The 72,089-nt window shown below is 37.5% G+C and overlaps 2 protein-coding genes across 2 annotated transcripts; both read right to left on the minus strand.

Annotated features, from left to right (window-relative positions):
* Positions 1-17,883: 17,883 nt before the first annotated feature.
* LOC140137330 (leucine-rich repeat-containing protein 31-like) lies at positions 17,884-18,825 on the minus strand. Its single transcript, XM_072158973.1, has one exon. The coding sequence runs from the start codon at positions 18,823-18,825 to the stop codon at positions 17,884-17,886; it is 942 nt and encodes a 313-aa protein (XP_072015074.1).
* Positions 18,826-18,944: 119 nt separating this feature from the next.
* LOC140138066 (NLR family CARD domain-containing protein 4-like) lies at positions 18,945-41,903 on the minus strand. The gene is made up of 5 exons (XM_072159912.1): positions 41,757-41,903; positions 29,601-29,718; positions 25,350-25,643; positions 24,075-24,212; positions 18,945-21,727 (listed from the first exon to the last, which is right to left on the minus strand). Exons 2-5 carry the CDS (start codon positions 29,665-29,667, stop codon positions 18,945-18,947), a joined length of 3,282 nt encoding a protein of 1,093 aa, XP_072016013.1. The 5' UTR covers positions 29,668-29,718; positions 41,757-41,903.
* Positions 41,904-72,089: the final 30,186 nt, after the last annotated feature.

Genomic DNA, 72,089 nt, shown 5'->3' on the forward strand with positions numbered 1-72,089 from the left:
GTAGGGAAAGATTTTGAGGCGTGTTGCCATTAATAGTCCCTATGCATTGCTACCATCTTCAAAACACTATCCTCCAATATGATTCGAACAGGGGATTCAGTTGTCATCCTGAAATACATAGTCTACAGATTCAAAATGGCTCACTTTTCAATTTGTTGCTACTATTCCGGTTGGTTTTATTGCATAGGGTCTATATTATAGGAATACACAAGGTCATGCATGCTTAGTAGCTGAAAAAAATATTTTGGGACAGGATAATTTAGCACCATTGGGGACTTCATTAGATGCTCACAGTAACAAAGACCAAATAAGCAAATAATTTACGCCATTTTATAGGTTGAACAAAGTACAGGGTTAGATGAAACTTACAATAATTTGACAAATATAACATCAAAAAGGGGGTGGTAAACATGGTATCAATTTAAAAAGAATTACGACAGGCCTTTAAAATTTCAGGCTTAGGGCCCTAATGTCACTAAAAATTGTCTATGGCATGCACAGGTTTTCAAAAGTAGTTGGGGCAGGAATTGGTATACCATACTGGCAGATAAAGTGCCACATCTCTCCTTTTCGCACACCACTCCATTGAGTGACCTTGCTCTTAACACCTTTCTCATCCCTTTCTACCAAGATTTATTTCAAGCATCACATATTATGTGAGCCAAGAGATTATGATCATACGTAATACATGCAAAACATTCCCAAACACAATGCTAAATGCATAAATGCTAATTTCAACAGAACTCGTAAATTTTTATTAGGTCGTGTAAAGAAGATCCCTTTATGGCAGGATGAGTTTTGTGGGGGTATGTCCGTCAACCATAATCTTTGAGTTAAAAATTTGGTCTCATATGAACAGTTTAAATCCTATTTCAATCATTATTATGTTTTGATGAATCCAAAAGTGTATAAAAATATTGGATCCAAAACATAATGATAAAATTGGATGCTTTTTACGCCCAATATTTATTGGTCTCGCTATGAGTTTTAAAATATTGGACTTAACTATGTCTCTTCGAATATTTTAAAACTCATAGTTCAAACAATAAATATGGGTTCAATCGATCCAATTTTTATCAAAACTTGTTCATAGCTGACTGTGTGGTGTTCACTACCTGTATCTTCGGCCAACCTATTGGGACCACCATCACAGTTTTAATTGATGTTTTCAAGTGAACTGCATATCATTGTGGCAGCTGTATTTGCGTTCTTCTGACTGGTGTAGTTGAATACCATATCTCATATCTTAATGTACCAACAATTTTAACCTTATTTAAAAAAAATTTTTAACCTTATTTCTTGAAACCTGAAAGCAGTGAAAGACCTTAATCCTGAAGTAGAAGTTTACAATGCGATGATTGATACAATAACCTCAGTGATTGTTCAAAACTTAGCTTGAGTGACATAAGTAGGGAAGGTTTACAAACTGGTCTGAAGTGGCAAGCCTACCAGGAAATAATACAATACCACAAAATGGAGGGAACTTTTAGCATGCAGGGGTTACTTTGGCAGGTCACCTTTTTGGTAGATAGTTGAACTCAAAAGTGCAGACATGCAAAGTGGATACATACACGCACTTCAACTTGAGCATGACTTACACCATTTTTATAGTTGCATTTTTATGGGATGATTCAAAATATTGCAACTTAAGTTTTCAATGTCTGTCTGTCTGTCTTGCTGTCTGTTTTTGTGTGCTGCTTGGGTTGCCGTGGCAGCTAGCTTCTGTGAAGTGATGAAATGATACCCTTTGAGTTTTCACAGCCTTGCCAAATTCATCCCAAAATCTAACCAGTTTTGTTTTTTCTTCCTAATTTTCCCTCATATTCATATAAATTTTTAAAAAAGATTAATATGTTAGCGGATATTTAGTAACAATTGCTTTCAATTAAAATGCTTAATTGATGTGGATGCGATTACATTGTGCATGTAATTAATTCAATTATCATAAAATAGTTGCAGTTAACATTCTGACCAGAAATTCAATCCAATCAAAACATGGCTGTGAACTCATATTCATTTCATCACTTTGTATTTTCACAGGAGCCTACCCAAGATGCAATGGGCAGTAACCATGCCAATAGTAATCAGCACAGTTCACCACATAGAGATGGGGTAGATAAACTCCAAAGGCATCATGGGAATGGGAATGAAGAAGGTGGAGAAAATTGGTCTCAAAGTGGTAGTCAAGGAATGGAATTCCCTTCCATCCAGCCCATAGAGGAACAAGGGGATTACGGCACTCATGGAGACAGCCATGGTGCAGGGGGTGCGGTCCCAGTTGCAGTGGACTCACAGGGTGGTGGTGGTGGTGGTACACAATGAAAACCAAATAATTATCCAACATCTTGTTGAATTTTTTTAAAGATGTCTTTCCAGTGGATTTTTTATTTTTGTTTTGGATGTTTTCATTGAGATATTTGCATCATTTTGGTCATAGTTTAGCCCGGGGATTAATAAAGATATTTTGTGTGCTATTGTCTATTGTGACAAATGCTCATATGTAAGCACGCACCACAAATATGTCGGAAGAGTTTGTTTTGAGATATGGTCCACTGAACGTCTTCAAAAAACAAATAGAGAATAAAGTATTTCCCAAATCTTTTACGGATTTTAGACCTTGCAAACAAGCAACAAGGTCATGTAATAATATCAATGTAAAGCTTATTTTGAGGAGCATATACCGTCAATATCTCAAAAAGTGAAAATGCCAACATAACAGCCAATTTGTTGTGGATGGTTACAATTACAGGTTAATTAGGTAATTCTTGGCCAAGCTCAACAACACACACACCCATAGTGTGGTACAGAAGAAAGCATGCATGCACCTTATAGATGAGTTGAAAAAGGCAAGGGACTGGTATATCAATATGCTTGAGTGAACCCCATGTAACCACTACACTATTCAATAGCCTTATTGTGATGTGGCAGGAGTTTTAAAAGCATGAGCCCTGAACAAAATATGATAAGCAAGCATACTGCCAGGCAAAAAACAATGTAAATTGTGTTGATGCACATACTGCCAGGCATTGATGTCAGAAGTCAACTCATCTATATTGCATACAGGCTTAGTACTACGCTACATGAAGCATAACAGATATGTTCAAGTATGGCCAAGAATTACTTAATTTACCTATAATAATTTTTAGTATTGAATTTCCAGAATGCAACAAAATAATGCTGCATTTTCCATTCTTGGGTGACAATAATGCGCTTTTAGTTGGAACATGCGTCACATATACCAATTTTCGCCCTGATATGGCAGTGACTTCAAGGCGCTGAGGCAGCTGTTTCACACTGGCGTCTACATGGCGTCTTTAACTTTGACTTCACTATCACATTGGGGTGAAACATGGGTTTATTTATTCTATTGTGTCATCTGTTTCATATGAGTAAGAGAGATGTTGAGGTATGAACTCACATGTCTCCAAATTTATACCTTAAGCAGGTCTCCCACTTAAAGGCTCTATCAGTGATCCCTGCAATTTTGTTGGCTAGTTAAAAAGTGAAGGATAAGTCATTAATAAAATTATCATTAGGTTCTTTTTCATATAAAAAATTGGCATAAAGGAAGATATATACAATTGTGTGTATCTACATGTACGGACAGGTAGACTCTTCCAACATTGACTAAAATATGACCTAAATAACCCTTATTAGGAGCTATTAGGTCATCTTCTTTCTTATCGCTTGCAGTTGCAGGGTATGTTAGCATACCTGTACTCAATGATTTTCAAGCATATTTTTAGATTTTCTGATTTATCGATTGATAGCGCCTTTAAGTGGAACAGGTGTATGTATTGAATGAAAAGTCTGTTTGGTGGCATGACATCAAGGATGCAACATAATTACAAGTTTTAGATAGCAGGTGTTATGCAAAGTACAGATTGTAACATGCACATTCAGTCCATGCGCTATATGATTCAATTTTCCAGATCTTTAGCAATTACCACAATCTTAACATGACAACACTCTGTTCTTTTCATCACACTTTTTATCTAAACCTTGTAATTATATTTGTTGAACCAAAGAGTAGAACTAGGCTCAACTAGCTCATTTCACAGATCACCTGCCAGCTGTCGCCAAGCATCAGCAAGCTGCTAAAAGTGAACCATGGGGCACTGAGAGCTACCAAAGAGGACAACATGCTAGATTACAATCAGCTTTATGAATTTCAGCATCTTTTCCAAATTAAGTCCAGAGAATGTCAGGAACAAGGAGAGGAAACCCTAAATAAACCCCAGGTCCACAAAAATGGGATTCCAATGAAGCTGCTAAACTTCATACCTCTATGTGAAAATGGAGCCCGGGGTTGGTAAAATTTCTAACAAATTGTTCATTATCTGAAACAATAGTTGCTTGACTCATAGATGCCTATGCTTGACTCAGCAGGATTATGTAAAATGTTAGCTACCTGTTAAAATATTACGTATTAAATAAATGGCGAGTGACCATGTAAAGTATAGTTCTCAATCATTACTTTTCTTAGAAATCGTAATATAAACAAGAAACCAGCAATTGGTTGAACTTTGACCCCAACATGGAGAAAAATGATCATCACCAAGCATACAAAGATAATTATAGAAAAATGTGATGTGGTATATCAAAAAGAGACACTTTTGAGCAGGTTATCAATTTTTTTCGTGTTATATTTCCTCACAGGGAGGATGGCAATTTATTTCTCGCATTTACGGCCCTAGCCAATATGGGCTTTTTGCGGGGAGGAGATAAGTTTAAGGGTAGACGAGGTATTGTTGGTCGAAGCAACCTAAATATCGATTTTCATTATCCAGATCAATATATTATTGAAAATTGATACCTTGATGTTTTGCAAAAGTTCATTCTACAAATCTATACTTTGCAAACTTGCTTAATTTATTGTTGTTAATGAGTTATGTACGTTTTACAAAAGTGTTGTTGTTTCAGCCCTCTTTACAACGTAACTCAAGAACCGCAGCACCTATAAAAATATATCTCTGATATTTTAATTCTTCTACACGCTCGCTATGAATTGAGCAGTGCAGTTTTTGCCAAAGCTCACTACCAATCGTAAGATGTTGTGAACTACCAAATCACAACAGTTTAAAATAATTAATAACCTTAAGTGACCGCTTATGGGTTCGAATTTCAACCAGCCTAATCATGAAGCTCCCGTGGCCAAGTGGTTAAGGCGTAGGTCTCGTAAACCTGAGGTCCTGGATTCGATTCCCAGACGGGATCACTTTTTCTACTTGTCTCCTTTATTTGCGACGGCGAACCTGATGAAAAATAATGTTTATATAATTCCCGTCGATCATGCCACTGTTTTTACGTGTTAATTTTGAGTATTTTACATATATTAAATATAGAGATAATTTGCTCCACAACACCATTTTCCACAATTAAATCGGACATTCCTAAGAGAAGATACTGAGTTTGTAAGTTATGGTATTATAAAATTGGAAACAGAGATGTTGGCCTTTACAAATATTATTGACAATGTTGAGAGTAGGAATGACCTTGTAAAATGTCAGAAAAATACAAGATGCCAGTTATATTCTGGTCTGAAACTATCAGACAATTTCAAGCAACAAACCCAAATTGTGAAAAAAATCACCCCGGTAGATTTTTTTTGCTATTTCTCTATTTGATCCTGCCCAAAAGTGTCTCCTTCGATATACCACGTCACCAATGTGCTAGCTATGCACATTTGATATATAGCGCCGCCTAATAGCATATATATATTGCTGCAGGGTATACATTTTTTTTTAATTTGACGGTTATGAGCTGGATATTTTGTCAAAAGTAGACAACAAATGTTGCTGTCATATTTTGGTAAGATGTATTTTCTCAGAAGTGAAAGCATCAATATTAAAAAATGAAAAGTAACTTGAAAATGGCCATAAGAGCCTTCCCATCTGGCAACATTAGGCGATTCCCTCCCTGCTTGTCACTCATGTCCATTTATTTACTGAAGTTTGTTCCCATCCCTCCATCTAAAAATTTAGCACCACCTAAATCAGTGTACTTAGGGTATTTAAATAAAGTCACCATACCAAGACCACCAAGCAATCAGTAGATGTGCTACAGTGCTAATGTAGGCAATTATCAGACAAATATCATCGAAATTACAAAAAATTGTATGAAGTAATTCAATACACATTGGGAGATTCTGCTTTATTAGCATGTTTTCAAGAACTTAAGTTTGGAAGTTTTTACTGACGGAAAAAAGTTCTCAACGGTAACTCTTAAAATAATACTACAAAGTTGCAAAGAAACAACAAATTTGCTAGAAAATTTGGACATGCATGCTGTGTTTGAAATTGAAATACACAGTTTTCAATTAAGTTAATGTATGATTTACATTAATATAAGATAAAATTTATATACAAGTGAGTAAGAAAATTACATCTCAAATGTGATTTGTTCTGTCAAAATCAGAACTGGGCACCTACATGTTACTGGTATATGTTACAAAGTTTCTACCCGTTTCAAACAAAAGCATCGAATATTTGTTCATTTATATATTCACAACATCCCATAATGTATTGCAGCAAGTCAGCAAGTTCTTATTTACAAGTTTAGCCATTATTAGATATTATAATGGTATTGTCTGGTAACATCATTTAGTATAAAATGTGATGTGATTCAAGTAAAACGAGTCATGTGTCTGGCATATCCAATTGTTTAGTTTTCTACATAAGTGTATTGATGATTGGCAGTGTTACATATTGCAGAAAACCCCATTAAAATTGGAACATACTTCCAAAGATATAAGTAGTTGAAGGGTCCTCAAAGCAATAGAAAACAAGAGTCTCAAATTTAATATGCTAGTCATCCGACTCATTTTCTTTATCGCATCACATTTGCTCACATTCCTCATCTTTACAATATAAGTTGAAATTTGATTAAAGAATGAATAAAAATGAGAACCGTTCACTTTTATCTTCACACTTTTAATAAAATGTATATTTTATTTGGCTACCTTGAGACCATGACGTCGGTGTGTGCTCCAGTGGGTATAGTATTAAATTGTGCAGGTTGACTCAAAGAACAGGCATGTTTCCACGCTCGATCAAAGGTGGTGAATCTGTACATGCATGAAGTAACTATGAATATAAGTACTAGCGTCCCTGTCTCGAGGAAGCCAAAGGACTAAAAGGAACATTGCCCAACCTCTCACCCCCCAAAAAAAAGTAACCATAGCAACACAGTCCACTGAAGTCACACTGGACATAGTGGTATGATGAATTATGGGATGCTGTGAGTATCCTCTTTGGCCAACATATATGACACTGATGGCTTTAAGCCAGTACCTACTTTAACATTGTTCCTTATTCCATTCGGAACTTGTGGCAAATTACCACAATAATTCACTTGTCCCAAGGGGCAGCTATTTATTCAATCAATTCTAAAACTGAGAAAAATCAAACATAGATTACAATTTGCAATAAATGCTTTGTTCCCTTTAACCTCGCTCTGTCTATCTTTAATAAATAAAAGAAAATGCATTAGTTCCACCTAGATTTGAACCAGTAATCTAGAGATGAAGCATCCAAATTCTAGACCACTACACTATGCAACCGACTTGCTAGAATGTAGATTTTTTGCAATGCTTAAAGCCATATTGTAACATTTGCTGAGTGATGAGGACACCCTCAAAATTCTGTTTTGGTTTTTACATGATCAAAATGTACGGTATAATTTAAACTAACATACCCAGCAAAAATCAAAAGACTCTTAAGTGCTGTAGTTTAGTCAAAATCCGAGATTTTGAATAAAACGTAGGAACCGTTGTTTAATTATTACGATGGAGATATTAGTCGAACACGTACTCGATGTTCATAACACAGTACCTACATGGCATGTGGCACACTCAATACATATCAAAGGATCGTGCCGCAGCACGACCGATGGAGTGACACGCATTGACAACATCAGTGCTGGTAGTAAATTCCAATTTTCTTTGCTTTACCTCAGTTGTTCAGCTCAAAATTAAAAGTGGACATATCCGACAGTAAAAGCTTATATTTTATGGAAAAGAAATACTAATCTATTTTTTATGTGAATGTTTCAACATGGCTTTAAATTTGGATGGATAAAATGGATATGGTATATGAAATGAATAATGTGGTACTGTGCTACAAGTTGCAGACAAAATCTGTCCACAACTTTGTTATATACTATGTACTTCAGGTAGGATACAAATTTACATAATACTCCCATCAACCTGATATGGAAATAAAATGTAATACCCATGGGTATGATTTATGTCATTTAGTTTTAGTCTTGTGAGTAAATAAAACAAGAAATGCTGGCATTGTTCTATATGAGATGCTTTTGTGATTATGCAAATTTACTGTTATGTATTTTGTAAATATGATTATAATTATGTGAACATTTCAGAAAATAAACGTGTACACTTTGGTGAGTTCACAAATTCTTTGTGTCCTGTCATTTAATATCATTATTATTGCATGGATACAAGTATCGTTCAGTTAATGAATAGAGCAATCTATAGATGGTATAAAGTGTGACCTGATCCTCAAAACCTGTAACATCAACCTGTCAAAATCTGCTATCATACAGTAGACAGCAAATTAATACAATGCTATCAGCAGTAGAACAGAAATAAATACAATGATATAGGCAGTGTACAACAAAATACAATGCTATCTGCAGTACAGAGCATATAAATAGAATGCTATCAGCAGTAGACAACAAATAAATACAATGCTATCATAAGTAGAACAGAAATAAATAGAATGCTATCAACAATAGACAGCAAATAAATACAATGCTATCTGCGGTATACAGCAAATAAATACAATGCTATCAGCAGTAGACAGCAAATAAATACAATGCTATCTGCAGTATACAGCAAATTAATACAATGCTATCAGCAGTAGACAGCAAATAAATACATTGCCATCAGCAGTAGACAGCAAATAAATACATTGCCATCAGCAGTAGACAGCAAATAAATACAATGCTACCAGCAGTAGACAGTAAATAAATATAATGCAATCAGCAGTAGACAGCAAATAAATACAATGTTATCAACAGTAGACAGCAAATTAATACAATGCTATCAGCAGTATCCAGCAAATAAATACAATGCTATCAGCAGTAAACAGCAAATACAATGCTATCAGCAGTAGACAGCAAATAATACAGTTCAATCAGCAGTAAACCCCAAATTAATACAACGCTATCAGCATTAGACAGTAAATATATACAATGCTATCAGCAGTAGACCCCAAATTAATACAATGCTATCAGCAGTAGACAACAAATAAATACATTGCTATCAGCAATAGACCCCAAATTAATACAATGCTATCAGCAGTAGACAGCAAATATATATAATGCTATCAGCAGTAGACAGCAAATAAATACAATGCTATCAGCAGTAGACAGTATACAAATATTAACTGTCTATGAGTGTGATGGTCGAAATATAATCAATCGGTGAAAGATGGATTGTTCCATTACACGAGCGGAACGGCGAAAGTGGAATGGAACAATACATCTTTCACCGAGTGATTATATTTCGACCATTACTGAATTTAAGACAGTTAATATTTGTTTTATATCACTCATGCATAAATTCTATTACTAAAATACTCTTTAAGGTAGGAAATACATTTTTTCATTAACATAACACCATGTTTTGCCATGATATACTTCACATTTTGGGGTCCACCCCATAACTAAATCAGCGAGTCCAAGAGTCAGCGCACGGCTTGGGGCAGGCGCACTACGCCAGAGCACATGATGGTAAAGACTATCACACGGAGAGGGTGATAGTAAAATGGCAAATGGTAATCAACCAATGAACTGTCTAGAATTTATGTATGAGTGATATAACAAATAATATAATGCTATCAGCAGTATACCCCAAATTAATAATGCTATCAGCAGTAGACAGCAAATAAATACAATGCAATCAGCAGTAGACCCCAAATTAATACAATGCTATCAGCAGAAGACAGCAAATAAATACAATGCTATCAGCAGTAGACGCAAATAAATACAATGCTATCAGCAGTAGACAGCAAATAATATAATGCTATCAGCAGTATACCCCAAATTAATAATGCTATCAGCAGTAGACAGCAAATAATACAGTGCAATCAGCAGTAGACCCCAAATTAATACAATGCTATCAGCAGTAGACAGCAAATATATACAATGCTATCAGCAGTAGACAGCAAATAAATACAATGCTATCAGCAGTAGACAGCAAATAAATACATTGCTATCAGCAGTAGACCCCAAATTAATACAATGCTATCAGCAGTAGACAGCAAATAAATACAATGCTATCAGCAGTAGACAGCAAATAAATACAATGCTATCAGCAGTAGACAGCAAATAATACAATGCTATCAGCAGTAGACCCCAAATTAATACAATGCTATCAGCAGTAGACAGCAAATAAATACAATGCTATCAGCAGTAGGCAGCAAATAAATACAATGCTATCAGCAGTAGACAGCAAATAATACAATGCTATCAGCACTATACCCCAAATTAATACAATGCTATCAGCAGTAGACAGCAAATAATACAGTGCAATCAGCAGTAGACCCCAAATTAATACAATGCTATCAGCAGTAGACAGCAAATATATACAATGCTATCAGCAGTAGACAGCAAATAAATACATTGCTATCAGCAGTAGACCCCAAATTAATACAATGCTATCAGCAGTAGACAGCAAATAAATACAATGCTATCAGCAGTAGACAGCAAATAAATACAATGCTATCAGCAGTAGACAGCAAATAATACAATGCTATCAGCAGTAGACCCCAAATTAATACAATGCTATCAGCAGTAGACAGCAAATAAATACAATGCTATCAGCAGTAGACGCAAATAAATACAATGCTATCAGCAGTAGACAGCAAATAATACAATGCTATCAGCACTATACCCCAAATTAATACAATGCTATCAGCAGTAGACAGCAAATAATACAGTGCAATCAGCAGTAGACCCCAAATTAATACAATGCTATCAGCAGTAGACAGCAAATATATACAATGCTATCAGCAGTAGACAGCAAATAAATACAATGCTATCAGCAGTAGACAGCAAATAAATACATTGCTATCAGCAGTAGACCCCAAATTAATACAATGCTATCAGCAGTAGACAGCAAATAAATACAATGCTATCAGCAGTAGACAGCAAATAAATACAATGCTATCAGCAGTAGACAGCAAATAATACAATGCTATCAGCAGTAGACCCCAAATTAATACAATGCTATCAGCAGTAGACAGCAAATAAAATACAATGCTATCAGCAGTAGACAGCAAATAAATACAATGCTATCAGCAGTAGACAGCAAATAATACAATGCTATCAGCACTATACCCCAAATTAATACAATGCTATCAGCAGTAGACAGCAAATAAATACAATGCAATCAGCAGTAGACCCCAAATTAATACAATGCTATCAGCAGTAGACACCAAATAAATACAATGCTATCAGCAGTAGATAGCAAATAAATACATTGCTATCAGCAGTAGACCCCAAATTAATACAATGCTATCAGCAGTAGACAGCAAATAAATACAATGCTATCAGCAGTAGACAGCAAATAAATACAATGCTATCAGCAGTAGACAGCAAATAAATACAATGCTATCAGCAGTAGGCAGGAAATAAATACATTGCTATCAGCAGTAGACCCCAAATTAATACAATGCTATCAGCAGTAGACAGCAAATATATACAATGCTATCAGCAGTAGACAGCAAATAAATACAATGCTATCAGCAGTAGACAGCAAATAATATAATGCCATCAGCAGTATACCCCAAATTAATACAATGCTATCAGCAGTAGACAGCAAATAAATACAATGCAATCAGCAGTAGACCCCAAATTAATACAATGCCATCAGCAGAAGACAGCAAATAAATACAATGCTATCAGCAGTAGATAGCAAATAAATACATTGCTATCTGCAGTAGACCCCAAATTAATACAATGCTATCAGCAGAAGACAGCAAATAAATAAAATGTAATCAGCAGTAGACAGCAAATAAATACAATGCTATCAGCAGTAGACAGCAAATAAATACAATGCTATCAGCAGTAGACAGCAAATAAATACATTGCTATCAGCAGTAGACCCCAAATTAATACAATGCTATCAGCAGTAGACAGCAAATATATACAATGCTATCAGCAGTAGACAGCAAATAAATACAATGCTATCAGCAGTAGACAGCAAATAATTTAATGCTATCAGCAGTAGGGGAAAGTGGGGTAATGCCGGACTGTGGGGAATCCCGGACACGTCGATTGCAGCTAAACGGAGAAGGGTGGCACTATTATACTACCTTAGGGTATTAGCTACCTCAAGGTGTACCTCACGTGTACTACTACCAGCGCTTTGGGTCTCGTCTTTCTTTGTGAAAATTACGAAAAAACAGAAATTGTCATTTTGACTTTTTATCTGAACAGTGATTTATTAGCTGGGTGACAGTTAAAGCGACAAGGGACACAGATTAAGTATGGCTGAAAATTATGTTTGATACTTGATTGTTAGCTGGATGTATGAATTCTGGTATCTTAAAAATGGATTAGTAGAACAAGCACTGAAAAAATAAATCGAGACCATGAGGGGTAATCCCGGACACACATGCGTCTCTATACAGATGGGGTAATGCGGACACTTGTTATTTCGAAAATATAGACAACAACAACAGCCCCCATAGTTGCATGCTTGAGGTAACAGAAGTACCTAATACATTCAGGGATTATCATCCTACTCCACTTTCCCTCTTAACAACAACCACGTGTCCGGGAGAACCCCGTGTCCGGCATTACCCCATCATTTTTTTCCATTTTGTTTTTTAATTGTAACTTATTAACTATAGATGTTGAGTTATTAAAAACTGGTTACTAGTTAGAACATTACTCCTACTTTGCATTGATATGATTTTCACTGATGAACTTTATTTAATCTTGTTCCTGTGTAGCCTTAACGAAAGGTGCCCGGGATTACCCCACTTTCCCCTATACCCCAAATTAATAATGCTATCAGCAGTAGACAGCAAATAAATACAATGCAATCAGCAGGACACCCCAAATTAATACAATGCTATCAGCAGAGGACAGCAAATAAATACAATGCTATCAGCAGTAGACAGCAAATAAATACAATGCTATCAGCAGTAGATAGCAAATACATTGCTATCAGCAGTACATATCAAATCCTTTGTCAACCTTTAGACAAGAACTGTCCAGCACGAAATGTCCCATTGCAATTCATCCACAAAAGTTGCCAAAATGGGGTCATTTTTTGTTTAATTCAACACAGCATGAACATTTTGGATTGTATAGGCCTCACCTGGTACCAAAATGGAGCTAAGAATATTCTCCATGCTGCTAGACTATTTATAAGTCCACAGGTTATTTTGTTAAGACGCGTGAAATTTTTAAGTGCCAAGTTTTTTACTTCTTTTCTGTGAGTTTACTGTGTCAGTGCACTGTTTTGACCAAAAGTTAACTCTTTCTTCTATCCGCACGTGGACTAGCGCCATCCATTTTAACTCACCAGTCCCAGGAGTATTCTTGTACTATTTCTGGAACTAACAATGTCAAATACATCATGATAGGTCAAATATCAGGTCGCGAATCTAAATTATAGTAAAAGTTTTGGTGGAACTACTAGCTACTCGCTGAATTTTCAGTGACTAGCAGCTACTAGCCTCCAACACATGCATTCGCAACGCGCATGCGTTGTATGCAGAAACAGATGACTGCAGACATAGGTTAGTAGCTGTTAGTGGATTGGTGTAATATGAGCTTGCATGTAAGCTGCACTGGACTCTCGTTCATTCAAGGTTATGAGCTATACATTGTACATGCATTTTGCTAAATAACTTAAGTTGACATTTTCAATAAAAGGATTTGATATGGACCCCAAATTAATACAATTCTATCAGCAGTAGACAGCAAATAAATACAATGCTATCAGCAGTAGACAGCAAATAAATACAATGCTATCAGCAGTAGACAGCAAATAATACTATGCTATCAGCAGTAGACAGCAAATAAATACAATGCTATCAGCAGTAGACAGCAAATAAATACAATGCTATCATCAGTGGACAGTAAATAAATACAATGCTATCAGCAGTAGACAGTAAATAGAATGCTATCAGCAGTAGACAGCAAATAAATACAATGCTATCAGCAGTAGACAGCAAATAAATACAATGCTAGCAGCAAAAGACAGCAAATAAATACAATGCTATCAGCAGTAGACAGCAAATGAATACAATGCTATCAGCGGTAGACAGTAAATAAATACAATGCTATCAGCAGTAGACAGCAAATAATACAATGCTATCAGCAGTAAACCGTTTACTGCTGATAGCACTGTATTATTTGCTGTAAATAAAATTGAATGCCATCAGCAGTATGAAAGATTTCATTGGAACAAGACCAAAAATTTAACTCACTATTGACGGTTTTGCCTATCATGGTCGGTAGGCATCATCAGAATGATGGTTGTAGGGTGTTTTATCAGCCAGGAGAGGATCATACGCATGACTAAGGAAGTGGGCCCCCCTCGTCTCTGTTCATGACGTTAGGACTTTGTCTCCTGATCCAAATAGATTTTTTTATTCTTCTAGTGTTGGCATCATCCTCCTTACAAAGAATTTTAGCATTGTCCCAATTGATGATATAATTTTGCTGGACCGCATAAGTCTTGTTTCAAATTTGTGGCCTGTTTCACCGAAATAGGAATGTTTACAGATTGCATGGTATCTCATATACACAAGCGGTGGTGCTGAGAGGATCAATTTTATCTTTAGGATGTACAAGCATTTTACGGAGGGTGGTTTCGGTTTCATAGCTGTAGCTATACCGTGTTTCCGGAAGATTCTGTTGGCTTTCTCTGCGAGTCCCTTTACGTACGGGATCACAACAAGTCCCTTGGTCTGATTTTTACTGTCTTTCTTGGTGTTACTCTTGCTCTGTTTTTTCATCATTTTTTCTTTAATTAGTTTGAAAGTCCAACCCAGGTAACCGCAGTGCCTGAGTGCTTGTTTGATCTTTTCTTCCTCCTGCTTCCTATCCTTCTCTTCTGTAACTATGCTACTCATTATGATTTAGTAGAGTATCGAGTTGACGTATATCCCACTCATTCTATCGAGTGGGATACGTTCAACCTGAAGTAAGGATCTACAACCATCATTCTGATACATGCTACCAGCAATAGACAGTAAATAAATAAAAGTTTATCAGCAGCAGACAATAAATAAATACAATGCTATTATACTATGATCAGCTCTTAATAGGCAGGAATTATTCGGTTTTTGTTAGTGCGCAATTCAATAAAGTTCCAATTTACGTAAATTCACAAAAACACACATCATTCACGCAAAACGCAGTTCAGCGTAAGCGCTCGCCCAGCAGTGTATCGCCATTCTATATCAATCCATGATGTTATGAGTCCTGCCTATTACAAGGTTCATACATACGCACTATATAACAGCTTGCGTGATTGGTCGACCTGCTATCCGGTCATAAACAAGCCGCAAGAGAACTGATAAACGCTAGTGAGTAGGATATTACGCGCCTCTGCCCTTGAGCTGTTTACGCAAAGTGCGAGTGATGTACGCGATGTTCGCGTGCGTCCAAACACAATGGAATGAGCAAGTAAAAGCCCAAGGGCATAAACAATGTTTAGTCATGAAAATATATGAATTAACCCCTAAATCAGAGTATAGCAGTAGACATCAAATAATAGTGTTATCAACAGTGGGCAGGATGTGCTATCAGTGGTAGACAACAAATGAAATATCATCAGCAGTACTGCAGTGGCGGCTGGTGGGTAATTTTTTTGGTGGGGCAAAATAGGCGCGCAAGCGCTCAGCGACGCGCTTGCGCGAGCAGGGGGGTGTCTGAGGGGGGATGTGCCCCCCTGAGCTTTGGAAATTTTTTCGAAAATGACAGTCAAATGGTGCGATTTGGTGCATACTTTTTAGGTTAATTCACTATATTTGTTGAATGCTCAGTTAGAAGTGAATATAAAACAATAGATCATAAAAATAATGATCAAACTCTTAAAGCTTGGATACTTCTTGGCTATTTAAATTTTATTCATATTTATCAACAAAAGGAAGATCAATGCACATGATTTTATTTACTCATGCAGCTTCTTATATATGATGAATATGACAAACCCTGTATACAACCTTCAATTCTAAAGTATTCAATCATAAACCTCAGCATAAACTAAAACTTTGCATGGACTTGCACCAGTCTTAAATTTTTACTTATTCTGCCCCTAAACCACATGCATGTGTATAACAATATGCACTTTGCAGGAAAGATTTAGTTAAAGTCTATCAGCTCATCTGTTTTTTGTGTACAAAAGTATCAATGAGCACTGGTGACAAGCAGCACAAGTTTGAGACATTAAGTCATTTACCTTATATGGTAAGTGGGCAGTCAAAGGTCAGCCCAGTGTGTACCTTCAGAGGCGCAGTGGTTTTCAATGAGACCCTAGCTTCTAAGCACATTTGCAGTGAGCATGAGGCTATTTTAATGGTATAAATAAAGTACATTTGGGGCATGCCCTGTTTGGAGTTGCCATATTTTAAAACAGCTACAGTTGCCTTATTGAATAGAAAATCACTGCTACAGATGGTTTTAATGCATTGTGAAGTGTGGTGTGATGTGTAAACATACTGTTATTTATGAAATAAAACAGGTGATGTATGGAACATTATTACAACTACTTAAATTTTATTTTTTGATGGGATAAGGCCACAGGGTCACAGCCCCAAGTGCCCTAATGGACCAGCCACCACTGAGCAGTAGACAGCAAATAAGTACAATGTCATCAGCAGTAGATGAAAAATAAACAGCGCTATCAGCAGTAGACAGTAATTAAACGTGATGCTACCAAACAGAAGATGGTAAAATGCAATGTTATCCACAGTAGATATGGTAGACTGCAGCAAATAAATGCAATGCCCTCAACAATAAACTTAATTGTCAATCACCTATGATATTTTATTCACATAGCACTGAGGAAAATCACTGTTTTACAGAAAATCTCTGTCAGTGGTGGCGGAAGCATTAACATTTAGTTTTGGGTTTGCTCGGACATTTTTGCATGCTCAAAAGTGCATAAAAATGCTTTATTTCAGACCAATTTAGCCACAAATGAGACATGTTTTGATATTTTGTGGGCCTGTGTGTGTGAAGTGTGCAAATATTTGAAATTTTACCCAATTTGGGCTCAAATAACGGTGTTTTTCATACTTAAAAGGCAAATATACAGGGCAACTATTGCATTATTTTTTCTGCTGTTGTGATATTTAGGGGGGACGTCCCCTCTTCCAAAAATGTAGGGGGATGTGTCCCCCATCCATCTGCTTCTGCCGCCTATGATCACTGTGCATCCTGTGCTGTGGACTATGTGTAATGGTGTTGCTCTCTATGAAAAGTCTCCTGAGAAGGACATTGAACTTTCATGGTTCGTTTACCAAATTCTATAATGCATCAAGGGAAGAAGGGGAAATCTAAAGATGTTACCATTCTTCACTGGTCCTATAATGGTGGTCAATATAATGCTTGCATAGACAGCAAATATAATGCTATCAGCAGTAGATGGCAAATAAATACAATGCTGTCAGCAGTAGACAGCAAATAAATACAATGCTATCAGCAATAGACAGTAAATAAATATGCTATCAGCAGTAGACAGTAAATAAATATAATACCCCAGCAAGTCCATACTCTTCCATATTTAGTGGCAAGTTATGATTTTCTTCTAACCAAACCAGTGATTTTTCCGCAATTCTGCCACAACTTGATCAATGTCAATAAACTAAGAGTGTGACATATTGATATTTTTCAAACAAGAAACATTACTGTATAAAGATATTTACTTGCTGCACCCTGGATTAATTGACACTCTTTGTGGTCCATTCTAATCCTTTTCCACCCTATATCCTTGCCGACTGCAGCACAACAAACCTTGACCAGAGCACTGCACTTCATGTCAAGTCTGACATCCATTTCCAAGTACTCAAGTTTGGTCAAATGATTAATGTGTCTGAACACAGCATCAGTGCCAGTGTTCCCAATTTCGTTCCAACCAAGATTAAGAACTGTCAGATTAGGTATGGAAATGAAACTTTTAGAAAGTTCAATGATGCCACGGTCTTCAATGTCTGTAAAATACAAGTTCAAATGGACCACCTTGGTACAGCACTGTAGCTGATGTGCAAGAGGTACCAATGCCATGCCTACACAATTATTTGACAAATTCAACTCATGCAGGTTGGATGCTTTGGGAAGGAATTCACTTAATATTTTGATGTGATCTTCCTTTAATTTAGTATCTGATAAAGTCAGCCTCTCTATTTTACAATACTGTAGTTGCTGTGCAAGAGGATCTATGGCCATCCCAACCTCATTCATTGACAAATTCAACTCCCTAAGGCTAGATGCCTTTGGAAGGAATTTAGCCAATATTTTAAAGTGACTTTCTTTCAATTCTGTATCTGTTAAATTCAGCGTACTAATCTTGCAATACTGTAGTTGCCGCGCAAGATGTTCCATGGCCATCCCAATAGAATTATGTGACAAATCCAGCTCCTGCAGGTTAGATGCCTTGGGAAGGAATTCAATCAACAACTTCATGTTTTCCTCCTCCAACTGAGAGGAGGATAAACGCAATTTAAATATCCTAGTACACTGCTGTAAAAGAGGCTCTATAGCTATCCAAATTGTATTGCGTGACAAATCCAGTTCCTGCATGTTGGATGCTAGAGGAAGGAATTCAGACAACATTTTGAGCTGACCTAAACTCAATTTAGCACGACAAAAGTCAATTACTTTTATGTGTGGATTTATGATATGAGTAAACAATGAATGTGTTTCTGTGTCAGTCAACTTACAGCCTCTCAGTTTCAAGAGAAATTTTCTTTGAAAATGGGAGTTGGGACTGTCTTCATCAACAGCATGGGAGTTGGAACCATGTTCTGTGGCAACAAGGAGTTTGATCTGTCTTCATCAGCAATATACTGGAATGACAAGTTGTCAATTGCTCCCATCTTGATATTCAGTGTTGTTAGTTTTGAACAGTATTTAAGTGTTTGGAAAATAACAGGAGCAAAAACTATCCCTGCTACATTCTCTGAAAGATCCAGTACCTGAAGGATGGGTAACTTGGGAAGAAATTTGTTCAATGTCTCAATGTGTTCTTCTTTTAACCGTGATTGGGATAAATTCAATTCACTTATGTTCTTACAGTACTGTAATGAGTTTGAAAGTGGTTGTATAGCCTTTCCTAATGTATTATGTGACAAATCAAGTTTCTGCAGGTCACATGCCCTGGAAAGGCATTTACTCAATATTTTGATTTGATCTTCTGTCAGATCAGAATTGCAAAGGTCAATCACCTGAATGCAATTGTTTATAACATGATCACACAACAACTGTGTGAATTCATCAGATACTACTTTGCAATGTCTCAATTCAAAATGAAACTGTCTAGACATTGGTGTCTGCTTCTGGAAATCTGTACTTCTTTCTTTATCATCAGGAATCCGTCGTAATGACAAGTGTCTGATGTGACCAATTGTTCTTCCATTCAAATCATCTCTATTTGGGGCACATTCCAGCCACTCAGACTGCTGAATGTACTCCGAGCCCCCCAGGGTAGTCGGTTTCTGGATACGCCCCTGATATTGTACCACAGGTACCACAGAGATGTCGTCAAGGTCAAGTGACTTGAAATTGGCCAAGCTGGACAGTAACTTTGACATGTTACTAACAGTTAGTTGTATGCTTGATAATTTAACAAAAGTGTAATTGTCTTTATAAAAGGAATCTGATAAGTGGATCAGAAGTGCACTTACACAATTTTGGATTGCCGTAAATAAGGAAGGAGTCTGTTTTATCTGCTTTGCATCATCAGAAAAAATACACATTTGCACATTTGTAATCTTTGCCATACATCTCAGTGTGTCAGCAATTACACTTTGAGATAGCTGTGGATTGATAATACTTATCCACCTAACTCTGGATAGTATTGAGCATCCTATGTTAGACTTAACAAAGTTGTGAAATATTGAAGTTGATTTGGGATGTTTGTCATCTATATATACAGTAAATCCAGCATGTGGAAAAATTGATTTGAACAACTGGGTTAACTGCTCCAAAGCACTACTCTCAGTGGACAGATGTAAACCATCTTCATTTGACAATAGATCCTGAAAAGAATTTGATTCCCTGTCATCAAAGAATTTATGACCTTCATGCAACAAGGTCAAAATATTCACTATGCTACTTCTGCTCATATCATAGCGAATGCACAGTTTGTTTCGATTAAACTGTGAATACACATCTGTTGCATGTTTCATGACAGACACCAACCCGGCGCTGCTTCTAACTAATCCACAAAAGAATTTCAGAAGGTCAATCTTGCTCAATAAAATAGGCCATGGCTTCAATCGACTCAGAATCTTATTGAACCGATCAAGATCTGTATCGTACAATTTAGCCAGGTGCATCGCTGCACAGTATTCCTGAAAAGATCTATGGAGGAATGATACAGCACTCTCTCGACTCAATTTTGACCTCAACCTTTCTCTGGTAAGCAGACCTATTTGACACCCCAGCTGAAATAAAGATGTTGACCTCTCAAAGTCCTTTGACTTCTCAAAGTCATTCTCAGTAAACACAATCTGTTCCTTAATGATATCATGGTCTTGGCATAACCCACCTAAAGCTATATTACCTAATCCAGAAAGAATGTCATCAAAATTCTCATTTTTACCTTGGCTTGTGCAGTACTTCCTATTAAAAAAGAGAATAAATTCTTTATACAATTCTGATTGCGTATCTGGCAATTTTTGCTCATCTTCCCAAAGAAGACACATCAGCATCAGTATTACCGGTATGAATGACAAGGAGGTAAGTTGTTCAGATGCTGTTATTCTTTCTTTGAGCCCTTGAACTATCTCATCATTGCCACTGAAAAATTTGTTCACATACAATTCAACATTTTTTTGTGAAAATCCAAACACATTTACTATGAGGAACATGTAGCTTGATTGATTATCCAAATCTTTGTAAGGCCGAGAAGATAGAATTGTGCGACATTCCCGTAAGCTTTTGAAAGCAAGAATTTCTTCAAAGCTCCCAACTGGAGTTGAACGTCCCATGGCAGAAAACTCATCAAAACCATCCAAAAGAAGGAGAACTTGCTGCGGATTGGATTCAATATATGCTTTCAGGCCATCTTTAGGCACTCTAGTGTTGCTTTCAAAGATTTGATTGAATATTTCATCAATCAAGCTACTGCCTATTTGAACTTCACGTAAACGCAATATGAATAACAATTGATGATTGGCGAGTGGGGAGTCACTTATTTGCTGTGACCAAGTGTAAGCTAACTTTGCCAGCAAGGTTGACTTCCCACTGCCAGTTCCTCCCTTAAGTAAGATTCTTGTTGCTGGCAAGTCATTTGAGGTTTGAAGACTTACAATATCTTCATTTAACAGCAATGAGTCACTTTTTTTAGATCCTTCCTTCAATTCTAAAGGGACATAAATGTTACTTATATCTTTGAACTCCTCATCATACCATGGCAATAATTGCACTCTGCTCATTTTGTACTGGTAGAATGTTATCAACTCTTTCTTGCACTCCTCCAAATTGAATCCAGGGCATGCAGTAGCAGCAGCAGCTGTTGGTAATAAGAAAAGTTTTAAAAAGTTTAAAATAAAAAATGAAACAACAAGCAGCAGAGATGTATTTATTTTTTTAAACTCAGTACTTTCCTCTGCGCAGATAATCCAACAGTGGATTACTTGCCTCCACCGTGTGCAGTTATTCCACTATCGGAAGTTCTGTGTAGGGGTCCCAGAAGATCCACTGGTGGATAGCTTACATAAATCTTGGTTTAAATTGGAACAAATTCTCGCTATTCACAATAAAAGCGCCAGTGGTTTGCGATAATTGTGATGTATCATGGGAAAAGCTCGACATCCAAGTCCGCATAATACTGAATATTACCATGCTATTACATAGGAACACGTGACAATATTTTTAGTTTGTCAATATAACGGTATTACACGCAAATCGATAGAGAAAAAATTAATTGTGCACATTTCAAATCACATTATTAAGTATTATTGAGTATCGATTCGCGTGTAACACCTTTATTTTGACAAACTAAAAAATATTGTCACGTGTTCCTATGTAATAGCATGGTAATATTCAGATTATGGCGCGGACTTGATGTCGACCTTTTCCCATGATACATCACGATTACATCGCAAAACCGCTGGCAGCGCACTTATTGTGAATAGCGAGAATTCAGACGAAGCGCGCCTTAATTTTCTTTTTTTTTAAAAGCTGAAATGGTCAAATATGAGATTAATTTTGTCAAAATCATATGCACCCAGGCATTTCTCTTCTTTTTTCCAATTCTCTTCTCTCTCTCTCTTTTTTTTTTTTTTTTTGGAGATACCCGGGGGCATGTGCCTATTTAAAAAGGGCTGCATACGCTACTGTACAACGGAAAACAGTCATAGTGGGCTTCTTTTTTCTTTTTTTTTTTTTCTTGGTTGAAATGATAAACAATCATAGTGGGCCTTATTCGTTTTTCTTGGTTGAAAATGAAAAACAAAAAATGATTGGCCATCAGTCATACATTGTATACATGGACCAACAAGGCACTCTATGAATATTTTCATACTAACCCTCGTTTCAAGTTTTTCTGTTTCGGGAGCTCTATTGTTCAGAAGCGAAAACGCAAGGGATTTAGTAGGATGGTGTGTAAGTTGACTTCATTGTTACGTTTGGGGCATCATGCTTCTCATTTGAAGAGGTAATAATAGGTGCTGTCAATCAAACTTATGTCTGTCAATAAAGGTTGGATAAGTCAATTATATGCAACACTGGCGTCTCAAGTGGGCAATCTTACTCACTCTTACTTACATCAGGTCCGAACGCAAATTTGGTGGCATTATGTTCCATATTACTATGACATTTAAAAAAAGGACCCCTGCCTCTTCTTCTCGCGCTTTCTTCTCTTTCTAGTCTGTCTGTCTCTCCCCCTCCCCTAGTCTCACCTGTGCCATCTTTTGAATTATGTGGATATCTGAATTATATTGGATGTTGTATTTCCTTTACCCTTCTCCCCCTCTCACTGTTTTAGCAGTAGGCCTATGATCAACGTGGAAAAATCAAAATAAACGGAATAAACTCCTCCCTGCTCTGCTCGACCCCTCTCTTCTCTCGATCTCCTCTCCTCTCCTCTCCTCCCCTCCCCTCCAATCCACCAGATCATCTCCTCGTCTCATCATCCCCACTCTCTCAAATAATAATACATTTAAAATAGATTTGAGTCTGGCAATTTTGCCTGAAGCAATTATCAGATTAAATGATGAATGAAAGAAATCCTATTAGTTTCACTTCAACGCACTTCTCTAGTGTTGTATATAACCAAGTTTTAAGGTGTATTTGGGACGAAAATAATTCCCCGTTTAAGCGCTACATAATCATAATATGACAGATTTTTGCGCGATTGCACGAACATTGCGTCGAACAAGTATACGTAATTCTTGGCAACACTGATTATTATTGATTAATTTATATTAATCATGTTAATGTATATTTCTCGTTGGGCAATTTTCACAATCTACTCCCGCTTAGGCTGAAGTACCTATACACCCAACGCAAGTCAATTGAAGCCGTACAATTTATCGCGAATTTACGACCGTAAAATTTAGACACTTCTTTTGTCTAGATTAGCATCAACCCTCTCATCTCACTTTTTTCCTGCCAGAAATTAACATAACTCCCGAAACCGAAACAGAAGTTATCTTCGTTCAACTTTTCTGTAGTCAACAAAAGACTAGAATAAAAGGATTGTTCACACGTACCATGCTAACACTTCAAAATAACAATGAGATCCGAAACCGAAACCGGAAACCGAAAAGATGAAAGGACCCTAAGAGTCACAGTCAAGATGAAGTACACATTAAAGGTTTGTAGCAGCTGAAGTAAATGTGATGACCAGTACTTACTTGTAACATGAAATGGATTTGCATAAGGGGTACTTGGCACCATGTGTTGCACCGGGTGTGGTAGCGGCTGGTTATGGCTCACTACATGTTGGCATGGTGATGACGATAGCTGAGACAAAGGTTCACGTTTTCTGAAATCTAGAAGGAAAAATATAATGCAACCAGATGAAGTATTTGTTGGCAAACTAACTAACCAACTAATTCAACTTTCTACATCATACTTGTAAGATGCAGACTATTTTAATTTGCATAAATATTGTATATCTACAACGGGGGAACTAGTTTTTACTTTGTAGCACATTAGTCATATGGGGAACATTTAATGTGTAATCCTACAGTGGGGGCTTTTGCCTTTCTTGTTTTACTGTATAGTAAAGTAGTCCTACAGGGGGGCCCTTTTTCCTATATAATGTAGTCTTACAGGAGCAATTTGAAAAAGTACTTCTATTATGAGGGAACATTCTGTTACTGTGTAGTAGTCCTGCGGCGAGAGGAGCAGCTTTTTTTTCTTTGCAGTGGCATAGACAAGCTAAGGGAAGAGGGGAGCAAAGCAGCACCTGTTCCCCTTTGAGAAGTCTTGCCCCCCCCCCAAATACTAACAGTCCTGATATTTAAGATTTTAGGCCTTTTAGCCCATTTTCTTACCATTTTTGTCAAAGTTCCCCGGGAAAGTTGACTTGTCACTTGCCCCCTGAAAAAGCACTAGCTATGCCACTGCTTCATCGGCCGAGTGTAATCCTATGGGGGACATTTTTTACTGTGCAGTCCTACAGGGGACTTTTATTCTTAACAAGGAATGCCTTTTTATAACCTACATGTAGTCCCCCGACACCTTCAGGAACTCATCTTCCAATAGTCACAACATGCAAAGACGTCATGTAAACTACCATAAAAGACAGGTGCTCTACTACTAGTACTAGTATAAAATTATGCAATTGACTGCTTTGGTGTTTTAAATTAAGTTATTGGCAGGAATAATGAGAGATATGCAATTATGGTAAACCAAAACTGTTTACAGAAAATGTTTTAAAAAGGGAAAAAAGCATTTTAATAACATTCAAAAACATTTTTAAAAACTTTAAAACAAAAAATACATGTTGACAAAATATTTCACAATAGCATTTTGACAACATTTATTCACCATTTTGTTGTTGTAGAAGTTTTTTTATATCAAATGCTTGGTGAGATGTTTAGTACATAATTATGGGAAACAATATGGAATGTGTACTTAGTATAGATTAATGTTGTGTATCATCACAATGTTAGAGTATTCACCTTTGGACTGGGCCCATTTTTCCACAAGTATCTCTCTGGCTTCCATCAAGTGGCATTTTCTTAAAGCATGGAGGATGGCTTTTCTTGTAGCTTTCTCTCCTTTTGATTGCCGCCAGGATCGTAACACTTCAATTGCTTGGAGTTTAAAATCTCTGGTGTCTGCTCTGCGCTCAGCATTCTCTCTATCTGATGCCTTTATTCCAAGTTGTACAAAGAGATGGCGTAGTTGGTCATGTAAAAGTTTTGCATTGCTTGCCACATCCTTGATATCTCTGTCTGATACTTTCTCGGTTCCTGTAGAAAACAAGACGCCATTACAATCATTTGTGACATTGAAAAATGACAGTTGTGGAAACTCGTATTTAAAGGCTTTTTGAAAGAAAATATGTATAAACGATTTTTTTTTGTCAAAACGTTATTGCAAAATGTTTTTTACATCGTCAATTGCAAGTTCTTTATGATTAGCTTTTGCAAATCCTTATTTTCATGTCTGGTTTGACGCCAAGTGTCTTTATATTTTTGTTTTCCTTTTAAAGCCTGGTGGTGCGTGCATTCAGGTCTCTCAACCTTTTGGATACCTCTTCTCATTCAATTGCTTGTTGCTTTTTGTTTGTTTGTGGCTTTTGTATGTTTTTTTTATTGAATGAAATCATAGACTCTGAAGACAATGAAGTTGAATTGAATAAGGAATTTGTACCATATTTGTCAAAAAATCTACATGTGTGAGGTACCTTTTTAAAGCAAAATGCAGTTCTTTAGAGTCAAGTGGTATTTTCTGACATTAGCATCCTCTTCTTGGGGTATGGTTCAATAAATATCCACTAAAATTGCTTATTTCCAAAATTTCAGTTCATTCAAACATTGAGTTTGCCACGCATAATTACATGTATTCAGTGCTCCATAGGCCACTGTATTGTGTTTTTGGGCTTGCGACAGCTGGAAAATACAAATCCTACGATATCTTTGTCAAATGACCAATTCTGCAAGAAAGCGTACATAGTGCTAGGTTTCTGAAGGTATAATGGGCATAGTTCATACAAGATCCCGGCCAACAATGTTTCTTTTGTACCAATTAAATTTCATTGATATACTTCGAATATCTTAAATAAAAAAGAGGGGTCACAGAGCTAGTTTTTTGAGAAATAATCATTTAAAAAAGGCTGTTTTGGGGAAAAATTAGTACACATGTAGGCGTCAATAGGAAAATTTTGGACATATTTTTGATTAGATAACAAAAAATCTACTCAGAATCAATCTTGCTGATTTTTTGATATAATAATGCGTACTGATAGGATGCAGGGCTACGAACTCACCGGTATCGTGGTACCGGCGTTCCCAGATAAAAATTCAGAGTCGCAGAAAAAAATTAAGACGGGAAAAATAATCTTTAATATCATTTTTCTGAAGCTCTGAAAATATTCTGTGAACACGATCACTCGTGAAATATTTTCTGAACTTTCTGCGGCGATAACTGATAAATAAAACTAAACGCCAGTGACAGGAATGAATATAGCATAAGTAGGATTCGTTCCCCAGAAAAGCAGGTTTTTCATTGATTTGCCAAGGGAAATAATTTTTTTTGTTGCATATTGTTTTGGAAAAACTTCAACTGTTCTAACTAAATTAATGTTCAATAACTAGGATTTTGGGTCCTAAAAAGGGGGGGATAAAAAAAAATTCAGTCCTTAATAGAGGGGGATCAAAAAAATTCGAGGGTAAAATTCCGGAGTAAAATGTACAAGAAGGCATGTACATTCCAAAAATTGTGCACGCTCATGGCACTTGCAGCACTAATGTTAAGTATTCAATTTTGTAATCTCAAGCTACAAATCAACAAAATGTGCGCACTTTACAATTTGGGTGTAACACTATGACTCCAATGAGTAATAACTCCAAACAGTCATTTTTAGCTAATGACATAGGGGTAGATCCGGGGTGGGAGGGGGCATAAATCCCCAATATATTGTTAGGGATGGTCCATACAATCATCCCCACAAAATTGACGCCTGTATATGGGTTTTTAATCAAAATTAACCCCATATTTGGTCAGTTTAAAATAAAAAGTGCCAATTTTTGTGCGCTTTGCGCAAATTAATTCTAATACTGCGCTGGGGCTTTGCCCCTGGACCCCACCTGTTTAATAATTGTATTCATACTGCACGCTCGGCTCCACGCCGCAGAAAATATTTCAAACAACAGTTCACGTTCCCAGAAAGGAAATTATTTTTCGCTGCCCTGATAGGATGTATCATTAAATTAGCCAATGAAAATAGGTGTCACTGAGTTACTTTTTTTCATAATTTGAGCAGCAATGGTATAATTTTTGGTTCAAAATAACAGTGCGACATTATGGCGTGTCACTTACGAAAACTTGTCCCAGCTCATAATATGTGTTAAATGCAGGTAATATCGCAAACACCTGCAACATGACCGTGGAGGTGATTTTCGTTTGGTTTTGTTACCCTCTAGATTCCAAAATATTCATTAGGTTATCTAATTAAATTGGTTTCAAGAAGTTGACATGATTGATTTTTTTCATGCACACATTCATATCAATACATTGGTATACTTTTTCTTTTTAAATATATCTTAAATTTACCATGATTTATCCTTTACCATGTAAAATTAACTTATTTTTTGGACAAAATTTAACAAAATAATGCATTTTCCCACCAAATATTGCATCAAGATTTAGAGATGCATTTCTTTTTGTTGGTTATTGAATATACATGTGACATATGAAATTCACACAGAATTTACTTAAATGGTCGCATGTCATGAATTGGTCATCTTTTGTGTAACATAATGTAAAATGAGAAAAATTAAATATCACCAATTTTGATTCCCTTCAACACAATTTTTAATGAATACATTTTAGACCATTATAAGTATATTTCTGGAAAGCTTATATTACAAGGATGCCAAATCAACAAAGTATAACATCATAATACAGGGTGGGTAAGAAATATACAGGTTGGTACATCAACAAAATTAGCATCTTTCTTGTCATATTTTCCTTTTCTGAAAGCTATGTAGCTCAAAATAAATACGGATTCAGAAAGACATTACATGGGTCCTTCAAACAAATCAGGAAGAAAGAGTTTGATATCCCTTGCGTTAAACATACATTTTTTATGACATTATCAATCAAAACTTTTTTCCTCCATGTCTGGCACTAAAACTAATATAACATAGTTGAATTCCTCATCAAATTTCCTTAAAGATATGTATACTTTCAAATAAGTAGGGTGACTCAGGCAAGAAATAGGCCATTTAGAAATGTGGGAGCATTACGTGCACACTTTGTACTGTAACATATATAGGGAAAGTGTCTTAATTAGCATTTAATTAGGCAATTAATTAGTAACACCATTTATTCCAGTTCATGTACTATGAGGTAGATCTACAATCCAGGATGATATATGTGCAATTTGAGGTCCATGCTAGTTGTACTTTTTAAGATACAGAGGTTTGAAGTTTGCCATATTTTCACAATTCTGTGTGCAACCCTATGGAACTCACCCGCCCTGGCTCCTCCATTGACACATCTTACATTGAAGTATAACTCTGAAAGTAGTTGTCCAATTGACTTGGGGTTTTTTTGTATTTGACAAAGAACATAATTATCTACAAAATGACACCAAACTTTCTACAATAAGTATTATACTGTACTTTTAGAACAAACCAAAGTGTGAAGAAAGCATTTTCATGTTACGGCTCCTCTATTTTTGGGTGACCAATTTATGACATGCGACCAAATAGCTATTTTATGTTTGGAAAAAAAATTACAAACTGCATTTTTCAACCCATGTTTCTTTTCAAACGCGACAGTCAGGTAACATGAAAAGATCAGAGTGTGTAGATAAATTTTAAAATGACAGAATGATGTGGCCTCTCTACTATTAGGGTTAGGGTTATAATGATTTTTATGATACTTATGTTTAGGTAAGACAGAAGTTTGTCTAAACATGCTGAATCAAATTGATATTATTTGGATGAAAATTGAAATGATAAGGAAATTGAAAGAAATTTCATTAATTGATCTTTCCCACCTGTATTGAGGTCCCATCTTGAAATTGCCCCTGTGGCTAAAAGGTAAAACTCAAACCCTCAATATCAACACTTCAGTGTCAAAAAGCAATGTCTATCCGTTTTATTTTTTTGAAAAATTGAATATTGTGTGAAAACAAATCTCTGGACAGGCCATATTATAATGTAACAGATCTATAATTAATTGCTGGCCCATCTTACCTTCAAATTTTCTTCTTTTAGCAGGTTGTTCTTCCACTTCATCTGATCCATCATCACTAGTTGCCATGACGACACCAACACCAAGATTGGTCAGTCTTAACCAAAGGAACCTTGTTTTCTAAAATAAACGTTAAAACAACATATCAATAGTAACCAGGGTGCACACGTATACCATGTTACCTTTCAAAAGTGATATCTCTGCTATTTTTGGTTGCTTATGAATTTTGAAAACCTTATTACCCCTAGTTTCTACCCTATAATATTATTAAGGAATCAAAAACTTTTCTAGGGTATTGCATCATTTATAGATATTAAATTGCACACTCAAACTGGGCTTAAGCCCGATCCTGACTCCACATCGCAGCGTGATGCGATGCAGCGACATTATAAAAACTGTAATCTGAGCCAGGTTTTTAAGAGCTCAGCAGTGAAAATTCTCATCGCGTGGTGGAAATTTCGGTCCGCGATGGAGTTGGAAAATGTTCCAATTTTTTCGCATCGCGCTGCGATATCGCAGCCGTGCATGCTTGTGATTGGCTGCTGGAAAATCAAGGTCGGTAGAATGACCTTAAAAGGAGATGCAGACCCCACATGCTTTCCAAACATTAAAATGTACATTTTCATTTCATCACGTAATGCTGCGATGTTTGAAAAGCATCGCATCGCATCGTGAAGTGGAGTTAGGATCGGACTTTAGGCAATAGAACCAATATTACTCATTCATAACCTCCGCGTATCACGCCGTATGTGCGTCCCAATTAAATTGCTCGTTAGACGATATACGCACACCGGCGCGGAGGTTATTGATATCCATCAATGACCTCTCGCGTATGCTTACGCGATACAATGACTTCCGCGTAGTGCGCATATGTTGCGCCGAACTCTACTGCGCACGCAACTACCATATTTGCACATGGCGTGATTGCGCAGTGCTGTAATTGGTAAGTCCGTTTTAGCCTGTTCGACTTTTTGAAGGGCGAAATATAAGTTTTGCTAAAAATTGTTTATTTCAACAAATTTTGGAGAATATAATCTTGAGATTTGGTTGGGTGATGAGTTAAAAGTGACGGTTATGAATATGAATTCGGTTAATAACTTTGCATCAGTTATATGTCGGGCATTGTGAAAAATCTAAACATTTTGCTTTGGACCTCGGAATATCCCTCGGTTCCAAAGGCAAAATGTTTAGATTTTTCACAATGCCCTCCAAATAACTAATGCGCAGTTATTAACCTATAATTAGTTTGATCTTTCGATCGAGCATTGATGCTTGGTCAATCCTTTTATGAAATATCAATTAATTAGCTAATTAATTAATCATACATGTATTGTTTAGAGGTTAATAACTGCGCATCGGTTATTTGGAGGCATTGTGAAAAATCTAAACATTTTGCCTTTGGAACCGAGGAATATCCCGAGGCGCAGCCCGAGGGATATTCCGAGGTCCAAAGCAAAATGTTTAGATTTTTCACAATGCCCATATATTACCGATGCAAAGTTATTAACCTCATTCATAACCGTCACTTTAATCTCTTCACCTTACAAAATAACACAAAATATTGCTCAAAAGTTTATAAAATAGATGATTTTTACATCTTCCCTTTCAAAAATCGATCAGGCTAAAACAGGATGACCAATAACAAAAGTGCGATCACAATCTGTGCAAATATGGTACCGCATAATCCAAATCGGCAGCCAGCGCCACGCAGTTTGTTCGACGACAACAACACGCAAACGCCGGTCAATTGTGTGCGACATTAGAACAATTACGCATTTTGCGGTCAATTGTGAGATATTAATGACCTCGATTTGCGTTCTCACAAATAACTTAATGTAATTGGATCGCACTTACTGCGTATATTAATGAGGTTATGAATAATTGTTATAACATTTGATATAAAGGGAATTGTATGTAACACATTGTCCAATTCAATTTACCAAATTACCATTTTTTAAAATTTATTAACCCTAACACCCATAAATACCACAAAATACAACAATGAAAACCACTGCGCATGCGTGAATCCCAGGGTCTGCGATGACGCAATCACCCTAAGTGTTAAATGCTCACGGAATTGCTGACTGGTGCAGCGTTACCCATGTAGCTACCGGTCCGTGATCGTGTGTTTGGCATACAGGGGGTCAAAGGTTCGAATCCCGTGGGTGCCAAGTGACTTCTTTGTTCATCTTAGCTCCTTTTTTGTATCTTCTTTAACTTCCGATATCAAAAAGCAGGGTTTGGTGTTAGGGTTAATAACAAGCATTCGAAGCACCATCAACGGTCGATCCAAAGATAGAACAAATTTGGCTCTGGTGCCTTAGAGACCGAAAATTTGACCATTTTGTCATGTAACAGAACATTTGGACATTTAATTTCAATAAATAGTGACAAGAAAAGGTGACAAGGTGTTGCTAAATAGCATTTTTGTGCTGTATGTTGATCATAAATAGAGTAAAAGTGATTGGATGATTGGGGGTACCGTACTTAAGATTTTCAGAAATAATCTTGACCTTCCTTAAATCAACAATCCTCCGCGCACCCCAAAATGGCCCAATTTTATGAACTCGGAACAATACGTCTTCTAAATCTAAATCTAAACAAATACTCAATAAAATCGCAAAAGCGACATCTAATTGAGAAAAAAAAATGGCCTACGACGAAAACACAAATACTTTTACGAGAATACAGATTAAACATTAAGTTACATTACATTATTACATAGTGCAGTTTTGAAGTGTTGAATACTACCAGACTCTTTTCTCCTCAGCCACCATGTAAACACAACCTTGCTGGATAAAGTGTTGCTAATTGGCATATTATGGTTTTATATATAGATCAAATCAATATATAACATAAAGGATGGGATGTCTTGGGATACTTTCCCCCCTAAAATGGGTCGGACCCATTTTAGAGGGAAAAGTACATTTGTATCCCAAGACATCCCATCCTTTATGTTATATTGATTTGATCTATTATAAAACATGGGATTTGGACCCATTTTAGGGGGAAAAGTATCCCAAGACATCCCATCCTTTATGTTATATTAATTTGATATAAAATCATTGAATGGCCCATTTTTGTAACAATCTCAGAACTAAAACCAGAGTTTTTGGTTTATGGATCAAATAGATAACAAAAGGATTGTGTCTTGGATCTTATATTCTGAGTTTGGACCCCCTAAAATGGGCCTAAATAGGCGAAATTCCACAAAATGGCCATTTGTGGGGATTTAGGCCCATTTTCGGGTGGTCCAAACTCAGAAGTTTTAAGTATCCCAAGACATTCAATTCTTTTTGTTACATTATTTGATCTATAGATATAAACTACAAAATTGCTAACCAAGAAATTTTTTTAAACTTTCAACTGAAACTCAGGCAGTATACTATTAATGACTGGCTGACTGTCTTCTTCACACTTGGATGATTTCTAGAAGACAGTTGTATATTCTTGGAAGATCCCGGCCCCCGTCTCTGTTGAACTTGACTTGCTTCTCTTGTCTGATGGCTATGGACCTCCTATACCTTCTTATTTCCTTCTTAACAATCGGCGCCTACACAAAGTCAAGCACCGCTCTGCAAAAATACACAAAGTCAGGTGCCGCTCTGCAAAAATTTGTGGGGGCACGTGCTGGTACAATCAGTCATACGGTACGTTTTACGGTACAATCAGTCAGGGCTGGAAAAAGTGCACAATTTCCCAGGAACATAGTTGAGATTTCCCACTATTTCTTAATTTGGTCGCATGTCAGAAGGTGGTCCATTTTGCGTTACAGGCCAAAAGCTTACCAAAAATTGATTTTTGGATATTTTGACCTTTTTTATTTTAAATCAACATTACTTTTGAAGAAAAAATATGTTCTGTTTTTGCGAAAACGGACAGTTTTTGCCTAATTAATGTACAGGATTCAATGTAAATTTGAAACTTTTATGCATTTTTTTCCTTTTATCAGAGCAATTTACATTGCACATCATTGAAATAGAGTGTTTGGAATATTTTGTATCAGAATATGTTCCAAACATGATTGTGAACATCTTGGAGTCAATAAATGACTCTTTCAATAAAAGGCGTCTTGTATACAGGGTGCGTAAAAAGTATGTAAAATTAATTTTTTTTTTTTTTGAATTTTTAAGGACAACTTGTTTTACACTTCAACCTACTCAATTTTGAATGCAAATTTTGAATTTGTCAGCAAATTTCACCCCAGAAAATGTATACTTTTAGCATAGTAGGGTGACTAATAAGCGTGCTATGGCAAAATGCTGTTTCTTCAAATTCGATATTAGAAAACAATAGAATAAATAAGGAATTACAAGTGCATTCCATGCAAATGAGCTGCATTACCACTTTACAAGTACTGATACTGAAAATGTTTAAATGTTTCAGAACAATACTCTGATGTGTTACTCACAATTAAATACTTAAAACAGCTCCTTATTATGTATTGTTTAAAAGATATTCATTGCAAAACATGTCTGGGTAAGTGGGTATGACAAAAAACAATATTCCCATTCACTCAGCACACTCAACCTCCTCAGGGGTAGCTTTAAAGTTTAAGGCCCGAAAGTTGGGGGTTGTTTCCCCATGTTTTTCACTCCCGAGCTTGCAGAAAATCCCAATACATGGGGTGAAAATTAAATCTCGGGGGTGAAATTTTTTTTGCAGTGTAGTCAGGGGTAGGAGTAAGGTCCAAAAGTAGAGGGTCAGAGTTCACCCCCATGCTTGCACATTCCTAATATTATATGTATACATATCGTTATGAATTCGGCAGACGGCCGAATCCGGATTCGGCTTTTGGTAAATTCATTTCTGGCATGCATTACTTTTGAATTAGAGAACAAGGGATCAATGCTTTACCTATAGAGGGCGGCATATCGATTTTTTAACGGTTATCGTCTTTGACCGTACTGTTAGCTAACCCTGTATGCCGCCCTCTTTTGAATACTTATCATCTGATCTCCGTTAAAAAATTGACATGCTGCCCTCTATCATGTATAGCATTGATCCCTTATTCTCAAATTCAAAAGTAATGCATGCGTAAAATGAATTTACCAAAAGCCGAATCCGGATTCGGCCGTCTGCCGAATTCATAACGATATATGGAGGGTGAAAAATTAATATTTTTAAAATTTAGCGGGTTATTCACCCCCGATCGGGAGTTAACGCTACCCCTGAACCTCCTCCTGACCCACCTGCTCCTGACCCACCTGCTCCTCCTCCCCTGCAATTTCAAATGTAGGCCTAAACTGCTGCCATTTGTTTGTTTAAACTTCTGTTTCATTGACATTTTCCACAATTTTTACCCTATCCTTCAGCTTTAAAATGAGACCTCATAACTCAATAGGACAAGGGGTTGTTGCAGTATAACCAGTGCTGTACGGTGCAAAAGCTGATTGAGGAGCCAATGGCTCGAAACTTTATAAATTTAGGCGCCCAAATTTTGCTCCCAAGTAAAAAAAAGCTGAGGCGCCAATGCACCGTATTCAACTTTTCTCAAGTCATTCTGCCACAATGTTTATATCTACGTTCAATTTTAAGGGGGTTTCCCTGTCACAACCACATGTTGCGTTGAATGAATCATAGCTGCTGTACTCAATCTACATGTACATGCTCCATACACAGCATGTACAGTGTAGGCCTAATAGATGTTTTCCAGAAAGTCCCCATTGAGATGTCATGATATTCATAGCCGTACATTTGTACTGTTGAACACTACATTATTTACATCGTTTTGCATTTGCTGGCTTAATAAAAGCTTCAACAGTTGGTCGCCATTGGCGCCAAGGATTGAAGGTTTAGTCGCATCAGAAAAAATCTAGTCGCCAATGCGCCTAAATTGGTCGCACCGTACAGCACTGAGTATAACATTTTTCATTCCGCCCCATTTAGAAAAATGTAACACCTCCACCTTTTTAGGGTACGAACTTGTGACATGCGACCATTTAGAACTTGAAAATTTCCCTCCAAATCACAAAATTTCCTGGGAACCAGGTTCCTGACTTCCCTGTTTTTTCCAGGCCTGCAATCAGCCTAGATTTAGGATAAAATTCAAAATGAGAAAATATTATAGGTATGACTTGTTGTACTAGTAAGAACTTGTATAATATTAATAAATATTACGACAAATCACTGAAATGGCGAATTTCTCGAAAAACATGTATTTTTCTAAATTAAAAAAATTCCCTCATTTCACAAATTCTTTGCCACTTTCTACACATCTGATCATCTTTTTATGTGATGAAGTGATGCTAATTTTATGAAGGTATATGTTTCTTGCTTTTCCGATAATTTTTAAATTGTTTTTTCAGCTGGGTAGAAATAAGGGAACATTTCCTGATACTAGCCATACGGGCTATCTAGCCATTTTTTCTGATAGCCCTGGACTGGAGGAAATTCAATAGCCCTGAAAAAAGACATAGTGTTCGCAAAATTCAAACCAATTGTTTGGTCCCAATCAATCATGCTCCAACGACTTGAATTCATAGCCACTTTTTGTTGAAGCCCCTCACTTGGAAGCTTTCATATTCGTCAGCCTTTGGCCTTTCTGGTGGTGGAGGTTGGGCATAATTGTGTAAAAACTTCTCCATTCTTGAATGATCTACATGCACTACACAGGGTCACAGCCTCACAGGTGTACAGGAACAGGGCGATACGTGATATCTACACAGCATTTTGATTTCTATTAACGGTGTCTGGACAGTCTGGTGCACACCGATATTTTCTTTTATCAAGGTGTTTAGTCCCCCATATTTTCCCTTTTTTCATTGTTATTGATCAAATTTTTAGTTAAGACTGCAATGCAAAGCATTTTTAGAGAACAATATTACGATAACGTTTCTGGAAAGAAACCCAGAAAAATTTGGTAAAGATAAAACGGAAACAGGACTGTTCGCACCCTTTCAATTTCGGACCCGTGCACTTTCGCCCCCTTTCAATTTGGCACCCGTGCACTTTCGCCCCTCTTTTTAAACCGCTGGGTAATGTGCTGCTGTTGATTGATGATGCACGATCGATCGCTTCAACTCCCGGCGGTACAGTGGGGTGTTGTATGTGTATAGTATTGGTTGACTTTTGAGTGTTGATTGTCTGTGTTTGCAGTACCGGTACTGGGTCCAGCGTGTACAAAAGCAAATAGTAGGGGAAGGTGGGGCATAACGGACCCCCGGGGCAAAACGGACCTAAGGGAAAAATAGGCCTTGGCAATACTGTCGTCTATGCAAATTATATTGAGGAACACAAGTATAGCCACATGAGATTTACAACAAAATTTGATCTGAAACAATCTACTGATATCCGAGCAAGATCGAGTCAAAAAATTACAACCTGTCTGACGAAGATATGTAGATGTTTAATGCGGAAATTTTACTTCATTAATATCGGATTCCCAAATAATTGTGTATATTGTAAACACTATAGGTACTAGCTTTGAGCTGTATGTACTGCATGGTCTATATGCTACAATGTATTATGCATGCAACCTATTCCTAAAAAATCTGGTATGGGGCAAAACGAAACCCCTAGTGTGGGGCATAACGGAACAGGGTTCCGTTTTGCCCCGGGCGTTTTGCCCCACAGATGGGTTCCGTTTTGCCCCAATTGGACATAATACGTCTTCACTCAAGGAAATGTAGGCGTTATCTAGGGGCCTACTTGAGCATGGTAAACACTTCGCTGAAACATAGGCATATTAAACTAGGCCTACAGATAGAATTAATGATTAAAAGTTAACTTACTCCACAGAGATGGGTAGGCCTACTTAATATTTCTTTCTAATCAAATATTGGTCATACATATTATAGGCCTACTAAGTTAACCACTCACTCCACAGAGATGGTAGGCCCACTTTATTGTAACTGAATATAGGCCTACATATAACTAGGCCTAGGGCCTACCGATGGAACTGCTGATATAAGTTTACACCCAGGGTGCCGTTTTGCCCCATAGGGGGTTCCGTTTGCCCGATAGTGGGGCAAAACAGTTTTTTATTTTTTTTTGAAAATATTTTTCATTTTTATAAAAAATTGTAAGATTCAAGTTATATTGGTTAATGGTATATTAAAGCTTAATACAATCTTCAACTGAACATATAATTTTTACAGTCATATTACTTATGGTGACGTCACAGAGCATCCTCGAAGTTAAGTGTTCCGTTATGCCCCACCTTCCCCTATGTTGATGGACTCTCCGGTTCGATTGAATTTAATAGGCCTATATTACGATCTAAATGTGCTTCGACTAAAGATTGGTATTCATTATGTTTTTGATTTGTTATTTTGTTTTACTTAGGCCTATTTTATTTTATTTCATTTCTATTTTATTTTATTTTAAGCCTATTAATTATTTCATTATATTATTATTATTATTATTATTATTATTATTATATTAATTATTATTATATTATTGTTATTAGAATTATGTTACCTTATTAGTAGTTTATAATAGGCTATATAATTTAGTATTCAATTATTTATGGCCTATAAAGTATAACATTTCTAGGGCCTAATATTGATATGGCCAAAAATATGATGGCTTATAATTTATAATTTTATCCCATCTTTATGTTGCCGAATTGATCTTCTTTGACATGACACTAATGGAAAAAAAAAATTTAGCAAATTTCTCAAAGACAAATGCGCACAAGCAAAACAAATGCCTGCAGCAGCTTTGCGATAATGCTGTGCCGATTTTCACCACCTTTCTTCACCGCATGAGTATTAGCTGCCACTAGTACGCCGAAAGCGCCGGGCGTGACATGGGTTCAATCAATGCAATGGTAGCCTCACGGTGACTAGGCAGTAGCACGCATATATTCGTCCCAGAACACACCCGCATCGGATCGATTACTTGACAAGTCTCGGGACCCACGCGCGCGTGATTGTATAAAGTGTGACTCCTTCAACCCATTATGTAATGAATGACTTACGCGAAAGCGCCGGGTATGGTGTGGGTCCAATCAATGGTAGGGTACCGTAAACAGACACGCATAAAAGTGCCATATGCCTCTTGACGCACGATCGTAAAATATTATTAATCAGGAAAGTTTTCTGTTCGTTTTAATGAGAAATGTAAATAATGAACCAAATGTTTTAACTTTTATGTCTTTTAATGAATGATGTATTTTGTCTGTGTTCTTAATTAATTTAATATATATTTCTACAAGTGTTACGTAAATTGTATAAAACAAAGAAATGTAAATACTTTTAATGAATTTTGATATATTTGATGTATGATTGTTTGATGTTTATGCACATTTATGTTTTTAAAAAATTCTTACATAATAGGCTTATGTATAATTCTACAAATTGTTATGTATATTGTTTTTATGACACAGAGCGCCTGTAATAGCAGATTTATCTAAAAGGTAGCCCTGTATAAATATGGTTTTAATAAATAACATAAAGTAAATAAACAAATTTGTGAAAAAAATGCTATCCAATTCTGCATTGTAAATGATTGACATTTATGTGTTCATGATTCATTTTGTTTACTGGCCTGTCAATCACGGACTCATTATGACGATGCTTTATTAACACCACGGCACATCTTATATCTTAATCTGCTAAATATGCCGACAATTTTAAGGCGGGATGTTTGAACTCGAAGATGTCAATAATGTAATATAGCATCTATTTCTGAGATAATAAAGATCGTGTAAAGGAGATGAATTTCTTTCTTTCTTTTCTTTTTCCTTTTTTGTTTGTTTTTATAGTGCCCTTTTTCTTCTTTTTTTTAATCAAGAAAGCTGCTTTGTCTTTTGAACCCTGTTTTGTTTTTGGATGTTGCTGCACATAATAAACAGTTTTAAACAATCAATTTATTTCTATAAATTAGATTTGTTCAGTTCATCTTAATTTCTTTGGATAAAAAATCTTATTCCCAAAATTTCAGTTGATTCCGATTTTGCATTTAAATGCGAGTTATGCATGACTATGTGTATTACACTGCTCCATAGGCCACTGTTGTAATTTCGTTCTGGTACACCAGAACGTAATTCAAAATTGACGATATTTTTGCTAGACTTAATTAAATCTGCAAGAATTATTTTTGGACATAAACATTATGTAGCCAGAGGTTTCCAGTGGTATAAAAATCTCAATTTTTTGAGAAAAGTGAGGGATAATAATAATAATAATAATAATAATAATAATAATAATAATAACTTTATTTATACACGGTAAAACATGTTCAATACAATATTGATCTTCCACATGTCCGTGTTTATATTAAAACATTACTAAAATATAAAATATAAAAGTTTGTTAAAAGATAATTATAATGCAAAATGTACATAGACTAATACAATATTTCACTAAGAGACAAAAAATTTATAATAAATGAATATGATAAAAATAATCTGCATTCATCCTCATATCATTGTTATTCTTCTTCTTATTATTATTATTATCATATTATTATCATTATATTATATTATTAAATAAACTTTGTTTATATTATTAACATTTTTATTATTATTATCATATTATTATTATTATCATCATATTATATTATTAAATTAACTTTGTTTATATGTTTTGTGTTACTCCCCATTGGACGTTGTGTCATACTTTCATTGTTTTTAATTTTATCCATTGCTTGTTGACACTTGTATCCTTTGGATCCATCCTTTGGTAAATCAGTTGGAACAAATTTTCACTGTTTTTATACATATTATAATTAATAATTAAATATAAATTTATTATTATTATTACTATTTATTATTATTACAATTTTATCATTGAATTCTAATTATTTCATTATTTTGGGTAAGCCTGCTGCTAAAATATCTGGCCTGTAATATATACTGAGAAAAAAAAATCGTTCCTCTATTTTGTTATAAAATATCCTTTCTTTCCTTCCTCCCCGGGTTTATCATGACTTAATAAGTGCATGCCCGACGGCCCAGCACTATAAACATACTACGCCGCACCGCCGGGAGTTCAAGCAATCGATCGTGCATCAATCAACAGCAGCACAATACCCGTGGTATAAAAAGGGGGCGAAAGTGCACGGGTGCGAAATAGAAAGGGGGCGAAAGTGCACGGGTCCGAAATTGAAAGGGTGCGAACCGTCCAGCATTCGATAAAACATGCCGGCACCGCCGGCACTAGTCATCGAGTGACAGTGGAAAATGCTCTTAAGACTTAACGTTACACAAATTGAATCTTTGAAGGACCAAACAAAATTTAGGTGAACTTGCCAGACTCTTTTTGTGATTTAATAGAATTGAATCAAAAGAGGAATAAAAAGCTTTCAACATGTTCAATGTCATGAGTGACGAATTCTTGTGTGATTGCATCAGGAAAGGAAATATCCAAATATCGGACTCAATTTTCAGGCATGGAGCTTATTAACACGGCAGCAACTTCAGTAAGTATCAAAAGCCTGACGGGTTTAAGGAGATACAATGTAAAACCCTAGGCATAGCCCAACAGGAAATTTAATAGCCATGGCTATCGGGCTACCGCTTATTTTGATCCCTGTATTTTTAGACAAAAACGTCCTTTTTTGTAGCAGAATAGCCGAATTCACTTGTTTTCAAGAAACTGTTTTAACCTTCCATCATATCGAAGCCCTGCCCTCCTTTTTATACAATTAATTAAACCTTCACTTCAAAGTGTTTGGCAACTGAACTGTTAAAACCTTGATGCAAAAGTAAACCTTGCTTGACGCAAAAGTAATAATTTAGTCTCTAGCGAGGGTGCTCTAAAAGGAAAAAAGATCGCCACAACTTTGACATCCATGTCTGTTTACAAACAGAGAGGTAGACAAAAGACGGTACTGACAATAGACCTGTCAAATCTGTTCCGGTTGTCTAAACACCATTTAATTGAAAGTTTGAAACACTCAACCATTTTGTCAAGACCAGGTCCACATGCATGACATGATGATGATACTATTGTGATTCACGCAGCATGAAATAGGGATCAAAAAGCTGTGAAGTAGGATCACATGTGTGCTTCTTTTGCCCAATTTGCCATCAAGATTTCGAATGGAAACATTTCAGACCCAGAACACAGAATATAATCATGTCAGTTTATCTAAATGAATATTTTGTTCTGGGATTTGGGGACTGATTGATTCATCATTCAATGCATCATGTGCATTCATGCATTGTTTACCTCACTTTATTCATCTTCGTTTGATTCACGCAGACTTACTATTCAATTGAACTGTCCTGTAGTCGAATATGTGGTGGTTACGGTTTCTTCTTGTTCTCTTCACAACGAAATCAGATTATTATTTGATACAAATTTGGATGAAATTCGTTACAAACGTAGCTACTGCACATGCACTGAATTTGAAGCTACCGGCCGCGCGCCATTTCGTTGAAAAAGTGCCAAATATGCAATCATGCAATGCAATGTCATGAGTGTGAATATTTCCCTAAAATATTACTCTATGAGTTTGATTGACAGATTTCACCTCTGACCTCGATCACAAACATGGCTGCGCCCAGTGGGACATTCACACACACACAAAATGCAATACACACGATAGTTGTGAAAATCAATCGCATTATTTGCCTCGTTTACCGACGTGCTTTGACAATATTGCAATAGGTTTTCAATGCATCTTGTATCAGAGAAGCAAATAATAAGATGGACTAAGGACAAATATTGCCGCGGACATCGTCGAATCCCGCATCGAATAGACGGCGAAAACATGACGAGATATCGAGATTTGTTCCATCATTGACTACCATGTACTGCACTGCCCGTATGTTTTCCGGGATGTTTTCATATATGCATCAGTTGATCATACCTTTTTCAACAACTCTTCCTATACCTTTGTACAGGAGCCAACCGTTGTTAATCCGTGATGAACCCACACTTTAGTACTGAAGCGTATACGCTAACGCTAGCGAGACTACGCGTTACGCGAGAGCGCGTAAAATTCGTCATGCCTGGAACCTTTGTGCGTATGCCAGCTTACAAGTTGAATTCAGTATTTTTCAGGTAGCGGCTAAACATTGCCGTTTTATTCTGTAGTTTTATTGCTGATATCAAAAGAGAAATCATCGAAGTTTTTGTAAGGCTGAGTGGCAATGATCGACTGACATTCCTCGTAAAATAATCGTGAATTATACGATCTTTAGCTTCTTTTCGTTGTTGAAAGGGATCCAATCATGTTTCACCGTTGTTCATCATTAACAACTCGCGTTCGCGTCCGGTAGCGTCTGCGTAGTTTGGCTCGGGCAGCTAAAGCTGCCCTCATGAAATAAACCACTCAGACGACGCGGACGCATCGCTGTTAATCGGTGATGAACAACGGTGAAACATGGTTGAATCCCTAAGTCTGTGTGTACAGCTAGCTGAGCATGCTGTATGTTGGATTGTGTTGCTTGTACAGCTAGCTGAGCATGCTGTATGTTGGATTGTGTTGCTTGTTGTGTACACGATTCTGCAAGGTGGGTTTCTTTTATATAAGGGGTGGTGCAATAATTATGTGTAGGCCTACCCCTGGGGGGGGGGGGGTGAATTCTCAAAATGGTCTGCCAAAAACGCTTGCCCCCCCCCTTTGGCCATGCCAAATAATCTTTGCCCCCCTTACACATGCAAGATTTTGGGGAACCCAATTTAAAACCTTAAATTGTCTTATCATATAATGCGAAAGAATAGCAGGAAATTTTGCATATTTGAATGTGTTCCTAACGTTTTCCTATGCCTTTTTAGGGCGTAATGTAGAAACGGTATCCAAAATATCTGTGCAAAAATTGCTTGCCCCCCCTTCGACCTGCCAAAATCGCTTCCCCCCTTTTGACCTGCCAAAAAAGGCTTGCCCCCCCTATAATTCCCCCCCCCCGGGTACACATAATTATTGCACCACCCCTAACCAATACTAGTCTAAGTCTACCGTTCACAAACACTTGTTAGGGGGAATGATGCAAAAAGGGCAGCCCTGAAATTTTTTGACCCTCTCTCTAAGGGGGGGCCGGGGGACCTGAAAAAATGACCAGGTGATGACCACAAATTTTCTTGGAAAAATTGAGTTTATATGCTTTTCTATGGGGTTGACCCATAAAAAAAAAATCAAAAAGGGAGGTCCCTGAAATTTTCGAGGTCTGTAAAGTCCTCCCTTACAAGTGTTTGTGAACGGTCCTTTACATTTAATTATTTTGTTTAAAAAGGTGATGATTTAACTCAAAAAAATGAGGGGTCTTGCCACCATGTCTGTATGTCAAAATTAGCTAAGTTTATGGGAAAATGACTGAACTTTTTCAAATTCTGCATATTTCTGTAGCCATCATTTACATAGGGCTGTGCAATAATTATGAACCGGGGATTTCCAAACGGCTCGCTAAAAATCACTTGCCCCCCTTCTCGCCCGCTTAAAATTCGCTTCCCCCCTCTCGGCCTGCCAAAAATTCTTTGCCTTCTTATGTATGCCAAATTTTGGGATCCCAATTTACAAACCTCAAATGGTCTAGATATATGTTGCGAGCGCAGCGTGAATGAACATTTATGTATTTAAGCTTTTCCGTCCTGTTTTCCATAAGCCTTTTATTTAAAAGGCGCCCATGAATGTGTGCCAAAAATCGTTTGCCCCTCCCTCTTGGCTTGCCAAAAATTGTTTGCCCCACCCCTATCTGCTCTCCAAACATTTCTTGCCCCCCCAATTTTACCCTCCCCAGGGCTCATAATTATTGCACAGCCCTTACTCAGTTACTGTACAAAAATTTATTCTGCAACCTACTACAGGAATTTTTAATAAATCGTGGCAATGTGATTTTCAATTTTAAAAGCGAGTGCATCCGAGTTAAAAGAATGAAACTAAAAGCATCGCTGGATGCTGTCCATGGTAAAAGGCAGTCTATAATCCTGATACATGGATAATAATTTGTAATTTATCATTGGCTAATATTATTTTACATTTTATTTTATTCTCATTTCCAGGTGCAGTAGAACAACTGAGGATAATGGCGCAATTCTTGAAAGACCGAAAAGATAATGATTTGGAAGTGAACAGCTGGCATCTGTAAACTATCTGTTGCATGCATTTAAAACTCTCCCAACATGCTGCTGGACCGATAAAGTCAACAATTTAATTTTTGAAGAAAAATCTTATCTGGAGGTTTAACATTTTAAAAGAAATTAAATACTTGCATAGCAATACATGTTGTGCATAAACTAACTACATGCACGATGCAGTAGTAATTTAGTAAATATGAACTCCAATTATAAAAACAATAAGGACCTCAAAAAGTGACACTGACATGTGATGCCTACAAGTACAATGCAGAGTTCCTTGTACTAGATTTTGTAGACTGTAAATTATAGCACAGAATGATTGGAAATATTCAATGTGCAGGCATTTTTATTTGGTTCGCCTCAAGTTCGGTAGGCCTAATGACATCAATGCGGTTGTGCCATTACAAACCAACTAAGGCTCTCACCAATTCTGAGTTCCCGCCTGTTCTTGGCCTACCCGGGTCAAAGTACCTGAAAAATGGCAATTTTTTTTTTACAAAATTTGAAAAAATAACCTGGCAGTTATAGGCCTTAAATTACTCAGTTGTTATTTAAGGTTGGAAACCAGAGAAATACTGCTATATAAAAAAAATTTAAAAATTGGATTAAGTTGTACATTTTAATTACTTTTGCTTCTATTGAACAGCTAGCAATGCATACTAATTCAATTTGTCCCTGCCTGTTCAATAGAAGCAAAAGTTGTTGTTTTTAAATGTTTTCGAAAATTAAATCAGGTACCGGTAGAGAGCCTACCAACATTGTACATGTGCGCTCTACGCAATTAACTTTACGAGTGTGATTCAATACTCCACCCCGGCCCAAAAATTTTTGCACCAACGTCACTACCGAACTTGAGTCAAACTAGGGTCCCGGTGGGTGTGTGTGTGGGGGGGGGGGGGGGGTGGCAGTGATGGGTAAGGTGTACCTTCATTCCAATAATTAAAAATCTGGATACTGTAAATATGACGAGTATACACTTCAAGGGTTTAAGTCCAGAAGGCCCCAATTGCAATAGCTGCCATGTAGACATCTCAATAATTTTTGCATTTAATGTAGTGTACATACATGTATCTAAAATATGACACCTGGCAGCTATTGCAGATAGGGCCTTCTGGTCCTAAATCTTCGACTTGTAAATGCTTTATTATTGGCAGACAAACTATTTCTTTCATGAAGACTAGCATTGGCAGGTGTCAGTCAATGCTAGTCTTTTGTGAAAGTACCATAAAGTAGGGCTTGAATTGCAGTGAGGCTACCAAGGCCATTGCCTGCCCTATTTCAGTTTTCGGCCTTGGTACCCCATATCTTTGTCATTTTCAAGGCATTCTTCATCACTTGTTAGCCTTGGTGCCCTTGCTAGTCTTTTTTGGGAAATTGGGAAGAGCTTGTGTGCAGGCCTCGATTTCAATGTTTTTGGGGGGCACCCATTTTCAAGGCCCCCAAAAAAAAACACATTGAAATTCGAGGCCTGCACACAAGCCTTCCAATAGACTAGTGACTGCCAATAGACAAACAAATGATCTTTTTTTACTTGCAATTCATTACTAAAGTTATTTTTACACTATATAAAAAAGACAAGAGTTCATGAAAAAAACACAACAAGAAAGCATGGTGAATACGGCCGGTATGTAGTTTTGATCACTGTTTATTTTGAGATTTGTAAGAAATTAAAAAAAAAAAAGCACTATTTTTTAATTAAAAAAGTATGAAGTTCTGTGTTTGCTTGTGTTTGGCATCAATAAACAATCAAACCCAAATAGTTCATCACACCTACTAAATAGAGAATAAATGATGGGAATTTTTTTACTAGCCTCTACTATTGTATGATGGAAGAAGATATCCAGTATACGTTCCCTACAAATTCCTCAAACTAAAAAAATCAGTCTACTAGTGATTGTAATCAGAGACAAGTCCAAAATTGGATTAAAACATTTAAATGAAATTTAACTGAATTCTAATCTATTCTTAAACACTTGAGAATGTTCCTGCAATCTTATTGGTTCTTACCCGTGTGATACGACATGATATCACACGGGACAGCGTGGTGTGCATCGACGCCGATAGGCGTACTCGCTATTTGAACCAATTGGAGGCGCTTATAGCAACAACGGGACTGATCGATTTTAAGCCCTAGGTATAATTCCTTGCAAAATGTAGGATTTAATTTGATTAAAATTTGTAATACTCGTGATACTTTTATTTGAATTGAAGTGTTTAAGAATGAGAATAAAGGTATTGTTTTTAGCGCTGTCGTGCATCTATCATCTCATATAACACGGGCGAGTTCGGGCGACATCATTATTTTTGTTTTACTTAAAATAATGATGTCGCCCGTGTTATATGAGACGATAGTATGCACTACAGCGGTTAAAAACAATACCTTTATTCTCTAATTAGAAACATTCAATCTAGAATTCAATCTAATTCGATTTTTAAAATCGCTTTGATTTTTTAAAATCCAATTCGATTCAATCTAATTTGATTTTAATTTAAGGGGTTAAAAATCAATCTAAGCAATTTTTAATCCCTTAAATTAAAATTTTTTACACATTCCATTACACCTAATTTATGAGTCCCGACTTTTAATACTAGTATTGTTCTTCAATTAGCAACATAGTGAAGTGCGTTTCTGAACTCCGTTATTTCAGTCCTTTGTTTTGCCTGCCTCTGCTGCAAAAAGCGACATGGAATGGCTGGGCATTGGTCAATGGTGACTGGCAGTTGGTTGTTACTTGTACAGTAGCTCTCATCTTTTGGCAGGGCTGAACCGGGGGTCTGAAAAGGAAAATAGGATTTTAGAAAATTTGTTAGGGTAGAGCTGGGACAGTGGCACAATACCTCCAGCATGGGGCTGTTACAGCAGCTTCGTTTGAAATCCTTGCCCCCACTCACACTTTCCGAAATGAACACATTCTTCAATAAAAAATCACCATTTCCCCAGCCCCCTTTGGTGGTGGTGGCAGATTTACCCCCATCAGCTACATGTAACTGTTCTCTTGATTGCGAAAGTCTAGTTTCGTCACTGGAGAATGTTACCCCTGAACCCCCTGTGGTGCGGTGTCATTCAGCACTGAGTGATTTCATTTATGGGGCAAATTATTAACCCCCAGTCGGTCGCACACCACAGGGTTCATTTAGGTGTCATATTTGGGAACGTTCACAAACACTTGTAACAGGGGGCCTAATGCCCAAAGAAAAATTGCCGGGGGGGGGGGGGGGTGGGGGGCTTTAAAAATTTCACCTTAATTTTTCTTGTAGAACATTAATTTACACTATTTTCTATAGGGTTGACATTCATTAATCATGGCCAGAAAGGGGCCCTGAAATTAATATTAGGTCTGAAAGTGGGGCCCTGAAAAATATTTCAGACCCCGAAGCTGAGAGGGGGGCAAATGATTTTGGCACATATTCTTGGGGCGCCTTTGAAATAAATCGCTCTAAAAGGCTTAGGAAAACCGTGACGGAAATGCTTAAATATGCCAATTTTCCTGCTCGCTGCACTCGCAACATGAAGGCCTATAGACCATTTTAAGGTTTGCAAATTGGGATCCCAAAAGTTTGGCATGTGCAAAAGGAGGGGGGGGGGTAAATATTTTTTGGCGAGCTTTTGGAAATTTTACCCCCAGAGCTCATAATTATTGCACAACCCCTAAATGCAGATTTAAAAATATTTAACAAGCAAAAAATTACACGTACAGTAGTAGTATAAATACATACTTCATCAGAGGTAAACAAATCAGTGTTTTGTATTTTGAAGGTGGTTAGGGGCTGGCATTTTCTTCGGAAGGGGGGTCCCAAAAAATACAGGGGGTCATAGAATTTTCAGGCTAAAAATAGGGGGGTTATAATTTTGTTAACACCCAAAATAGGGGGTTATAGAATTATTAAGGGCTGGTGACTTCACAATTGAAATATGCATACAATCTATGCAAAATGTTTGCACTTACAATAAAAATTTTAACACGCTCCATGCACTTTCTTCACTATAAAGTTTTGGTGCGCGCCGCGCCTTAGTTTGTCTTGAGTCTGTGTAGGTGGAAGGGGGGGTCATAAAATTTTTCGACCCAATTTAGGGGTCGTAAAAATATTTGCCAGCGATAGGGGAGTCATAAATTTCTCCGGTCACCGACATATTTGGGACCCCCCCCCCCTTTCCGAAGAAAATGCCAGCCCCTTATGTGTGGGAATTCTAAAACTAAAATCTAAATTAACAGGTTTGGACGTTTTCTTTTGTAATGAAGACATTTGATATTAATAAACAAACACTCGTTGGGAGACACTCAGTGATAAAGTGCATTTTAGGGTATGAACTCGTGAAAATACTATCTCGACATTGCCGAATTCCACAGTCTTGCACTACTGCCGGCGAAGGGAACAGAATCCGAAACCGCGGACAAATACCTCGTAATTGTTACGCTCGTAAGGCCAAAATTTCCATTCTTAACTATTTAAATGGAATAAGAGAGTGTATGCCACACATGGACGAGTTGATTTACGAGAAAAATTTACAAAATATTGTTGTATAATGCCGACACTAAAATTTAGCCTAGCCGAAAGCTTGAGATTCCCATTGAGTTTAATACGAACCTGTCAATTCAATTGACCATTATACCAAAAACATGCCCACATTTCAACTCGATTTTCTACCAAACTGGTAGTAGATCTCCTACAATTTTTGATATTACATAAATGAAAGTGTTATTTACCTACTATATCGATTTCAGTCGAGATCTACGACTGGAATTCCTGTAATTCGTTGCCAAATATTGGTAATTTCCTCATTTTGCACCACACAAACCAATGGAAAACGTTACTTCCGGGTCGCCGAGAAGGCAGGAAAAGTAGGCGGGGCTTGTGAGAAAAACTTCTAGAATCGTTTGAGCCTGGTTTGAGCCGGGACGGTAGAAACACCGAGTGCATTAAAATATACGAACCCAATGTGGTGGTGTGGGAAATATTTTGCCGAAGGCATTGAGGTGGTGTGATGAATGTGGGATATTCAGGGTTAGTCGACTATGCTATAGGGGGAAACCCGGGAGGGGGGGGGAATGACCCAGACAGATAGATGCGAGGACTACCGGGATCCGGGAGGACTTGTAGGCCTACCTGAGGACTACCGGGAGTGTTCATAAATACTTTGGTGTGAGGGGGTGGAAAATATTGGGGGGGATCCAAAAAAATGGGGGTCCTAAAAAGGGGGGATCAACAAAAATACAGTCCTAAATAGGGGGGATCAACAAAAATTAAGGGTAAAATTCCGGGGTAAAATGTACGAGAAGGCATGTAGGCTAGGGGCTAGACTCGCTGAGTCTCATGGACGCCGTTCCTATGTCCATATAGCTAGGGGCCTACATTCAAAAAATTTTGTAATCTCAAGCTACAAATCAACAAAATGTAGGCCTATGCACTTTACAATTTGGGTGTCACACTATGACTCCAATGAGTAATAACTCCAAACGGTAATTTTTAGCTAATGAGTTAAGAGTAAAGACCATATTCCGGGGGGATGAGGGATAACACCCCCACCCCGATATTTTAATAAGGGGGATGGTCCATTAGGCCTATACAATGTTGGTCCATCCCCCAATGTTGACGCCTGCGGCCTGTAGGCCTATATGCATGGGTTTCTAACCAAAATTAACCACATAGGCCTATTTGGTCATTTTAAACTAAAAAGTGCCAATTTTTTTGCACTTCGCTCAATTCCCAAATTAATTCCAGTTTTGTACTATATTTCACCAGTTTAGCTTCAACATGGCAAATTTTGTTGTGCGCTTCGCGCGCATTTCTACCATAGGCCTAAACTAATTTTGTTGGCAAAAGGTGCTGGATTCACTGGACTTCAAGAAATTTTCTCCAACCCCAATGTCAAAAAGAAATATATGCCACTGTTAATGATCAATGTATATTTTTGTTTTCTTTTTTAGACATGAAGGAGGGGGGGGATCAAAAAAATCCACCTTTTTTAGGGGGATCAAAAAATGTTGACGTCCGAGGTTCCAACCTTTCCACCCCCCCCCCCCACCAAAGTATTTATGAACACTCAAAAATTCCACACAATGAGATAAGTGGGCATGAAATCAAAATAATTAATAGGCCTACCCCTTTGGAGCCTGAATTTGATCACGCTAATGGCAGGGCTGTCAACTCTCACGCATTGGCGCTGGCCGTGAGTCTGACGGATTGGGTCACTTCTCACGGTCTCACGCCAAGGTACGGTAGTAGCCTATAATCTCACGACTAGGTAGTAAATCTCACGCAAAAAGCTGGAAAATGAGCAAAATCTCACGCATTTTCATTTGTTGTTCCACCCCAACCCCCCCCCCCCAACCCCCACCACTTTTCACATTCTTGAGCGCCGCACACCGACATCGCCTGGCTAATAATTATTTGGTGCAGCAGAGACATTAAAATGAATACACGGGATCGATACATAGGCCCTACACGTGAATTGCTATGCACGATTTTGATATCAGACGAAAATCTTCGGATACTGGGTTAGAAAATGATGAATATCTCCCGTAAATGAATTTTTCTCAAGAAACCAGATGTGGTCTCATACACTTGAAAATACGTATTGAACAGATATCATAGTCGTTAGCGTGCGCTTTGAAAATTGGCCGTGCGCTTTGAACTCAAAATTTGACCAAAACTCTCAATTTTATATTGCGTTGGTCCTGTATGGACTACAGAGCGCAGCAGGCTATAGCGGCACTCACTCGAGACAGTATAACCATTGACCGCAATGTCGTATACAAGCTTGCTCACACAGCGAGAAATCAATTACCCGTCTATTGTCAGTAGCCTTAGTCAGGTCACTTCGCTAATAATATGCATCTCATAAGGTCCGAATAAAATGGTCATGGGTGGCTGTGGATTCAACCTACCATGGCGATTTCTACTATGAAGATATCGGGGCGATGTCACTGTGCGCCGTGGCTCAAATAATCATGGTTCAAAATGAACACTAGTCGGCAAATCCCGGTACGCCACTGTCTCACGCCAAGCAATTCCAAAAAGTTGACAGCCATCTATTGGTGCCTTCGAGTGCCATACCGTTTGGGTGGTCGTTTCGATCGTGGTTCATTACAGTATAGGCCTACTCAAGAGCGTGATCCCGTTGACATAGTCACATTACGTAACTTCGATAACATGTAGCGCGGAGCGGGATTATTGGGATATTCCAGAAAATAGATGCACACCCCCCTCGGAGTTCGGATTTCCGGACTAAACGTAACGTTCCCGGAACCACCGCTAGGTGGCAGCACACGACGAAAGCTTTAATGGAACCCTGAATGGAACACTAGACTATGAGCTACTATGCCATAGTCGATTTTTGATAAATAAAAGCATGTTATTAATGTTAATCATGATGAAAGCATTCAGTTGAACTCGAAATTATACTGATATTTATTACATCAAAATACTAGTATAGGCCTACAATTGTTATGAAAAAGTTTATATAATTATATTAGTGACAGTAAAAGTAAAGTGTAGGCCTACGTAGGCTTATATTATTGAATGCAACATATCATAATGTCATAATTGTATTAGCACTTCAATACTGAACAATTCTGATTTTAGAATCTGCGAGTTTATTAATCGCGAAATTCCAGGTTAAAAATCGACTATGGACTTTCAATTTTAAACGGGATTTTGAACGGGCAAAGTCCCTAACACTCACACTGTCAATCATATTTGTTTATCAATCAAATTTAACCGCAAGCAAATGCAAGACGCGCTCATGCACTTACTGACGCGTTCATGCAATTACACAACACAAAGGCCGCATACTTGTGTATATACCATGTAGTTATTAATGGTAATGACAGGTTCCCGGAGGATTTAAACCATAACGAGATCTGGGCGACCAATCACAAGCCAGATCCATTTAAAGATGCATTACATCATGGCCAATAAGTTTTAGTAGGCCAGATTTCCGACAATCTCATCCATATAGAAGCTCATAGACAGCCGTGTTAAGCATGTAAACCGCAATCCAAAGTCAGTAGTCCACTTGGGAAACTAACAGGAGTAGGGTGACTGAAAAGATCCGATGTGAAAATCTATCAATTGTGCACACATTAAGCTTTAGGCTTAAATACAATATCCAGAGTATGCACAATGGGCAAGTGGACTACAGGGTAGTCTAATGGAACACCTTAATTACTTTGCTTTCATATGGAAAAACCAGGTAATGCTCTGAGATGCCGAGATATCTATAATGTAGCCACAATATTTTGACCTTGTAGCGCATGGAATGGGTTGGAAACGGTTCAAAAGGGTTGGAAACGCTGATAAATATACGAAACAGCATCTGGGCCAAAAAAGTGCATTTAAGGGACCGTTCATAAATACTTTGGTGGGGGACTGGGCAAAGTGTGGGGGGACATAAAACGTTTTGAGTTGCACAAAGGGGGGGGGGGGCCAAAAGGTTTTGGTTACCAAAGGAGGGGGGGCGGTCACAAAAGTTTAAAAAAAGTAAATACCAAAAGAACAAGAGCATACAAAATTGTTGCGAGCTACGCGCGCATATGTACCGGTACCAATAACGGCCCTTTTTACCCCGATTATGGCCCAAAATAGTGTAAAATACATTTTTGGGCGCGCTCATTACCGGTATCCCATTAAAGCATTTTTGGAATCTCAAAGACTTTACATGTATTCTACAGTCGCTATAAGAAAAGGGTATCTTTGCCTCAAACGAAAGCTGGCTATACGCCCCCTGATAAACAAGTCTTAAAAGGCCATTTCGTGATCCACAGCCTCATGGATCACAAAAAAAGTTGAGATTTTTATATCACTGGAATACTCTGGCTACATAATGTTTATGTACAAAATATTTGTTGCAGATTAATTCGTTTAGCAAAGATATCGTGAAATTTGAATTTCGTTCTGGTGCACCAGAACGAAATTAGAATACAGGACTGTCTATGGAGCAGTGTAAATAATACACATAATCATGCATAACTCGCAAACGCAAAATCGGAATCAACTGAAATTTTGGCAATATGCTTTTTTCGTGGATATGTATTGAAAAATGTCATAAAAGAGGATGCTAGGATCACGAAATACTCCTTTAAGGGACCGTTCATTATTTCCACCGGAGGGGGGGCCGGGAGAATACATGGGGGGGGGGGGGCACATGGTTTTTATCAGGCAAAAAGGGGGGGGTTCAGATGGTTTTTTAGTTATTGAAAGGGGGGGTCAGATGGTTTTGCATCTCAAAAATCCTAGAGCTTCGGGGGCTTCGCCCCTGGACCCCATCTGGAACATTGCCCCATGACCCCTGACCATTACTAAATTTGCGCTTTGCATGTCGGCCGACACTTTGGTCCTAGTCCGGACTTAAGTCGGGCCTCACCTGTTTTTCACCTGCCACGGTGTGAATTGACATAAATTTGCACCAAAAGTAAGTATTTATTATAATATTTTGAAAAAATGGGTCATTGGGTAAAACATTCCAAAAATGGAGAAAAATTCTAGATTTTGCTTCTAATTTGCCAAATGTACAATACAAATTTGCTGAAATAAGAGAATTTTGAACCATATTTCATAAATATAGGCCTACATGTACACTGCCATTTTCGTAATAGAGAATTGCAAGCTGCTGCACAGTAATGCTGTGGTCAGACTCTTCTTTGTTCTTTTACTATCAAACCCCACCCCACACAGGTGTCATTTCCATACTACCCCAGTTAAACTACAAAGACTCGCCTAAACCACCATGACAGTAAACTTGGGCAATGTATTCAAATACATTATAGAAAAATAACATCATCATCATCATCATCATTATGACAACAAATTTTGAATCACATTTGAGATCTATTTTGACATTTTTAGATAATCATTTCACATTTTACATGGATCTAATTGGACCTTCTGTCCAAGTTTGAGCCGAACCGAGTCTGTTGGTGTCCGAGTCCAGCAAAAAGTGGACTTGAGTCCAATTGATACATCAACATAGGCGTAGATCCCCCAATATTTTGCCAGGGGATGCTCCATACAATCAACCCCCCCCCCCAATGTTGACGCCTGAATATAGGTTTCTGACCACATATTTGCCCATTTTAGCCCAAAAAGTGCAAATTTCCGCGCGCTTCTCGCGCATTATTCTCTTTTGCACCATATTTCATCAGTTTAGCTTTAAAATATCCAAATTTTTCGAGCGCTTTGCGCGCATTTGAACCATAAACTTATTTTGCCACCAAAAGGTGCTGGATTCATGCACTATATACTTTTTTCCAACCCCAAAATTACAAAGACCCCACTCCTCTGCAGCATGCAGCAATACTTTCTATTTTGGTTGGTGGGGGGTCATATGATTTTCATGTAGCTCGGAGGGGGTCATATGGTTTTTATTATCGGAGAAGGGGGGTCATATAGTTTTCGGCAGTGACTTTCTGTCTGCTCCCGGCCCCCCTCCCTAAGTATTAAAAATCTTGAGTATGTGCCTGAGATGTTGCTCTCAATTTCCAGTGGCATAGCGACGGGGGCAGGTGGGGGCATGTGCCCTGGGCGCCACTCTTAGAGGGCGCCAAATTGACCAATTCAGCATCGATTCTGCGCCCCTCCAAGCGATGAAAGTCAAAATTTTTCGTGTTACTTTTATTTATTTAATTATTGGTTATAAGAATGAACCATAATTTTCAAAAAAATTGGAATGCATCAATTGAAATTAAACTTCATACAAGTCACAGCATGTGAAAAACACCTTCAACTTTCATGTTTTTAGGAAACAGGCCTATTATAAATAAATGTATGAACAAACATGTAGTCCTATATAATTGTGACTGAGTTTGCACAAATGGAGTTTTGTATGTCTAAAGAGGGGGGGGGGTCAAAAAAGTTTTAGGTTCTTGGGGGGGTTCAATAAAGTTTTGACTCCAAAAATTTCCAAGTGCCCAGCCCCCCACCAAAGTATTTATGAACGGTCCCTTAGTTACCGGTACCTGATTGGACACTTTTGAATTTGCAAACAAACCTGCAAAATGCTCCTGTTTACTTTTATTTTGTTACGTTTTGAACACAAATGCAAATTGGTCGAAGGCCTAACAAAATGATTTTAGGGGGAAATATTTACTGCAGTCCAACACTTTGCTCACTTGTAGGGATTATAGGACTATTTTTTATTGACAAGTTATCAATGTTGCGAGCTCAAAAGGGTGGGGTCCGGGAATCCGCCTTATATAGTATATATAATATTAGATCCCCTGGTGGTGTGGAGGGCAAACCTTAAGATTAACCTTGTGGTTAAATTTGCTAGAAACCTACATACGGGCGTCACATGCCCTGGAATGGACCCCCCCATATAAAAATATTTGGTGGATCACCCACCCCACCCCCGGATACGCCTGTGTCTTTTTGTTGGTTGCAAACACTGTCGTTAGCCAAGCGTGGGGCAGGGGGGAGTTGACGATACTAGCGCGGTTCGTGAATGTCAAAAAATTTAAATTATTTGATATCAGAAAGACATGCTTCGTATTCAGAATGCAATTCGATACGTCCGAGGTGCTCTCATGTCCCACAAAAAATACTGTCGAAACGCTCAAAACGCTCATTCCAGATCCCTTAAGTACTGAGTAGTTAAATATTATTGTGATTGTGTGGTTATTTTTGTATATGCATTTGTTGTCATATATTGTAGGCCTACCTATCATATTTTGTTTTCAATTAAAGACTTAGATTTTGTTAGCTTAATCAAACAGTATTGTGTTGTGCATTCGTGTGAATTTGGGTAAGAGGTGATTTTAGCCTTGAGTCAATGACTCGTAACAGTGTTCGCATCCGCCAGTTTAAAGAGATGTTAACTGAACAAGACACACCACTCCACGCCATACATAAATTCTCCCAGTCACATTTCCCCAATATGAAATTTAAAAAAAGTAAAATTAAATTTGGCGGAGGCGGGGTTCGAACTCACGGCGCACCGCTTTGGATACTCTATGAGCCTAGCGCCTTAGACCGCTCGGCCACTTGTCTTCTTGGTATCCATTTGAAACTTATTTGAATATATAATCGCACCTTCAACATAGGCCTACCACGTGTGACAAGCAAAGGCAGAAAACGTACCATATTTTGGAATTTTATTTGCCTAAAAACGTTCATACTGCAGTTACTGTCCGTTTTCCTATACACAATACACAGTGCTCTCACCATTGACGCGTAACCTTTACAAATAGTGTATGTTAGAAGTATAGGCAATTGCCTAGTTAACGTCGCTGTGTGAAAAATAACCGGCCAATATTTAGAGTACTCTTCTGAAATTCTAGAAAATATAGTTTTGTAACATGTCCTAAATTTTTAGCTAATTTAGATGTTTGGAAATATTCGCACTTTGGTGTTTTAGTGTATGTTATAGGTAATAGGACATTGCCTTGTTAACGTCACTGTGTGAAAAATAACCGATCAATATTTAAAGTACTCTTCTGAAATTCTAGAAAAGATAGTTTTGTAACATGTCCTAAATTTTTAGCTAATTTAGGTGTTTGGAAATAATCGCACTTTGGTGTTTTAGGAAGGATATGTAAACGACAAAAAATATGAAGAAATTATTTCCAAACCGTGTTACGGTCCACAGCCATTATGTTTCTCATTTTCAAGAATTCAGTGGTTAACAATATGCACACTATTGTCTTATTTCGTGAACAAAGGCCCACTGCTTTATAATCGTTCACCCAACTGAAACTATAATACCAGCTCATTGCTCATTGCACAGGTAAAACAGAAACACATGTAGTGTGGATTTAACCAGAGAAGATCTGATGTAACATAGTTGAGCTGTTTTCAATGAGTGTTATCTTGGTTTAATAGCTTTTAATGGAGGTTTAGTCCTGCAAAGGTCGTGGTGAATTCTACTGTAGACATGACTGCATCATGTAATGTGTATTAATAGCGCTCAATTGTTGTTTTCTGCGTGTTCTACATACAGAAATCCGACAATAAACATGATAAATGGGCGTCTATATGGACAATACATTATATCGATTTTGACACGTGCTCGTGTGTCAGTACATTTCCATGTTCAGTAAAATACTATAGAGGAACCTACCATTTTTCTTGTATACACGTTCGGTGTTTTTATCAATTATAATAAAAAAAATCCACATTAGACCCCAACTGGTTTTTTCAGGAAATAAAAGATTAGATTACCATAAAAACGAAACAGTAATCTTTGGCGGGGTCTAATGTAATTTTTACATAAAATTTTCAACGTTTTTTTTCTATCCTTATTCTTGCTCAATTAAAAAAATATTTTGGCGTATATAAAATTGAAATAAAATTCTCTGTCTCTTAAACGACGTCAAATGTGCCACAATTGGGTATCACGAATCGTTATATGTGACCCGGCAGCACAAATGAGCCGTAAATTCCCTAAATTGTATTCTGAGTTACGGTGTAAAATGTGTACGAAGGTCATATTCATCGGTAATTTAAGCTGGCCCGACATCCGTCTCATTTCGATAGTCAAAATCTAATCAATAATCCAATTGTTGAAGTGGATAATAAGCTTCTACCTTAGATGGCTATAGAACTTTTAATAGCTCTGGTCTTTGTTTGCTTATATTGCTAAATCCTGTTCAAGTGGTGGGTTACCAGGCATTGTATTTTGTACAGGTATGCATAACCAACAATTAACAATGAGAGAACTTTCTTAAACCTCGTTGACTTGGGGATGATTTGAAATGACCGCCAATTATGACTGTTTGATATTTATTGCCAACAATGTGGAAAAAGAGACACATGTAAAAATGTAAAAGCTATAATTTTGTTGAAGGAGCAAAGTTTAACAAACCATAACCCCGCTTCTGGATATCGTTTGAAGTCAAATGATATACCATTTTTAAGTTTATGATGTTTATTTTTTAAACACGAAATAAAACAAAATTGACCGGGGGTGGAATTTACGGCTCATTCGCCGTGGACGGTCACATATATGATGTGCGGTAAATATTCATATATTCTTTTATACATAGGATGCTTCAATTTTGACACAAAAAATATTTCATTGAAAACCCTCTCACTCGGCTATTTAAAAAAAAAGGTAGCCACGCTTCCCTAGAATGTGCAATAAATTAGCATTAAAAGTTTTCTTATTTTAGCAGCATTCTAGAAACTCTTGCCGTTTGACGAACAGAGGAGTATGAACAAGATAAACCCGGGTTGTAAACCAGCCTGCCAATCTTAAAATATACTGCAGACTGACCCATGTGTTTAGTTATTATATAGGCCTAATAATTATTATTAAATGTATTCATCATTCCTTTCTTTTCCCTTCTCTGTACTTATTCTTTCCTAGGCCTACACTTTATCACTCCCTCCCTCTCATTGTCCCCTCTCACCCTCCCTCTCTCATTCCCATCATTTTCCTTATATTTCTATTTATCTACTTGTCTTTATTATATCTTTTTATTTCTCCTTCCTCCAGCCCTCTCTCATTCTCCATATCCCTCCTCTCCTCTTCTTCCCTCCTCCCCTCCCAAGACTTCTCACAGAGGTGAATCTGCCCCTCCCCAACCCCCTCCCCTCTTTGGGTACGCCACTATTTCTATACCAATCTCCTTCTTAAAATAAAATAAAATGGAAATTTCTTAAAAACAACCTTTATAGGCCTATACTTATTATACTTACATGTATACGTATAGCCAACGCACTGAATGGTCTATTGTTCTATTGTGTCCGATTTGAGCGCTGACATATTGGAAAATGTTGCCAATCAATATTCATGAGAGTGTACATTCAACGTCCAATTTTCGAAATTGGGTGACTTGTGCTTTGCAGGTGTAAAATACATCTGACTGGGTGTTTTAAATACGTAACGCATAAAGGCATTGCCATCATCGAATGGCTGCCTATAGTGCTGTTAGTGTTAGGCCTATGTGGGGGTGTGTGTGTGGGGGGGGGGGGGCTGTGTTTAGTTTCTATAATAATTATTATAAAAGGCCTACATTTATTTGTCATTCATTTCTTTTCCTGTCTCTGTACTTGCTAAAGTATCACTCCCTCTTCTTATCTCCCTTTACTTCTCCATCCCCTCTTACGTTTTGTCCCCTCTCATTCCTATCATTTTCCTTACCTTTCTATTTATTTACGTCTATTTATTTATTTCTCTTTATTTCTTCCTCTTTCTCTCTTCCTCCAGTCCCTCTCATTCTTCATATCCCTCCTCCACCCTCATCCCTCCCAAGACCTCTCACAGAAGAGCTGCCCCCTTCAGTACGCCACTCATACTGCAGTTACTGTCCGTTTTCCTATACACAATACACAGTGCTCTCACCATTGACGCGTGACCTCTACAAATGATGTATGTTGGAAGAATGGGCACTTGCCTAGTTAACATTACTGTGTGAAAAATAACCAGCCAATATTTAACTTATTCTCCAAACTTCTAGCAAATATATTTCTCTAACATGACCTAAAATTACAGCTAGGTTAGATGTTCAGAAATAGTCACACTTTTATAAAAATGAGTGAGGGCAAGGCATAGCTAGCCAACTCCCCGTGTTAATTGAATGGAGATTTGACCGAAAATATTGGTATCGGACCGCTCACTTCTGAAGGATGCCACAAAAGAACGGTACAAGCTACATTTAAACTATTCTTTGGCAATCATCATGATGAGTTTCTTATATAGTATGCCGAAATTGGGTACTGTAGGTGATTGACAAAGGGTCGCACTTTTGTGTTTTAGGAAGGATATGTAAACGACAGATAACACCAAAAATATGAAGAAATTATTTCCAAACCGTGTTAAGTCAACAATCATTATGTTGCTCATTTTCAAGAATGCTGGTTAACAAAAAGCAGGCCATTGTCTCATTTCGTGAACAAAGGTCCACTACCATTGTTTCCTTGCATTTCCTTTATAATCGGTTACCCAACTGAAGCTGTATTATAGCAGCTCATTGCTATATCGCACATATAAAACAGACACATGTGCACAGCCAGAGAAGATCCGATTTAATCAGTTGAGCTGTTTCAATGAGTGTTATCTTGGTTTAATAGCTTTTAATGGGGTTTAAGTCCTGCAAAGGTCGAGGTGAATTCTACTGTAGACATGACTGCATCATGTGATTATGATATTCCCCTTCTTAAAATAAAATAAAATAAAATCTCAATTTGTAAAACAACTTTTATATAGGCCTATACCGGTATACTTATTATATGTGACCGTCCACGGCGAATGAGCCGTAAATTCCTCCCCCGCTCAATTTTGTTTCATTTCGTGTTTAAAAATAAAAATCATAAACTTAAAAATGGTATATCATTTGACTTCAAACGATATCCAGAAGCGGAGTTATGGTTAGTTAAACTTTGCTCCTTCAACAAAATTATAGCTTTTTTGGTTTCTATGTGTGTCTCTTTTTCCACATTGCTGGCAATAAATATCAAACAGTCATAAGGAGTGTTCATAAATACTTTGGTGGGGGGCTGGAAAATATTTTTTTTTTTCATGTCGAAATTTTTTTTAACCCCCCCTCTTCGCGAACCCAAAACTTTTTTGACCCCCCCTCTTAATGGACCTAAAACTTTTTTGACCCCCACTCATATAGGTTCAAAACTATTTTGACCCCCCCCCCCATCATCATGTACCATCAAATGGCAGAGGAAACATAAAATGATACTAAAATTTGTATTCATGTGCAATGAAATTGTACCCATGTCATTGATATAAAATATGTGGAATTGTGGAAATGTTTTAAAGTACCGGTAGCATAAAGTATGTTTATGCAACCCAGTATTAAACCATACATTATAATTGGAATCAGTGGTGACGGTAGCATTACAATTTAGGGGGGGGGGTCGGGGATGAGTATATTATTTTGTTCTTGTTTTACTGAGACATTTTGTTGCAGCGAAGCGTGCTAAAATCTTAGACTATTTTGGCCCAAAATACAGGGGCGTACCCAGTTTTCTTGGTTGGGGGGATACAATTTCGGGGGCACAGACGAAACAAGAAATTGCAGTTGCAAATACATATACCAGTTTCGTTTTTAGAGAGACTGTACATGTATTTGAGCTTCCAAAAAAAGGCTTTATTGGGACAAAAAGCCTGCAAACATTGTGTATTTCACCCATGATGGGATGAATTGCCTTTATTGTGGCAATGTGCGCACACAGCGTGCAAACATTTTGTATTTTACACTATTTTGGCCCATGATTGGGGTGAATTTGGATGGAAAAGGGGCTCCTTGCTCCTTTTCTTTGCCCTCCAGATTTTCTCTTTCATTTTTTTGTCTTAGGGGGCACTTTTTTCTTTCATTTTGTGTCAGGGGGCCCTTCCGCCCCTGTCTACGCTACTGCCGAAATGGTGTGTTTTGCTAATTGATGGGCCAGTTCGTGTGATCGCGAAGCGCAAAATTTTGCAATTGTACCCTATTTGGGCCCAAAATATGGTGCTTTTCGATGTGCTAAAAAAAGTTGCACATGGCAATTATTGCTTTATTGTTTCTTCTATTAGGATTTTTAGGAGATGTTCCCCATGGAAAAAAAATAGGGGGGGGGCGTGTACCCCGGTTCTCCAAGCTTCCTCCTCCTATAATTGTAATGCAACATGATTTAGTTGTATATATCAGTGATAATAAATGTACTACATGAAACATTATTGTAAAAATTGTCAACACTAAAGATTCAGTGATTTATAAGAGCTGACCAGAAAGAACTGACACAAACCTCAAAATTAAGTTATAGATAAGACAATTTTTAACACTGGGTCAAATGTAAGCTTTTGTTCTGGTGTTAAAAAGTTGAACATTTGCGCGCGCAGCGCGCGGAAAATTTTTACACCCCCCCTCTACGTACCGAAAAACTTTATAACCCCCCTGTTCATACACCCAAAACTTTTTAACCCCCCCTATTCAGAACTCCTAAAATTTTATGACCCCCCTACATATTTTCCAGCCCCCCCACCAGAGTATTTCTGAACACCCCTAATTGGCGGTCATTTCAAATAATCCCCAAGTCAACGAGGTTTAAGAAGGTTCTCTCATTGTTAATTGTTGGTTATGCATACCTATACAAATAACCCACCACTTGAAAAGGATTTAGCAAAAGCAAACAAAGACCAGAGCTATTAAAAGTTTTATAGCCATCTAAGGTAGAAGCTTATTATCCACTTCAATAATAGAATTCTTGATTGGTGTTGTGACTATCCAAATAAGACAGATGTCGCGCCAGCTTACGTGACCGATGAATACGACCTTCGTACACATTTTACACCATTACTCAGAATACAATGTAGGGAATTTACGGCTCGTTTGTGCTGCCGGGTCACATATGTTACATGTATACGTAGCTTTTGTTTTTTGTTTTTGGTTGATTTGTATGGCGCTTTCAACTACTGAGGTTATTTGCGCCAGTACTCACTCCTTTGTCAAGTTGCACCTGTATAACTCCATTCAGTAACAATGCGTAATTATCTGCATCACTGCATCTTATTTATTTCTATCATCTTCATGCCTAGCTCGTTGATATCTCCTGCTGTATCGGCTCGTACAATAAAATCCAGATTTTTCCTCTGTCTGCGTGGTCAAAACCAAACGGTGTCTCTTCAGAGCCACACCAGGCTGAGTCAACCGAGGAAGGGCTAAAACGTGGTCAAATTACTTTGCATGATCCTACGCTAGCTTGACTTCCTCGCATCCAAGCCTGTTCCCCAGAGCCCAAGTTAGCTTTATCCATCCGACACCACGTGGAGGTTTGGGTTGAGTTGCCCGCGAGCAAATACTTTGCCAGCTCTACGGGCCTTGTCGGACTGTATACGTAGCTCCCGGGACGTAGCTATTTAATACCATTATTGTACTATTGACATGCAGACACATGGCAGCCTTGATGCGTAATCATTCAGCAAGCGCATTCAATTTATTTAAATGAAGCACCTAATGTCAGTGGGGTGACAACGAAATATGCATTAGCGGCTAATGTGTGCCTTTTGTGCTTACGGCTACTCAATCACACCCTTGGGTTTATGTATAACAATAGGTACTTTTCGTTCCATTAAGCGCTTTCACGCGACTTTCATTTGATCACTTATTGACAGTAGCCTGCTAGGTAAAGCGTTAATACACTGTCGGGTCAGCTTACTGATTTAATGGCGGAAGCCCTTTTGTCCCAAACAAAAGGTACCTTTCGATGAATAGCTTGTCAGATTTCAAATCGGCACAAGGTTTCAATGCGTTACGTAATCTATTTCCTCTCCATCTTATAATAGCTCCATGCGTATATTACCATTATAGTGTAATATAGATATGGACTGGACATGGCAGCCTTCATACATTCTCATGTTTAATCGATCAGCAAGAGCATTCAATTTATTTAAATGAAACGCCTACCCAGCAAACACAAAACGTTTTCGACATCATTCGCAAAAAGTTATAAAAGGTAGTCAGAAAACGTTTAAATGTCGGGTTATATAAAGGGTACATTAATGGTATAAAACGTTTTCATAACATTAAATAACATTTGTTGGTAATTTATCTCCACAGCAAACACAAATGTTTTACAGAAAACATTTAAATGTCGGGTTATATAAAGGGTATAAAAACGTTTTAATAACATTCCAAAAACATTTTGAAAACTTGGTACAAATCATTCTAAACAGAATGTTATTTTGGGGTTGAAAAAATATTTTGCACTAAATGTTTGCCCAAAATATTTACAATAACGTTTTAAAAATGTTTTCACGACCTTTATATAACCCGACATTTAAATGTTATTAAAACGTTTTGTAAAAAATATTTTAAGAACATTTCTGTGTTTACTGGGTGCAAATATTTTAACATAATGTTATTTAAGTGTTGACAAAATATGTGGCCAAAAATGTTTGCAAAAATAGTTTACAATGACATTTCGAAAACATTTTTAAAATATTGTTGTAGTGTGTTTTAATACAAAACGTTTTTAAAACGATTTCATGACCTTTATATAACCCGACATTTTAATGTTATTAAAACGTTTTTACCTAAACCAAAACCCAAAATATAACTTATTTAAAACGTTTTTGTGTTTGCTGGGTAACGTCAGGTGGGTGGTAAAGATGATTGCATCGACAGCTAAAGCCTCCTCATAGAATTCAGACCCACACAAGCACACATTTGGGATACGTGAGTACAATGGTACCACTTTACACATGACTGCCCTTACACATGACTGTAGTGTGGTCACTTATTGATACTCGCCGGTTGTGTAGAGCGTTAATATGATGCCGGATCAGTGACCAATTTAATGGCGGAACCCCTTTATTCGAAATAATGGTACCACTTTTATGAATAGCCTGTCGCAACTTCTAATCGGCATCAAACGAACAAAAGATTATATAATCTATTGCGACTCTATTTCTATTTAAAAGCTCTTTGCTAAGACCCGTGTGACCTTTATACGCCGTAGAAGTGACGTAGTTAATCGGATTAACTACCATAGCAATAGATGAATACAATTTTGGCAATATCGCCCAGCACTACAACGTTCATGCGGTACCGATGCATTGAACCATAGATTTCAAAGAAATGCTAATCACTTGCACCTGTAAGATTAGTCTCTTTGAAAAAAGCGGTATTGTATTCAATCTATTATTTGATTGAAGACAGGTGATGAGTGCAACCTGCTGCAGTGTAGCGCGGTATATTCAAAAATTGTATTCATCTATAATTGCTATGGTAGTTAATCCGGTTATGACGTCACTTCTACAGCGTATAGTCAAACAATTTCATTTGTGCTTTACTATGATACTGTAAGCACTCATTGTGTGGTTTTCTTAACCTACTTATAAAATCAATAATTCATGCCGGAGCCGGAGCCAACATAGGCTACCATTATATCTGATTAGAGAAGATTGATTTTTTTTCACAGGACAATGAGGAGAACGCGATTACGAACAAACAGACAAAATTAGAAGACTTTCTTGGAAAAATAAATCACTGCTGCCTGATGGGATGACAGTAGTTGACCCCACTTCCGCCCGGTCTGACCGGGATTGAGGGCGTTTTTACTCTCGTCAACAGGTTCGATTCACTATAAAATACGACTTCTTTATGTGGTGACCTTGGCCGCGTAAGAGTTGGGCCGAGTAAGAGTTGATTTAAATTATTCATAACCGATCGATACATTGTCTCACTTTGTTATAACAAAGTGAGACAATGTATCGATCGGTTATGAATAATTTAAATCAACTCTCAAGAGCACGCCAACAAAATTCGTCATAGGTTTGCGTTGCTAATACAAAAACCGGCAACTTCGGTAATTGGGCCGAGTTGTGCAAAAGTGTAGAGTGGTGTATCTGCTATCTGTGCAGACAATAGATCTTTGGATACCGGGGTAGAATATGATGAATATCTCCCATCATTTTTGCTTTCTTCTAAAACTAATTGCAAGGCTTGCACTTGAATATATCTCACTACAGTAATGACATTGATTAATTTTAAGAAAGCATTCGATACCATACATAGAGGGAAAATGGTAAAAATACTCAAAAAAAGGCATATGGACTACCCATCATAATCGTGAACGCCATAGAAGACACCTACCAGAACACAAGAGCAAAAGTTAAGTTGATTCCTGATGGAGAAATAGAGGAATTCAACATCCTTGCAGGAAGTCTAAAAGGGGATAATCTTGCTCCTTATCTGTTTATAATTGTGTTAGATTATTGAATAAGATCTGCTATAGATGGTATAGAGGAGAATCTAGGCTTTACAGCAAATCCCAGACGCAGTAGAAGGGTTGGACCGCTATGTGTTACTGACTTGGACTTTGCTGACGATATATCATTAAGGCTGTTTTGATACATCTCATTTGATACAGTTTTGATATGTTTTATTTGATACATATTTTGATCTTTTTGATACACGCAACTTTTTTGACATAGAAATAGAGTGTACCTGTTGGAGGGCCGTGCGATTTGCGGATGACCAAGCAATGTTGGCAAGTACCGCAGCAAGTCTACAAAGATTGATAGACAGCTTGAATGAAAGAGCAAAAGAATGTAACATGAAATTCACGCAAACACCAAAGTGATGCAGATACCAGAAAGGAGTGTCAGACAAGAGGTGGAACATGTGAAGCAGTTGAAATACCTGGGTAGTCTGTTTACAGAGGATGGGAGGAATCGAGGACAAAGATAAGGTAAGGATTGGCATTGCAAAGGAAACATTCATTAAAAAGAACATTCTCCATACCAAGAGCCTAAACAAGGACATTATAAGAAGAGCATTGTAAAGTCAGAGGTTTCGAGCGTGACCTTACACTGCAGAAACAGGTTGTGAGGAGACTGGAAGCCTAAAATGTGGGTGTGGAGAAGAATTGAACAAGTAAGTTGGAAAGACAAAACGACAAATGAGGAAGAGTTAAATGCTGCGGGGGAAGTGAGGTCAATAATAAGTACCTCCATGAACTATTGGTCTGGTCACATATCGTGGTCTTTCGGATGAATGAAGTCATAGAAGTAAGGATATAAGGGAAGAGACCACGAGAAATGATTGATGAACTAAAATACAGGTGGTCGCACGTGAAGCTACGACGGCCGGGAGAAAATGACGTAGATGGGGGCCGAGGACCTGCCTAATTAAGACAGAACACAGTAAGTTTCAAACTAGCGCTTCTAAATATCTCACTTACGGTACTTGGTTATCTTATTTCCTTCCGAAATAACTAATTCCGTTTAATTCTTTTAATGTCAAATTTTTCAATTTAGGCCTATAATAGGCTCATCTCTAAATAACTTTTTTATACTGTATTTTGATTTATATTATACTGCAGTCTTGATGAACTTGTTCAAGAATGTCATGTTTCGGAAATTGTAAGTCGAGACCCGTAAAATAAACATTATCAATGTCCTCAACTTGAAATGTATAGCATCGCAATATGTTTAATAATGTGTTTAGAACTGCTGCTCAAACATGCAGCTAGGCCAATGTCAGTCTAAAATCAAATTCAGTGGTGAAGCCGGAGAACAAAAGAGCTCTTCCACAAAATGTTCCATAGACTTCATATCGAACGATTGCCAATATGTAATTTCAAGGCAAGGTATCTTCTGGGCCTTTTCAACATTCGGTCCATCACGTTTATTCAATGCCGAAGCGTCAAGATCTACGGCATTTGACCTTCCGTTGCCTCTTGGATGTTCCTTTCTTTCCTCGAAGGATGTGACCGATGAAGTGTTGTTGAACAATTGTGCCACGTGTTTTTCCAAGCCGGACGTACAGGTGTTTGATGAGCTTCTCTGTATCAGGTGCTTGCATGCTAGGTCATATACAAACGTCTGGATCATCGATATATGCGACGGTGCTCCATGTTCGTCATGCTCTCCAACAGCTGCTTGTGTCTCGGTAATTGATGTCAATTCATCTTCATCGGGAAGTTGAGTATCAGGTAAACACGCACCTGCTTTACGACTAAACACGCTGTTTAGTAGACTTAAACCTGAATCAAGATCAAGCTCATCTAAATCATCGATGTTGGGGCAAACACCAACCCTTTCCCAATCTTCTGCAACCGTACGGTACAGATCAAAGTATGCAGGCACCAGGTAATCGATGTTGATGTTTTTCGTTGCAAGCCACTTCGCCAGAATCTTGCGTAGGTACTCAGTGTAGGTACTTGGATGTCGTAGAAGGACCGTCCCACTGTAACTGGGGTCTTCTTGGATTCCAACATAAACTCGAAAGAGATCTGGTTTCAAACAGGCTAGGGCTGTTATGAGCAGAGTGACGACTCCACAAACATGTCCGTCAGTTTGAAGTGGATATTGGCTGACACACTGAGATACGCAAGTGTGTGTTGGGTTGGAAGTACTTGCAATCGGATCATGACACATTTTCACGACCATTTTCTCCATTGGCGATCCAAAGATATGTTGGTAATATCCAGCGATGGTGTCATGCAAGCCTTCAGGTGCTGGCCATCCCAGAGAATCTCCATAGATTATCCTCTTCGATTGGACGTCAACATAGCAGAAACTAAAATGCCATCCTGGTCGAAGACAGTTACCGATAAAAACGTCATCTTCAGATCGGCCAACATTGAAGGCGAATGCTAGCGCTTTTGGCTTGGACTTCATGCCTTGTTGACTACACTCACTGTTGGTAATATCGAGACCTGCCACGGATACCTCGGAAGGAAATAGACAGAGGACATCAGACTGCATGGTATTGAACTGCTTGAAGAACCACTTGATATGATCTTCTGATAACTGATTCTCACAACCGATGCGTGATATCTCTTCACCGTCCATATTGTAGTCATCCACAATTTTGTCCCATCGATGCTTATGCCAAAATAGATCATGGATGGTTTGAATGTCGCCATCATCTATTTCCTTTTTCATCTCAATCAACAGAGGATCGTGTCCTGTCGACCACACCAACTCTTTCTTTACCTTCTCACGGATGTTGCTTGCTTTGTTAAGTCGAATTAGCGTGTTCATCGCTTCTTGATCAAAACGGTGGTCATCTGTTTCGACGTAGCAGTAGCATCCTTCCCGTAGCTTCATGCAACCTTCCAGTTCATCCTTCCAACGTGATAGTATTCTGGACGTAGGTATCTCCTGGATTTGCAGAGCATCTGTTGTCGTTTCTGGGTGTGGATATGATCTGATCTCGTGGAATGTGTCGCCATTGTTGAATTTGGGAAGGGCGTATTCAAGGGTATTGCCTCTGGTGAACGATTTGATATTGTCTTTGGTGAATCGCTTGGAACTTGGAAATCTTTCGGCGGTCTGTAATGGAAATATACAACACGTACAACACGTAACGTAAATAACTTGACTTGGTCAATTGAATTACGGAAAATACGAATTGTTGTTCACAAAGAATACTAAATAAATAAACAATTTTAGATTTTAAAATGCTTTTTTTTCTTGTTAAAACTGTTTCAATAACTTCTGATTGAGCTACAATAAGAGCAGGTGTCACCTTTCTCGACTGGTCCTCTTGAAACAATTTCATATGTTGTTGACCTTCGCACATCTGTTTGATAAATAATATAAGAACAACAAATTACATGAATTATGAGGATGTCAGAAGGAATGGAATAACTAAAAAGGATGGAACAAGGATTATGGAGCCAGACAAGTTCGGAATGGACTCCGTGTTTAAGGCAAACTTGTTACATTTATTATGACTTAGGAAGTTAGTCCGATTTTCTAATGTTTTTCCTGCCATATAGCCGCACCCACAACCGAGTTCAAATTGGCCAAAAAGAATTGCGCCACAGCTAGATGATGTTCATTTAGAAACGACAATCTTTATAAGCAAAATAGTAAACAGAACCTATATCAATGTTTGCATTATTCCAGCTCACAATGGACATATTTAGATACAAACATTTCTAAGTATAATATGCATGTTGACAGTCTATGATTTAGTTGGTTCTCGATTTACGAACCTGTTCTCTCATTTCGTTGTCGTCTTGTATAAAGAGTTTCTTTGTTCGTCTGAGGCTCTCCTGAAGCATAAAGTATTCAGTCAAACAACGGTTAAAAATCTCTCTAAATAATGGTTTACATTACAAATCTATTATCTTACAGATCTCGCATAAAATACACTTTTAAGGCGAGGTGACGGAGGTGCGGACAACGATGCAAATCTATAGGTCTTTTGGTGAAAGATTTGACGTCAAAAGGGGGTCATTGTGTGAGACCTTGATGATTTGCGGCCCATATCAGTGCTGATATACAAATTTTGGGTTTAAATTGAAAAAAAAAAAAAAATAGATTACACAAATTTTGAGTTTAAATTGAAAAAAAAGGATGATATAATACCATGCAGAATTCACCATTAAGGTGTTAACTAATGATTTGACAACAGCGAACTAATTAAACATAATGGGGTCATAATTTGTGTGAAAGTGAGTTGAGAAAAGGGGTAAATGTGGCTGCGCATCCCCGTTATGATACAATAATAATTCTCCAGAGTTGCGTCTCCAAGCTCTTAATGAGGTATGGCTTTATATGGTGTATCTTGTGGACCACCATGGTCAGTTATTAATCTTGTGCAACTGTGCCTCATAAATCCATTGTTGTATTTCCTTTTAATATTAAGAGTGTTTAGAACAGGGTTTAGAGCATAAAGATAAGATGCAAAGAAAGGTTTACATTAATATTAGACTTACCAGTCGCAGTAGGTACTTCAGTCCCTGGAATGAAATGAAATGAAATTGATATAGGCTACTAGAAATGTGATGATAATAATCAATGTTCGCAAGAGCTGAAAGAATATTTGTTAAGTATAATTTGAAGAAGTTTGAGCCATTCTTATTCGGACAACAGTGATACATAACCGTTAATAGAGAGCTTGCGATGTTCTATACGTGCTGCGTGGCCCGTGTGTTAATCGGGCGTTCAAAACGACGTTCAATATTGCTATAGTCTCGGTTCCAAGCTGGACTGTGTTCATTCGTCACGAAGGAGAATAAGGCGCCTGGAACAAAGACTAACATCTGATCTGGTCACTAGAGGGCGAAGCGCTTAAAATTTCAAATGGTCATCGGGTCTTGTCTACTTGAATACAACATGCTTTTGATTTTGACTAAAAACCAAGGTTAACATGCTGCATAAAATCAATTGCAGACTATTTCAGTGGTTGCCAAATATTATGGTTGCCAAAAAATAAATATTTTGGTAGATTAAGGTAGATTTTGGTAGATTTATTTTAGGGCACTCTGCCCCTGCCCCCCCCCTCGCTTGCTACGCAATGTTCATACCGGTGTCAGACTCGTCCAAATTCTTGGTTCATCGTTGTCTCCATGTTTATCCGCATTTGCCATTAACTTGTCCAGTAGTAAACGTACCTGTTCGACAAAGTGTAAGAATTCGTTTGTTCATCATGTATTATGCATAATTATAAAGCATATCTGTTCTTGAAGCTTCTTGAATAATTGTGAACTGGAAAATATCCAGATAGAGATACTCTATACTGTTTTTGAAACTGCATTATTCAGTAAGTTCAAGTAATCATCATAAGTTCTTGGAAATAGTTGTTGTTTGGGAATCTAATGATTTATTATCTATAAAATAAAAGCATGGTCAAGGAATCTGCCCCTTTATAAGTTATTCTAAAATTATATCAATATGCTAAAAAATTATTGTGTTCTTTGATTTGTCACTGCATGATTGTAAACGTCCTAAACACAAGACAATAATAAACCTACCAGTTCATTTTCCGCCTCAGAGTAACTTTCAATATCTCCTGATTTCGACTTGTGAGGAAAAACAATGATAGAAAATAGAAGAGAAAAATTACTATTGGCTAAAACGTCATATAACAGGGTGCGTACGTAAATAGATAATTGGTAAAAATGTGCTGTATCCCATATTAAAGGCCTGACATGAATTACGCCCAATATAATTATTTCGATGACGCAATTGTTACGTAAGTGTCTCATCTAGTCTCAATTGAAACTAAACTTGGCAAACGAATTGCGACACAAACCCGATACACAAGGTTTTTCGCTGAAAACGTAAACAAAGAGCTACAAAGCAAATATGCAGTCCTCCCTTATGAGGGGCTCTCCCAACGCGTGAAGTTG

The sequence above is a fragment of the Amphiura filiformis genome, chromosome 17 (assembly GCF_039555335.1).
Source record: "Amphiura filiformis chromosome 17, Afil_fr2py, whole genome shotgun sequence".
Taxonomy (NCBI): domain Eukaryota; kingdom Metazoa; phylum Echinodermata; class Ophiuroidea; order Amphilepidida; family Amphiuridae; genus Amphiura; species Amphiura filiformis.

What these genes read in the sequence shown, in the direction of transcription:
- LOC140137330 (XM_072158973.1), bottom strand. Translation starts at nt 18,825, where the DNA reads ATGTTGTCTGAATTCCTTCCTCTAGCATCCAACATGCAGGAACTGGAT.
- LOC140138066 (XM_072159912.1), bottom strand. Translation starts at nt 29,667, where the DNA reads ATGGCAACTAGTGATGATGGATCAGATGAAGTGGAAGAACAACCTGCT. An exon ending in TAAAAGAAGAAAATTTGAAG is followed by an intron (nt 25,644 to 29,600) that starts GTAAGATGGGCC and finishes TGTTTTCTACAG; the next exon opens with GAACCGAGAAAGTATCAGAC. An exon ending in AAAATGGGCCCAGTCCAAAG is followed by an intron (nt 24,213 to 25,349) that starts GTGAATACTCTA and finishes TTTTCCTTCTAG; the next exon opens with ATTTCAGAAAACGTGAACCT.